The sequence below is a fragment of the Paramisgurnus dabryanus genome, chromosome 2 (assembly GCF_030506205.2).
Source record: "Paramisgurnus dabryanus chromosome 2, PD_genome_1.1, whole genome shotgun sequence".
NCBI classification, from domain to species: Eukaryota; Metazoa; Chordata; class Actinopteri; order Cypriniformes; family Cobitidae; genus Paramisgurnus; species Paramisgurnus dabryanus.
Genome location: NC_133338.1, coordinates 46,977,302 through 47,049,390, shown reverse-complemented (window position 1 = coordinate 47,049,390; position 72,089 = coordinate 46,977,302). Strand labels below are relative to the sequence as shown.

The following is a 72,089-nucleotide window of genomic DNA, read 5'->3' as shown; positions in this document are numbered from 1 at the left end:
TGCCTGCTATTGCTTAAGTGAAAGGGGAGTTTAACCTAAATACACTGAATTGACACTTAATCTTATACTTTTATACTGTTTTTTTATACAAATGTGCTATATTTTCTGGTTGTTTTCTAAATAATTATATATGATCACTATACCATTGCAAAAACAACAAATCTAACAATTGCAATGGTGGTCTAAGACTTTTCCACATATACACTAGAGGTTTTCGACAATATTGCATTGTTTCAAATCAGCTTTGAATCAGAAAATTATTAAATATATTGACTATAGAATAGGATTTATGCTGTTATTGCACATTTTATTGTTCTAATAAATAGTTTTAATCCAATAAAACAAATACAATTTTGGGTGAACTATTCATAATACAAGAAAGCTAAGATCTTGCATGATCCATAAAGATATGCCTCCTCGAAATCATCAACCATCTCATTATTCATGCTAATTTAAAACCCATCTAGAAATAACTCTTAACTGCACCTCAGTCTCTTATTTGAATAATTAATACAGATTATTTATTCCCATTGGTGAATATGTAAACAGGTCTTGACATGAGACACAGAAAGACATGAAGTGCTTGTGGCTGATGTTACTCTGGAAGCCACTAGAGGGTGATTTGGTATAGAACAGATAAGACCGTGGACGTTCTGCTCTCTAATCCTTATCAATACAGCTCAGAGAGATTGCCTGTAAGCCCTCTGGACTGGGTTTAACTTTCTTCTCTTTGATCTTTGTCATAAATAGGATGGCAGTTCAATATGTTCAATATGACAAGAGACGTTTCACGCGGGTCAACAAATGGTAAACACGAGATAAAAAAGTTTTACTACAGATTTTGAATGTTAATCGTAAATGCTTGTGTTCCCATAAGCATAAGATGCATTAATAGGTTCTTTTCAGGAATTTGGATTTTGAGTTTGACTTGTTTAGCAGAAACAAATTTATGCATTTGCCAGACAAAACAATTTATAGTGCAGTGCATTGTGTTTGTGGTCTCTAGGTTAAAACCCAGGACCTTTTGCGCTGCTAATGCAATGCTCTACCACTGAGCTAAAAAGGTTACCAGCATATAATGACAAAATGTGGCCTGTTTTTCACACAAAGCTGTGGTATGGCTTTAAACAATTGGAATATAGTGCAGTAAATGTAAATAATAAGGTAAATAATCATGTAAATAAAGTAAATAATGACTGACTTTTCATTTTAGGATTAACTGTTCTTTTGAAAGCTACTGTAGGTCTTATAACATTGTTCCCAAATGTCTGATAACTGTCATATACTTACAATGTCAAAAAAAGGGTCAGAATATGTTCCCCAGCTGTCACTGGAGTAGTATCTTTTCAAAAACTACAGCTTTGGAAAGAGTTTATATTAGTACCTCAGAGGTACACATTGGTACCTAAAGGATTATTAGGAACACCATACTAATACTTTGTTTGAACCCCTTTTGCCTTTAGAACTGCCTTAATTCTATGTGGCATTGATTCAACAAGGTGCTGAAAGCATTCTTTAGAAATGTTGGCCCATATTGATAGGATAGCATCTTGCTGTTTTGTGGGATGCACATCCAGGGCACGAAGCTCCCATTCCACCACATCCCAAAGATGCTCTATTGGGTTCAGATCTGGTGACTGTGGGGGCCATTTTAGTACAGTGAACTCATTGTGAAGAAACCAATTTGAAATGATTCGAGCTTTGTGACATGGTACATTATTCTGCTGTAAGTAGCCATCAGAGGATGGGTACATGGTGGTCATACAGGGATGGACATGGTCAGAAACAATGCTCAGGTAGGCCGTGGCATTTTAATGATGCCCAATTGGCACTAAGGGACCTAAAGTGTGCCAAGAAAACATCCCCCACACCATTACACCACCACCAGCAGCCTGCACAGTGGTTACAAGGCATGATGGATCCATGTTCTCATTCTGTTTACGCCAAATTCTGACTTTACCATCTAAATGTCTCAACAGAAATCAAGACTCATCAGACCAGGCAACATTTTTCCAGTCTTCAATTATTCAATTTTGGTGAGCTTTTGCAAAGTGTAGCCTCTTTTTCCTATTTGTAGTGGAGATGAGTGGTACCTGGTGGGGTCTTCTGCTGTTGTAGCCCATCCGCCTCAAGATTGTGCGTGTTGTGGCTTCACAAATGCTTTGCTGCATACCTCGGTTGTAACGAGTTGCTCTTCTATCAGCTTGAATCAGTCGGCCCATCCTCCTCTGACCTCTAGCAGCAACAAGGCATTTTCGCCCATTCTTTGTAAACCCTAGAAATGGTTGTGCTTGAAAATCCCAGTAACTGAGCAGATTGTGAAATACTCAGACCGGCCCGTCTGGCACCAACAATCATGCCACGCTCAAAATTGCTTAAATCATCTTTCTTTCCCATTCTGACATTCAGTTTGGAGTTCAGGAGATTGTCTTGACCAGGACCACACCCCTAAATGCATTGATGCAACTGATATGTGATTGCTTGATTAGATAATGGCATTAATGAGGAACTGAACAGGTGTTCCTAATAATCCTTTAGGTGAGTTTATATATACCTCTACCATATGATGACCTTTATAAAGGGTACTCCCCTGTGACAGCTAGGGTACATATTTTGGCAATTTTTCTGACAGTGTATAATAACAACTTTTTTTCTCCCATCATTCCCTCATATATTTTTGGATTGATAGTTAAGCAAAGTGACACAAGCACTACTGTATGACCGTATATCACCAGGGCTCTCATATGGCCCTGTTTTGCTTGCAATCACAGTGTGCTAATATATGGCCGTCACAGCATAATTGCAAATGTGATGATGCCATACAACATTTCAACAGAAGTTGTAAATAAGTAAGGAGAAACCATGCAGCATATACACAAATTCACACAGATATCTGCTTTACAACACAAGGGTTATTCATTGGCACAATCCATTAGTTGCTCTGTGGGTGATGTGGCACCACTGATTCACAAAACTAACAACCCACAGTGACAGACTTGATAGACTTTCTATATTCACATCCTATGCACTCAAAAGCAAACCCAACATCACACACATCTTTCGACACATAGATACAGGTCATTGAAAGTGCTTGAATCTATTTTATGCAAGAAGTTTTCTGAAAAAAAACATATTATTCCCTGTGTAGTGTAGGATAATATCATAAAATTCTAGACTTTTTAAGCACACTTGCTAAACTGTTCGCTTTAACCCGTTTAATCCCAAATTTTTTCTTGGAATTTGAATACATGCAATTTACTCCTTAGACCTCCCTAACACACAAACTTTATGCCTTCTTTGATTTTATGTTGGTTAAGTTAGTGAAATATTAGGTTTTATACCCGGTCACAAAAGTGACCGGTGGGAAACATCATAACCGGACTTCATTAAAATTCAATTAGACATATTTACATTAGAAACAGTGTGTTATACTACCGGTCACAATTGTGACCGTTAAAAAAATTCTCAAAATATATCTGTAAGTGACCCCACCTACAAAATTGATAGTTCTATTTGTTAATTAAGATGTTTAAACTCTTTTTGTAGTAGTCTGAGGTAGACATCTTCTTCTAGATGTGCAAGCAGGAAGTAAACTGATCTGGTCATGTGACCTTTCACCCTAGTCACATGACATTGATACATTTTAATCAAGACAATCTATTTTTTCACTTAAAAGTTTAATTTCTTGCCCAGAGCCAACATCAACACTTTTAGAGCTTTAAGAAAGAAGAAAAAAAACACGGTCACAAATGTGACCGGTGGGATTAAACGGGTTAAATGCTTATATCTTCTGTATGCGAATGTTGATTCATACCAAAATGCTTTTTTGCAAAGTTGTGTTTGACACATGAAAACATCTCGGGTAACGTATGTAACGGTTGTTCCCTGAGAAGGGAACAAGACGCTGCGTCTCCCTTGCAATACTTCCTGCGTCCCTGTAATGCCGTATTGGGCAATATTTAAGATAGCGATATACTTCCTGGCTCCCGCGTCACCCTGTCTTTGTTTTTAAGCCTCACCATTGGTTGAATTTGATATACACATTCAGACACACTTAACCTTGGAGGCGTCCCCAAAGTGTCACCATAGTGACGCAGCGCGAGTTCCTTCTAAAGGGAACTGTAACAGTGTATATTAAAAGGTAACACAATGTAACCTTGCTCTCACTTGAAATGTGTTCCCATATTTAATCCTTAAATTTGAGGGTATTGGACCTGAAAAATCCTTGAATTTGAAGTTAACTAAGGTATGGGAACATATTTGGTATATATTGTATATATTTGGTAACAATATGAAGGTACTAATATGAACTCTTTGTGCAAAGGTGTACTGCCCCATTGTCAGCTAGCGACCATTTTTTGACAATTTTAGATTTGTACACAATTGACAGTATATTTTTTCTATTCCCTGAATGATATGTCCTCTAGTGGTTAAATGCAATGTTTATGTGAGCTTAATAGACTTTTAGTCATATGCTACATTAATGAACTGTATTAATGGCAGAGAACAGTTTGTACTAAAGGGACTAGTATGGCTAGTAACAGCAAGTACTGATAAAAATTGACCTTGAATGCACTGTAAGCTGCTTTGAATAAGAGTATGTGCCAAATGCATTTTGTTAATGTAATGTAGTCCCATTTGATATAAGGTCATAAGCTGCATTGCAAAAGATTCGATGGAGTATAAAATGTCGTTCACGTTTTGGTTTTGTACTGTAATTCTACAAATGTTTACACTGCGAGTGTGTACTGTACGATTGTATGTGTGTGTGTGTGTGTGTTAAGAAGGGAATTCAGTGTCAGAAGAAGACGCAAATGTCCCCTGTGTGTACACACATCACATGCAGTATGAGCATGTGATTGAACAAAGCACTTAAGATATCAAAGGCAGGGGTGTGAGGGGATTCTAACTTTTGAGGACGACCAAGACAGCAACTCCATTGGTGCTGATCTGTCCCCCCCCCCCTCTCTCTCTTTCTCTCTTACTGTATTTATATCTAATGCATGACCTGTGAAGTGCACACATGCCGGAATCCGCTACTTCGATCCATTGTGGATATGGAGCACTTTGTTTAAATGTGGATATGACAGACACGATCAATATAAATAGCCCCTGTTTAATGCACACATACATGCATGCACAAACTCTTTCACTCGCATGCACTATTGAGATTTGACAGCATTGTGCAACTTAAAGCATACCCAAAAGCGTGTGTGCACGAAACCGCCCCCGCAGTGAAAAATGTTTTTCATTTTGCCACCTGCATCAAGGATGAAGTCCCCAAAATACCTCAAATCTGTCCATCTGTCAAAGTGTCACAGCCTATGAATCATCACTTGTCTTGAGAGCAGTGGGGTAAGACACAGCGAAGTTCTCAGTAAGCGCAGACAGCTCCGTCTCAATAGTGTCTAATAGACCTAACCGAGAAAAACACCAAACTGTGAGGGTTTTTGAACCTTATATAGTAGCAAATTTCAGGGATAAAATAGTGTTTATGTATTAATCACAGCTTGCTAAAAGATGCAAAAACTATGCTTTGTCATTTGGATTGATATGTGGTACCCTTTACTCAAATGAGTTCTGTTTCAAAACCGAAAGAGAGTTTGTCATGACAACTTTAAAGGAACAATATGTAAGAAATTTATATCAATTAATCATTAAATAGCCCTGAAATGTCACTAGACATTAAGAAATCATTTTCATTTCAAATACTTATATCACTCACAACAGTGGTCCGGCCAGGATATTGTCATTTAAAAAGTGGAGTTGCAGCCCTCAACTGATGTTTATGTTGTCGTTTGGTATATTGGCCACCAGCTGTGTGATTGCAGTACCAGTTTTAGCCACACGTTTTGTGATTGCAATACCAGTTTTGGCCACAATCCTACATACTGTTCCTTTAAAGTCCCCATGAAATCAAAACTGACCATTCTTATTTTTTAATGAAATATTGCAGTGTTTATTATCAACAATTTATCCATGCAACTCTTTATTTTTGTTTTTAAATTCATGTCCTCTCATAAACTTTAATCAAAATCTTAAAATGTACTTTCACCCTCTTGTGGCGATCCTTCTCTGGTGAGGTCAGCTACACGGCTTTAGAGTAGGTAAAAATTACGTAATTTTTATCGAACCGATAAATAACTGAAATCCGATAACTACATCCGATAAAGTATGTGTACTTAATCAATAAATCAGGCTGTGCAGTTAAATAAAACTATAAAAATCTCAAGTTCACATCACTTTATTCTACATACATTTATGAGCAAAACCTCTTCAAGATGCCTTTTGACGGTCAGTGTAATTTAGATAACTGTGATTTGTTTAATCCACACTGTTTTCGTGCTGTTCTGGTCTGTGTAATGACAGATATAGGGCTCTATTTTAAAGATCTAAGCGCATTGTCTAAAGTGTACGGCACATGGTCTAAATGGGCGTGTCCGATGCCACTTTTGCTAATTTAACGACGGGAAAAATGGTTTGTGCGCAGAGCGCATCGTCGAAAAGGGTTGTTCCTAATCTCCTAATGAGTAATGGGTGCACAGAAAAATCAAAAATCAGTGTAAAATCTACACTGCTGGTGTTTATATGGGTACCACCAGACCTGGTGGTACCCATATATACACCAGGAGTGTACATTTTACACTGGTGAATTTGCTGTGTGTGTTTTGGGCGTAACGTGCAATAAACCAATGAGAGTCTCATCTCTCATCCCCTTTAAAAGCCAGCTGCACTGGCACTATGTCTAATCCCTATTTAGATGTCGGAGCTTGTAAACTGAAAAACTATGCGGAGGAAGAAGACCACCAGTTTAAGAATAATGTTAAAAAAAAATTGTTTTCATTTTTATTTAAAAATATTTTTTTTTTATTAAAACCTTTGAAAGTCGTTTTCTTTCAGTCATAGAAGTACAAATAGCAGGCTTTAAATGGCTTTAAATGTATTGATATCCTACATAATCATTGTAATCTCATAAAATAATTTGCAAATATGCAAGAAAAGGTTTGTATTCTAAAAATACAAACAAGAAATAAAGAATTTACAAACATGCAGAGAGCCGTTTCAGCACTTGGACAGCACCATGTTTTTTTAAAGCATTACTTAAAAACGGTTCTCATCTCACCATACCCATCATATACAATAAATCTGTAAGGTAGCATTTAAATAACATTTAAAAATAGATGCATGTTTAAAGCAAAGCATTTATTTACTTACCAGGCTACAGGTGAAACAGCTCTTTACGCCGTCTAACGTCTCATAATTGGTCCTCATTTATGTCAAAGAGACTCAATAATAATCTTTTACATTTAAATCCTTTAATCTTTCTTATTTAAAAGCATTTTTGTGCTGCTGCGCATTCACGTATGTGATAAGCAAACCCGCATTATTGTCCCTTTTATAGGCGCATATTACTGACGCGCTCTTTAAATAACAAAAAACATATTGTGCCATTGACTTAAGACTTTAGAACAGGTTTTTGTTGGTCAATGGCGTAGTCTATTTTAGTTGCCTCAAAATAGCAACGCGCCAACAATGCGCCTGAATACACCTCGTTTTCAGAGCAGAACGCCCATGGGCGCAAAATTGGGCGCAAATGCATTTGCTATTTAAACAACGTGCTGCTAAACGTGAAAATGATCATTGCGCCAGGTTGAAACTAGCAAAGACACTTGCGACGCGCATTACGGCGGTTGTATGATAGAGCACATAGACACAATATACAATTATAGACATAAAAAGCCCATGGCACATTATTAAATCTGTTTCTCTGAAGTTTTATGATAAAATGCTCTAATTGATTGACAGCATGATGCAGCGATCGTGTTTCCCTTCAACAGTTTAAGCATAAGATTTAGATTTATAGATGTGTCTATTTCTTTGAAGATTATAGTCCTTAAAGACCAACCTTTCTCCATGGTAGATGATCTGGGTTTTCTTCTCTGATGTTTTCCTCCCTGCCTTGTACAATTTGGTTGCCACACACATTCATAATTTTGACAACAATGGACAACATGTATGCTTCACGGACATTTGGACATCTGATGTTAGTCCAGTCAGTATGCTTAGCTTAACGGTGGTTGGATGAAACTTACAGTATTTTCTTTGTGTGACATTCGTTTCACTTGGAAATACATCACAGTCAGCTTCCTGTTCATGGGGACTTGATCCAATGGTTCTTTTCTTCCGTCCCTACATCCCTTCTTCCTTCCTTCTCTCCATGTTTTACTTTTCCTCCCCCTTACACCTTTTTTTCTTTCATATCTTTTTTCTTTCATATCTCCCTGTCTATCTTTTTCTCCTCACTGCTTCTGTCTGAGTCAGTAGATCAGAGCAGTGTGTGATGTGCAGGGGTTTAGTGTCAGACCAGGCTATGATCCGCTCTCCTGTGATGATAGAGATTTCACCTTAAATTTCAGCTCCCCAGCTCTAGCATAACTATCCATCCTATATTTCTCCTCTCCGTATCAAGTTAAGACTGTGTTACCCTCAGTACTGATCTAGGACCAGTTTTATCACTTGGAAAATGCACACAGCAGCCAGACCCAGGAAACTGACTATAGCCCAGTCTTGTAAATGTCAGCTTATACGAAAGTTTTGTAAAAACATCTGTTAGAGCAGGGGTGCCCAGACGCGGTCCTGGAGGGCCGGTGTCCTGCGGAGTTTAGCTCCAATCCTAATCAAACACATCTGAAGCAACTAATTAAGGTCTTACTAAACATATTAGAAACCTTTAGGAAGGTGTGCTGAAGCAAAGATACCCCAAAAATTTGTATAGGAAATTGTACACTTGTGCAATTTCATAAGTATTGTTTACTTGTGTTCCTGAAGCTCAATAGATCAATGTGTTAGCACAGCAATGGTTATGGGTTCGATTCCCAGGGAACAGACTATCTGACCTCATATGCACTGTAACGCTCTTTGGATAAAAGCATTTGCCAAATGCATAAATGTAAATATAAAGCTTCTATTTTATGGTGCCATTGACTGATATATTTGATGTAAATTTGAATCCACCAGCGATTATCAAATGCTATGATGGTTGAAATGAATTCTACATATTTTATACTTTTATGACGGCAGATTGCTTATTACTCACCTACTGCGTTTAACAGTCATAGCTTTGCACAAAACGATTGTTTAATAATTGAGTCTGCATGCAGTTTAATAAGTACAACGTTGAATTAAACATGAAATTGAATTTAAAAGAACATTGTGTGCATTAAAAACAACAAGCAGATTCATAAATATGAAATATTAAGCTAATACACACAGAAGGTGGCAACGTGAATACATGCTGATTTTCCCCATAATGTCTTTTAATTTGATGTAATTAGTTTGTAATTTGTCATTATTAATATGTCAGTGCCTTATGAAGCAGCAATAATTTCTCTGAGAGAAACATTTTTGTCGCTGACCTTGAACCAGAATATTCAGTTTGGTGCACCATTATTCAGTCATATTTCTAAATCACTAAGGCAGCGTTGTTTTATTCTTTCATAGATCAAAATATGAGAGGAGAATGTCTTTTGCCTGTAAGTGTATATTTACAAATGAATAGTTTTAATTTAAACAAATGGCTCAATTCGCTGATGATGTCAGAGGCATGGTGACTAATGCTTTGCCTGGCGTGGCGCCACAAATGATTGGGTTACTATTGCATCAAAATCAAAGTTGCACAGATCATGATAAACCACTGTGGCCTGGACATCTCTTCATTATGAAACCATGAGCTTAGAACTGCAATAATCATAAAACGAGTGATTCTTCACTGTTTTAACACTTTTGGTGGAGTTCAGTGAGTGTGGCTCAGTTATGCTGACAATGCAAAGGTTGTGGGTTCGATTCACAGAGATCACATAGTTGTAAAAATCATATAGCTTGAATGTTCAAAAGTCACTTTGCCTTTTGGTCCTCGCGAGTCTTGTTAATAGTTGTCATATACGTGGTGACGAAACACGAGACGCACGTAAGCAGAGGTGGAAATTAACGAATTACATTTACTCACGTTACTGTAATTGAGTAGTTTTTTGAAGTACTTTTACTTTTTTGAGTAGTTTTTAAAATCTGTACTTTTACTTCTACTTAAGTATGTTTTGTTTAAAGTATTGTACTTCGCTACATTTTAAATCATATCTGTTACTAAGCAAAAAAATATGGTGATTACTTTTTATTGCACTTTCATTGTAAAGATGTTCCTACAATTAAAAACAACTAGTTTGAGATATATATTCCCTTGTCGTTTTTGAACTATACTAGAATCCGCCACCTCTCCCCGCTTTTAAAAAGTAACTTTTACTCTGAGTAAAGTTAAAATGACTTACTTTTTACTTTTACTTGAGTAAAATATTATTAGAGTAACTTTACTTTTACTTGAGTACAATATATTATTACTCTTTCCACCTCTGCACGTAAGAAGTAATGAAACACGCAAAAACCAATAATAGTCACACTGGCATGCCGCCATCTTGGATCTAGACATGTTTGCAATCAAGCACGACATACAGTATCGATCGCTAAATATGCTTAAAGGGATAGTTCGACCAAAAATGATATTAAACCCATGATTAACTCACCCCCAAGCTGTCCGAGTTGCATATGTCCATCGTTTTTCAGACAAACACATTTTCGGATATTTTAGACATTTACATGTTACATTACATTTAATCAACTGAAAGATCTAAAACATTTTCTAAAATATCCGAAAATGTGTTTGTTGTTTTTTCTCACAGAAATGGGCTTTGAAAAAATGGCCAATATTCAGTGCCAAGTTTACAAAGCTAACAAGAGCCAGAATACATTTAACATAACTCCAAATGTGTTAGTCATATAAAGGCTTCATTGGACACATACGCGTTGTCTAGGTTTCGCGCCTGGCTTAAATTTAACTTTCAGTCTGCGTTTGTTCATTGGTCTGGCTAGTAGCTAAATTGACCTTCTGATATTAAATACCTTGTCGAAAATAAAAGTGTTTTATTCTCCGCTGTGCAAAGAGAGATTTGGCAACAAGGAAAGAATTTGAATTCAAGGATGTGTAGCTCACATTGCATACATTAATTTAGCTCAGTAACATTAGCTCAGAGAAGAAGTTGGTTTGCTTTAGCTATGATTATAACTAAGAAAATTAATTTATTTATTTAGCTTGTTGTCAGAAATAATCTACTCTATAGGGAAGTCTTCAAGAAGTTATGTTTGGGACACAAAAGCTGTTGCCACTGAAATCGTCTATACACCTAGGATGGCATTAAAATCCCTGGGAGAAGTGACGAAAGAGGGAGCTTGCACATTAATTAAATATCTTAAAATTAAACAACAAAAAATAAATTCACGTTAACAAAATCGATGCATTTACAGCAATAATCTGACATGAAATCCATTTAAACAGATTAATTATTACTCCACCTCCCACGTGACATCATCAACTATGTTGTTGAACCAACATGGTTCAAACAACGAATGTGCAACGTAGTCACTATGGAAACAGTCTTGACTAGGTAGTTTCTCCAACTATGCATCATGCTATGGTGGTGCATCAGCGAGTTATGTCGTTGTTCGGGAAACGCACCCAATACAATGTGTTTCGCATTTTTCTACATCGTCAGGCCTTCTTGACACAATCAGCATTATGTCCAAGGTTGAACTTTCAGAATTTGGTGGACGTGATTGTCCTTGTTGTCCTGGTGGGCCACCTTCACCTACTGGACTCCCAGCTCTATTAACAGAACCTCTCTGTCTTTGCCAAATAAGAGGGGTTCAGATAGGGCTATCAGAGGCCACCAGAGAGGAACTCATTTTATCGCAATATATGCTGAGAAATCAATGCAGCCTTTGAAATGAGTGTTTTCTTTATAGGCAGGCAGGGGAAATGTGTGACAAGGGTTGAGTGTACGCATGTCCTTTTTGCGGGTTGTTTGTGTGTAAGGGTTTTCAATGCCATGTCCCATCAGCTGAAAATGTATGACTGGGGAAAACTGAACCAGTAGATGTTGGTTTGTTGGCCTGATGGTTTGCTTTTATCAAATAAAATAAACATTGTTTTTAAATGAATCAAGCATGTACCTTATAGGGTTATTCTGTTTCATTAACAAAATGCTAATTGTTATTCATGGTATGAATATGAAATTTTACATGCATATAAGAATAATCACGAATCAGATATTTTTATATGTCAGGTGTTTCTAGGCTTAGGTCTCTTGCTTCTTAGGTTTTTCTCTTTCGAAAATAAGTCTTGCTTGTGTCTCCTTCTGAGTTTCAGAAGATATCTCAGTTCTACTAGATCTTAACTGGATATTGCATTCAAAAACCAGGTATTTCAATATGAACTCCAAAACCCAGTTATCTGGTTAAATTAATTTATAAAAATGTTAGTGCATTTTATTCTTACTGTATTTCAGGAGTTGTTTTATTTTCTATTTGAATTTCTCCTTTTAGGTCTATTTGGAAAAATATCAAAGCCCAGGATGGTATTAATACACCCCTGGGTTGTCAACTCTTTGAGTTAATATTCTTCTACAGACGCCACGGAAAACATAATATACCCAAGGACAAGTTTATTGCTTGAAAGATGTTCTTTCATAGCTCAGGAGATTTTATGGAAATATCGGTTCTTCAATCTTCAATTTTGTCCCAGATGTTCCTTTTCAAATTGCTAAGAAATACAAATAGACACAAATTGTTAAAATATAATAATGGTTCGGAACTATGACAAAAATAAATAAATACTTTTGAGTTTATATTAAAATCTTCAATAATATTGACATTTGATTACAAATTTGGCAGATCTGAGATTATAAGCCCCTTTACATTACTTTTTCTACAGTATGCAGGGTTCCCACGGGTCCTTGAAGTCCTTGAAAGTGTGAATCTGGGGAAAAAAATTCAAAGTCCTGGGAAGTTTTTGAAATACATTCATAGATACAAGTCATTGAAAGTGCTTGAATCTATTTTATGCAAGAAGTTTTCTGGACAAAATCCATATTATTCCCTGTGTGGTGCAGGATAATATCATACAAATTCTAGACTTTTTAAGCACACGTGCAAAACTGTTCGCTTTAAATGCTTACATCTTCTATATGCGAGTGTTGATTCATACCAAAATGCTTTTTTGCATAGTTGTGTTTGACACATGAAAACGTCTCGGGTTACTTATATAACTGTTGTTCCCTGAGACGGGAATGAGACGCTGCTTCTCCCTTGCCATACTTACTGCGTCCCTTTAACGCCGTCTTTGGCAATATTTCAGATAGCGATATACTTCCTGTCTCCCGCATCACCGTCTTTGCCATGAAGCCTCACCATTGGTTGAATTTGACATACACATTCAGATGCACTTACCCCTGAAGGCGTCCCCAAAGTGTCACGGCAGTGATGCACTGTGAGTTTTCTCAAAAGAAAACTGTAACAATATATCTTAAAAGGGTAACACAATGTAACCTTGCTCTCACTTGAAATGTGTCCCCACATTTAGTCCTTGAATTTGAGGGGGTTTTTGCACCTGGAAAGTATATTGAAAAGTCCTTAAATTTGAAGTTACCTAAGGTGTGGGAACCCTAAGTATGTTACACTCGGCATACACCCTACTCCATAGTTTTTTACCCTTGAAAACAGAGACTTCTGTAAATGCTGAAGACCCTATTTTACTTTCGGGTGCAGTGTAAACAGACCTTTCCGGAGACTTATGTAAACGAACGCTTGGGTGCCCATTCGCTCCCTGATTCACTTAAAGCCCTAATTTTGTTTGTACTTAAAAAGTCAAGTAATCATGACTAAACATTACTTAAAGAAACACGTCGACTTTTTGGGACTTTAGCTTCAGCACAGAGATGAAAAAAGTATGTATGGACTTATCTAACTCTGGGGGATACAGTGATCAATAACTTAACAATCTTAGTTCATTTAACTTATTTAATGTACAAAATCCCAAACTAAAATAAAATAAAATGATCAGTTCAGAAGTCACAAGGAATACTCATAAGCCTTTGCGCCTGAAAATGAATACATTTCTTTGTTCTGATGAACACAAAGGAAGATATTTTGAGGAGTGTTTGTAACCAAACCGATCAGAGGCTCCATTGACTTCAATAGTATTCTATTATCCATGTAAGTCAATGGGGCTTCTGATCGGTTTGTTTACAAACCTTTCTCAAAATATCTTCCTTCGTGTTCATCAGAACAAAGAAATGTATAGAGGTTCATAACAACATGAGAACAAGTAAATGATGACATTTTTATTTTTGGGTGCACTATCCCTTTAAGCAAAGGTTTCTCTCTGCTCTCTATTTAATTCCAAGCTCTTTGTGAGAAACAATTAAAGAAAGAAATATGACAAGATTTCATCTGTACTTTTTATAATCAGTAACTACTGTAACGTGAGCCCGGAAATAAGAAAGTCTGTGCCAGACCGTGTCTTTATCACACGACACACATACTGTAGTGGAGCTCCAAGTGGACATGAAGTTTTGACCTTTTGCAGAAATATTTAGTTTGTGATTAATTGTGTGTAAAAGCCCACTTGTCATTTTCTTCTACAAATGATAAACTTGAAACTGCATGAAACCGTGTGCTGTAAAGGGCAAAGTGTTAATGACATTAGTCATGTGATTATGTGAGAGATAAGGACTCTGGAAAGGTGTGACATCATTAGAGAATATAGATTAATATGCCATAGATCACAAAAGCCTTGGCTAGTTTCACAAGTAGTGGACCATTACTTAAATTATAGGTGTGTGCGTTAGTAAATTTAAATATGAAACCATATATATTTCACTTTATTATATTCATACAGTTGATATATTATGATGGTGCAATGTCTTATTAACTCTTATAATACAATCTGAAAATAATATGAAAGATGTTCTGCTTTGATGCTGTGCATGTTCAGCACTGGATCAAATTTTAGATACGAGACCAAAAAATTGTTTCAGTCACACACCACTTCTGTTCTTTGATATTTTATTCGCCTTATTTAATTTTCAACATCTCTGTCATCCCATCATCCACTGCGAAAGAGAGACAGGGGTATTTAAATGGTTCTGGACAAGTATCACAGCTGTCAGTCACCAGTTAAATGGCTACCGTTCCCTAAGACTTGTCAAGCTTGCTTTCAGGGTTAGGCTGGAGTTTATCGTCCTCTTTCATCCAATTAGGATACACGTTTGCTTTAAAAAGTCTACACGACATTGAGCGATACCGGTATACTGGTATCCTCATCACGATCACTGCTACGGACTTCTCATTTAGATTACAGAGGGGATAAACCAGCACGCAAACACCCGAACATACAGTGTGACGCACAAGTGCCTTTTCCAGCGCACATACCTGCTCCATCACTGGCACGCACCACGTGAAGTGTTGTGGCCCTCCGTGTGAGATAACCAGTAAACCCAGGCTGACAGGCTCTGCTGGGCCATTATTGAATTGCAGTGAAGACTATATTACTTTAGAGTGAGATAAAAGACTACATACAAGACAGATGGGAGGGGGACATCAAACAAGACCGTGTCTGTATTGTGCCAGGAGTAATCCTGTTGAAGGCAGCCTTGATTTCCCTTAGGCCAGGTGCCATTTCTCCTTGAATAATTCTGCACTGGGTTTAGCCTTCCTTCATCTTCCTCACTTCTTTTTTCTTCTTTCTGTTTCTTTAGCACACTCCCCTCGTACCCGGCAAACAAACGCCGGGCCCTGATGATGTGAATGCGATTTTTCAAATTTTTTAATTTCACCAGGTGTGCTCGTGCTAGATGCCTGGGCATACAAAGGAGGAAATCCCAAGGGAAATCCGGAGTGTGCACGCAGGAAAGCCTATCGGAGCAACAAGCTCTGCAACAAGCTATTCATTAGCTTAGGTATTTATAGGACTTGTTTCGGTCCAGCGAGCATCATTCACGCTTTCAACGGCAAATTAGTTGCGATGTGCTTGACATGATAAAGAAAACGATTGAGCACTCCATATATATGGATGTTTTCGATTGTACCAACTCATAATAGGTTTAGGATATTTCATATTATTTTGTATTGTTTCTTGTTTTTTTACATTGAAAGTAAATTATAGTTGAAGTATGAGGTTAGTAAAAATTTTTATTTTAATTAGGGCTGTCAAAAGATTAATCGCGATTAATTGTATACAAAATAAAAGTTTGTTTTTGCATTATATATATATATATATATATATATATATAGTGTGTGTATGTATAATATATATTATTATTATTTATTTATTTAGATTTTGATAAATTCAACTTTAAATATAAATATATATATACATCAATAAAAAATTTCTTTAGTTGATACATTTCTTTAATATACCTAATAATTACACCCAATACACTGAAATATATTATGCAAACACAAACTTTTATTTTGTATGCGATTAATTACGATTAATCTTTTGAAAGCTCTAATGTTAATTAAAAACCAAATTAGCATTATGAATAGGATTTCTTAGGTAAAGTCCCACTATTACTTCTAATATTGCTCATACAGGTTTTAGAGGAGTTTTTTGCTTTTCTAAGTAATCCGACTTTTTTGTCTCATAATTTAACACAAAAAAACTGACAAATGGACCTGAGCAATAACTATCAGTTTAAAATATCATACATTTAACCCCTTAGGTGGCGCAAATACCCTTTGATTTGGAGGGTGAAATGTGATATACACCTTCAATTTAATATAACTCTGGCATTTTTTGGTCTAGAAGCCAAATCTTGGTCTTGTTTTAAAGAAGACTGGGAGGGAAAAATTTAAAAATAAATAATTTGTCATAGCAGTTTACATTTATTTAAAAAAATAAAATTAATGCAATAACTTATTCATTTTATAAGTAAAATTATAAAAATTTTAATATTTTACAAAAGTAATAATGCAAACATGAAGCCATTAGTCTCAAGTTTTGATCCAAATTTCAAGTTAAAATCACAAAAAATTAGGTTTGGGTCACACTTTTAGTGGTTTTAACAACAACGGCCACTAGGTGTCAATGGTTTGCTGCATACTCTTGTCACAAATTAATGAATTACGGTCACTGCACTATTATTAATGTGAAAACGTTTTGAAATATGAAACCTACATTCTTAGAGCTTTCCAACAATATATAGTTTAAAGATTTATAATAGCATATAGTTTTATGAATATATAATAATTAATATGCATTCCTATGGGGGGAAATGTATTGCTGAAACATGTTTGAAAGACTGTGAACTATGTAGTACAAAATTTTGTAGTTACACCGTTAAAATGTTTTTGAACCCCTGATTTGCCTGATTTTTTATAACTTAAGATATTAATAACTTATTTTATTTATTTAGCATTTTTTAATTTATTTCTATTTTGTCTGAGTGCATAAAAACACATTTTTCCATGGTGTCACAAACTGATTTTTGCACATTTAATATTGGACTTTACACGGACTAAGCATTAAGCAGATGCTTTTATCCAAAGCAACCTACAAAAATGATTTGTCATAGAAAAGCAATACCATAAGACCATCATAGAGAGCTTAAGGTGAGCTTTTTAACTTAAACCAGTAAGAAACCACCCAGACAATGTAAGACTTTTATGTAGGTGTTCATTCTTTGACATAGTAAACGTTAATTGACTTTTGGTGTTTGTGCTCTCGTATTTAGCTCCCAAAAACCCTGCAGGAAAACTGGAGACAAAGTGAGACAGACATAAATAAAGAAGCCTCAATATTCAGCTACTCTAAACGACGGCATTTTCAGTAAGATAAATGGACTTTCCTCATTTCATCATTGAGTTTGTCTCATTGATCAAGAACGGCATACATTATAACTGCAGCTCGGGATTCATCGTGAAAACAAGCCGTGGTCCCTCTCTAATTAAAATATGACTAAAGCCTTATGAGTTGATAAGCAACATGCAAAACAAGTCACATCCTCTCAGCAAGGTGAGAGCTCACCGCCTTTATCCCGTTACGGTTTGCGTGTGGCGATAATGTTAAGACGAACAATTAAGTAACATTATCAATTTTTAATGAGGCCTAAATAATGTCCCCCTTGGGCCTTTCACCTCATGGTTTTAATTAATAAGCACTTGGGACACATTACAGCTTTCAATTATGAATGGGGGAGGAATGGTCAGGCAGTCAGCGGGCACGTTTAATCCATACGCTCATCGAGGGTCGGAAAGGTGGCCTTTTAATCAAGCTCTTCAGGCCCGAACGCAGAGAATAAAACATGTCCATCTATCATTGCGTGAAGACAGGGAGAAGAGGATTTTTGAACTTCAAGAGAGCTCCTTAATGAGCTGGGATTAAGACCTTAAGACGGTAATGTAGATTGAAAGGAGAGAATTTAAAGGATGGAAAACGAAGTAGAATTCCAGGAGGAGTAATGAGATTAATGAGATGCAAATTAGCCCATGTTTTTAGTTGGTTACTGACAGTTGAAGTGTCTCATCAGCAGTAGTGGGCTGTCAAAACAAGTCCAACAGAATGAATGGAATAAACAGAAGCAGAATTGTACGTATTAAAATTAGATATGATCAAACAGATGTTGGGTGTCTAACAATTAAAGGTGCATGGTAAATATTGGATAGAATGCACCGGTGGGTTAAAAATTACCAAATGCTGGGTTGTTTTAACCCAACTGTTGTGTTATTACAACCCAGGGTTAAGTAACAACAACCCAGCATCTCAATCAATCCCATTTTAGTACAATTTCCTGTCGCCTCAGTGACATAAATGGGTGGAGTTAGGGGTGGGGCTTCATTATAGCTTTTTGCTCATTTCTATACGATTCATGTACAAATTCACACTAACAGCACATCATAAAATAGTTATGTTTTCTTGTAAAATCTGGTTGGTTGCTAAAAGGCAGGGTCCATGATCTCTAAAAGCCAATGTTGACATTTGAAATCACGCCCCTATCCCAATAGAATCTGGACCTTCTTTTGATAGACCCTCCCCACAGATACGCAACCCAGGCAACGATGTCGGTTAGTAGACACGCCTCTTACTGCTGATTGGCCACAAGTGTGTTTTGATACTCGGCCCGACTTTCTTTTCCAAAGTGTTTTTCAAAAATCATGCACTACGCCTTTAAAGGGCAAAGCCAATATATCACTTGTAACCTCTTTCTAGCATTCTGCTAACCTTTTCTTATAAATCACCACAAAAACATTGATATACAGGCATCTTAGGCCCTATGAAAAGCAATCTTGACTTGTCTTCTGTAGGAATGGCATCTTAAGCAACAGCCAGTTGACTGAAAACCATCAGCTTCAACAACAATAGGTTTTATCCCCCGGTGGGAATCCAGAATTCCTGTGGAGAGAAGCGTTTGTTAGGAAGGATACTGGAAATGGGGATGTCTGCCCTTTCTGAAGAAAGCAAATGGTTTCCTCTGATGTTTGAAGAACAAAGGATGTGCTTCTGTTGGAGTGTGTGTGTGGTTTCAGAAGAAAATGAGCTCTCTACTTGAGAGCGGATTGATGAAGTTGTGTGCCGACGGAGGGTTGTGGGCACAAGGATTTGTCTGTGAAATGTTGGCAGCGCAGTTTACCTGGTGTGTTTTGAGAATTTTAAAATGCAAACACACCAATACTTTTGAAGCTTATAGCAAAACTTTACAGACACTTGCTGATATAATAAGATTTAGCAGTAGAACGTGATTTGGGTGCTTTAGGAACTTTGCATAACCAGAATTTTTTTTAACCCTTAGCATTCCTGAAAAAGGCTAAAACGGCCTAAAAGTACACTAGTTGTACCTGCTGTGTTGATTGTATCTGAAAAGGGTTTACATCATTCAAATCACAAGTATCTGGGTGATTCTCACGAAACCATTGAAACTCCACGGCACTAATGATTTTATCTATAAAATGTGTAATATAGTAATATTAAAAAGCATCAGAATTAACACAATACTGTGTTCTACCTTGCACAATGTGTGATTTCAACATAAGAATTTATAATTTGTCAATTTTATCTCATTTTCTGCTGAAATTCTCATTACCGCAATGTGTCCGGCTGTGTTTGAAAATGCGTTATGTCGTAGTTTGATCAAATCAACACAAAAATATTTAGAAAAAAAATAAATGGATGTTTTGCTAGACTACTTTAGATGACAGAAAAAATATTTACTGAATATTCATGTATAATAATAATGAAGAAAAATTAGGAAAATGATGTGTCCATGCCTGATGTTCTCATCCTCCGCAACACTTTTTGAGAACAGTTTAAGCACACATACAGAATTTTAATAAAGTTTAATTTTGAGTGACCAAGCACATGGACCAGTTACTTCAAGATGGCTACCAGGTAAGATCATTTTTTACAGTTAATTTGAAATATTGTCTTGTCAGAATGCTTACACGACATTTTTATTATCATTACCGCAACAGATGCTTATTAAATGTTTATTTAATTAATAGAAGCATAATACTTTGATTTTAAATGCATGTGCAGAATCTCCAAATTATGTTCTTTCAGGTTTGTCATGTCATTTTTAAAATATGTCAGTGTTGATGTTTTCTGACTGTTGCGGTAATGAGATTTTTTAGGACTAATTTTTTTTATTATTTTACAAAAAGTGTTAAATGATAAGTAAAAGTGTTTAAATTAATGTTCCCATTTACTCCAGACTTTGTTTTTCAATGTCTGGTGGGAAAAAAAGTAAATTTAAGCAATTTTTACATTTTCATGCTTGACATTTTTTTTAAACCAAGTTTTCGTGAGAATCACCCATCTCAGCTTTGCAAAGATATGTGACATGTTAAGCTTTTTGTTTTTGAGGTGTTGTATGTCATAAAGTTTCTGTCAAAAAATTCAGTGTTTCTCCCACAACATTGAAACTTTAAAGGTCCTATATTTCAAGGCTTTTTAGGGTTATATTTTAGGTTATGATGTCCTTAAGAATATATATTTGCAGTTTAAGTGCCAAAAACAATCTCTATATATTTTTTACAGCTCCTCTTTCAGCAGCTGTGCTAAAAACAGGTTGTTTTGGCCTGGAATAAGTAATATTCATGAGCCTCTCTTCTGATAGGCCTATTGTTTTATGAGTAAAATGCGCAGTTCAAATGACGTTACCCATGGAAGTACACTAAGTGTTAGTTTCTGTACAATAAATGTTAGGTTAGTAAACCAACAGACCAAGAGATTTTAACCTTACCGTGTTTAACTCAATAAACAAACAAACACCAACATGGCTTGTGTCTGTAACTTAAGAAAACAAACAACACCTGATTTTCAACAGATATTCTATCAAAACCTAGTTAGCAACACGTTAGCATCACGTTAGCATTACATAACCGTTTACAATATGTAATTTCAGTTTTCTCTGGCTCCTAATGTAACTTAAAAGTAAGGACTGCATGTAAAATTGCATGCGATTGTCTCGTGCACCTCTGCAGTAAAGCCGGTTGATTGATTAGTAGTAAATCACCATCAGCTTCTTTCAGAAGCGGCAACCGGCAGCCAGTTCTGAAAGCAGGTGATGCCACTTTACTGCTAATCAAGGCGTTGCAATCGCTTGCAAGTTATTGTGCAGCCCTACTTAAAATGTGTTTACTTACGGGTTGTGGATTTGAGGTCGGATCCAACAAAGTACAAACTGCAACAGCTTTGATGAGTAGATTCCTGGAGAAACCAGCATTAAACTGCCACACTGAAGCAATCACTTGTGAAATGTTTAGAACAGACGGCTAAAGTTGAACTAATTGTTGAGGAATTTCTGAATAAATAAACATTAGCCATTGTTCTAGTATAGAAATGTTTTTCAGAAGCCTGTGCAATGATTTTGTTTCCTGACATCCATCGATTGAACAGCATTTTTTCCACATGGTGTGATATTCCTTATGCAGGGGATTCACACCAGACGCGGTAGAGGCGGCAAGCGCGAGTGATGTACATGTTAAGTCAATGCAAAGACGCGATTAGGCATCCTGCGGTGCTGCATGGTAGGTGCGGCGCGGAACGCGTGTTCCACGCGAATTGAACGGTGCCGCGGGAAACGCACAAGTTGAAAAACCTGAACTTTGGCGGATTTCTGCGCTGCAATAACCAATCGGGACCTTGCTGTATCAGTGACGTGATTACAGAAAGCGAGCGGAGTCTCAGCAGAGTCGCAGAAGCCCCTCCCATGACGCAAATTTCCGCATGAATGTCTCGAATGACTAGAATTTCACGCGTGAATGAAGTGAGTAAACACAACTGTTCAAGTGTCCAACTACGCGCGAATAGCACGTTTTTGCCGCCTCTTAGGCGGCTGGTGTGAATGCACCATTAGTGGTTTGTTTGGCAAAAAAGGGGGTGTGGCGGTGGACAGTGTTTGGGATGGAGACTGAAGGCGGTGACTGTGTTTTGGTGACATAGCAGCTTTACGGAAGTACAAACGAACCGTTTTAACTCACAGTTACTTCAAGCAGGCTGTGTGCATTTGACTTAAAAGACTGTTTTGAAACTTCATAGCTCAGGAGTTTTGCTGGAGTCCTCATTTTTGTATCAAATTATGTTAGATGTTTCTCCTAAAATTCCTTTGGGGAATTAAGAACAGAAACAAATGAGTTGCTAAATTAATGTGTAGACAGTAGCCTATATGTAATAATGTTCATTTTTGTAAATGTAATAATAATTACTTTTGATTGCAGACTTGGCAAATCTCTCAGTTTGTGACATTTTTTTATGATTTTTAAAAAAACTTTTATGACTTTTGTGAGATTTTATGGTCTTTTTCTTAATAGAAATATCTGAGACACATAAGACAAAAGTTTTCATTTGCTCTTTAAACTCATTGATGTCTAGGAATAATAATTAAGATTTTAAAGAGATATCTGTGATTTTACATATAGGCAAAGTGAGGACCACTTTAAATGTCTTGGCAAAGTTCATTATTGACATGCTTTTCTACATGAAAAAACATTTCAAAAGAATTTGGACCTCACAACTATAGTCAAACTTATAAAACAAACATATTGTTAAAAATCTCTGAGATATTCTGGAGTCAGATATTTGTGGATACATGAGCATATATGGAAATAACTTGCACAATTAACTGCTGTATGTAATAAAAAATGTAATACTCCACACCTAAGGCAGGTTCATTAAATATAATCTCAGCATTTTGTTTGCAGTTCTGGATTTTAATTGTCTCTTTGTAAACAAAGACTTGATGTCTAATGATTTTTATGGCTGACAGCGTTCAGTGGCAAACACAACAACACTTACGACCATTCAAACTACACCGTTTAATCATTACTGTATCACATGAGTGCAGCCACATCATAGCAAATATTACACGAGCGCCTCTGAAGAGGATTCATTTAACACCGGGCCAGAGACAACAAACACAAACGCACACCTTCAGTCTATTGACAATATAATCATAGCACAATCAGGTGCTGAATCGCAGGCAATTTGCTAAGTATCATGACATCTTTAAGGGGTCGACTCGATTGACAATCTGTAGACAGCGGACTGAAAAGGGGCCAATTAAGTTAATGAGGGGGAATGCAGGTATGAGAAACTTCAGTTTGATTTCACTGCTCTGGACAAATAAAGCTAACATGATGTTGTGCCATCACTAAAACACATACACTCTAAACAATGCTGGGTTTCTTTTAACCCATGGCTCTGTAAATATTAAATACGAAGTAAAAGCCCATCATATCTATGTAAAAAATTTGCTTTAATTATGCAGCTGGTTGCCAGTAACTTACCGTAGAAGATAAAGACTGAAAATGTTTCATGATCATTTAACTTTGAACAAACTGTTGCCAGTAAATAACATAAATGTAAAATCTACAGTAAGTTACTGGCAACCAGCTGCCAGTATTACTGTAATTTCTACTGTATTATGTAATATCTATATAATATTCATATAATTGAAAGCTGTAGCTCATTTGCATTTAAAGGTACACACATGAAAACAGCACTTTTGCTCCTGCCCAAATAGGGGCATTTTGGACATGCTAAAAATAATGTGTGGGGTATTTTGTGCTGAAACTTCACAGCCACATTCTAGACACACCTGAGACTTGTATTACATCTTGTAAAAATGGGCATACAGTAATATTTGACATTTAAGATGTTAAAGGTGTGCTGTTATGTAAAATACAAAGTGGTTATTTCTTGTTGAGAAATAGAGTTTTAGCTATTTAGACTTTTTGAAATGTGCAATAAAAGCTAATTCATATGCTGACATAAGTTAATACTCTCTACTAAATTCATATTAAATTGGAAATATAATCATATTGGACTAAACATGTAAAGATAAATGCATGCTGGGGTTTCACAATTGTTCAAATATGTGGATGACAACAAAAAATAGTATTTTTCAAATACTAATGCCCAATGCCAATTTATTAAAAGACAACTCAAAAAACCACCTTCAGAAAGTGTCTCTCTGGAATATAAACTAATCTGAACCTTGTAAAATATAAGTACTAATTTATTTTGTGTTGACTTGCAGCCTCAAATGGGGAATTGATATCTGCAAAAGGGTATTAAAATCAACACATTTGGCGTGTTATGCATAAAGTCTGTTCATCTGTAGCAAGTGATACAACATTGATGAATAATTGAATTCTGTGGACCTCAAGAGATGTTACGCAGAATGTTAGTGACTGACTGCGTCAATCCCCATTCACTGTCAGTGTATAAAAAACAATGCGAGGGTGAATAAATTACAGTTTTCATTTAAATTTCACATGCTTTTAGTTTGTTGGTATGCACATTTATACTGTGTTTTCATTAGATGAAAGAAATACAGTCATATAAATTGAGAGCACCACACAGAAAGATCCACAAGAATGCTATAGTACATGGCCTACATTCTTTCAGCGTTGCCCCCTGTGTTCTTCAGAAATCCTTTGTTATGTCAAGTTACTGTTGGACGTCTCCCAAACCCCTCAGGCTTATTGGTACTGCGTGTGTGCAAAACTAATAGAGGACAACCAAAGGTAACAAGCCATTTTGGAACAGTGCTAAATACAGATGTGGTCACAGTGCTTCAGGGGACTTTACTGTATAGGGCTCAAAGTGAACTGCTGTTAAATTTACTACACTCACTAAGGGCTGAGTGATTTCTTTTAGGACTATTTAAGGTGAAAGACACGTGGCGTGTTACAGCAGTCAGGCTGTCAGTCAAAATCGTATTTAAAATCATATAACCTGTATTTAGTATTAGCAAAGGTAAGGCCTTGTGAGCAAATTTTTTTGGCGACTTTATTTACCGTAAGAAATATTGTTGTTTTTTGTGTGAGACCTAATTGACCTAGGTAAATTAAATAAACTTCCAGTAAGTAATTAAAATACTTGAAGAGCACCTATTTTCCAATTCATGATTGTACACATCCTTTGGTGTGTAGGTGTGTATTAGTACATGTTTACGGTATGCAAATTAATAAGGAAGTAAAGTCGATATTTACTCCTGCATTGGAGCTAATCTTTCAAATACGGTAAGGAGCATCACATTTCCGGCTAACGTCACAACGTACTGGTTAGCTGGCTAATCAGAGAAGACTGCGCTTTTCAGAACGATGAGTTTTGTACATGAGCTTTGCGAACGTTTTTTTTAGAAACCTTGTTTTTAATAGGTGCTCTTTAATATTTGTCAGTGTGTGATAGTAGATCAATTAAAGAGCACCAATTCCTGATTTTTCATTTCCTTTGATGTTTGTAAGTGTTTGTTAGTACATGTTAACAATATGCAAAAGGTACAAACCCCAAAGTAAACGATGAGACGGGTTATCGTTTCCAACGTAAATCTCTTTCTTGGACTACAACAAACACACAGATTGTAGCCAACAGTTTACTTCCTGGGCCTGTTTACGTGGACAAGTTTGACATTATGATAAATCCTCCCGCTTGAACTCTCTCGAATCTTTCAAACGTGGTAAGGAGCGTCAAATTTCCAGCAGACATCAGAGGTATTCTGGCCAATCAGGGAAACAGTGCTTTTCATATCGATGAGTTTTGTACAAAATCTGTGCGTTTCAGCAGTGCCGTGCACAAACATTTTGAGGGGCAGTGGCCCAAACCAAAAAGGGGGCACTGGGGGAGGGCACAATTTATATGGTTTTAACAATATGATGTGTTATAGATTAGTATCAGAAAAAGAGAAGTGATTATAATGGAAAATATACTTAATAACAAGAATTAAAGTGTGACAAAACTGCTTAATATTCTATATGATTTACGTGCTGAAGCTTTGAATCCATGTTTACAATTTTGAAGAGCTTTTGCAGCCTTCCTTTGCAGTCTTCTTGTTTTTGTGAAAACATTGTTTTTGTCTACAAAGTGTGCCAACAACATCAAATTTGGTGTTATTTATATTAGACAATCACTGTAATTCTAAGAATGTTTACTTGCTAAGTTGTTAGCACTTTTAGAAGACCAAGAGCAAATCATTACCCACAGAAATACAAAAACATACGAAAGCCAAGAGAGGTCATCCACATTTTTATTTTTTGCCTGCTTGTTTTCTCGTGATCTCGAGAAAACAAAAGTTGTTTTCATGTTATCCTGACATGATAATCCAAATGCCATAATGTAATTTCCTGTCCATAATATTCGTTTATTTTGAAGTGGACTGCTGATGCATATATGAGTTGGGTTACCACGCGTAGCTCATTGTCGATAGACTTAATAAATAAATAAAGTTTTTTTAGTATTTAACAGTTTATTTGAATAAAAATAAAAAATCTAAAAAAAGTGTGCATAGTTGACAACCACATGAACACTTTACAGATGGTTTTGTGACTGTTTGTTGACTTTAAGTAATTCCATTTTAATGCTGTAGAAACGTATATGGAGATACTTTATAGATGGTCCCTAAATTCACCGCGCTATCAAATGGTCAATTATTGGCAAATCTGTTTCATCTTGAGCGAATCCCTGATCCAAGTAAAATCTCATTTGTTCATTCATGCTAATTTAGCTAAATATGCTTTTGCTGTCTAGAAATTATGTTATTTTGTAAGCTTTAGTCACATCACAAGAATACAACTGTTATCTCGAGATAAGGAGAAAATTAAGTCGTGATCACGAGAAAACAACCAAGCAAAAATAAATATAGTACACGAACTCTATCGGCTTCAAACTACCAAATTACTAATTGAGCAGCTTAACAAATGAGTTAATGTAATGAATCTACCTGTTAATACAACAAACTGTCGTCTCCGCCCTTCAAAGAGTGGACACAGAATGTGAGAGATGCTGCGTAGCGGGCGGGAAATCACGAAGTGGATTACCAGAAAAGGTGGATCTTTAGACGAGCGGTAACAGAACACTTTGACCCGGGTTGGCGGTTGGTGAGAGGGGCACCTCAGCTGATTAGGGCAGAGGGGCAGTTGCTCTAGCCACCGGGCCACCCCCCTGTGCACGGCCCTGCGTTTCAGGAAGACAGGGAAATGTGGTAAGTGGAAAATAATGTTTTTCAACCATAAACCACGCGAACACATTGTAGCCTATATGTAATTGTATGTATATTGTATTATAAATATTATATGTATATTGTAAATAACGTTGTTTTTAGCAATGAAATAGGTGCACTTTAATATAATCCATTTTTGTACTTTTTTGTAAGGTTAAATTTGCATTATACCATGGTCTGTTTAAATACTTGATTCTGATTGGCTGGAAGGTGTGCGTTAAAACCGTTTAATGCACAGGTAGTTCCAGTCAGTTTGATTACAGTTAGAAATTATTCTGCTACTATAAACATTGGTAACCATAGTAACACAGTTACACTTGCAGAGAGAGCGAGCGAGACATAAGTGCGTCTCTCTTTAAAGTGCACAGGTTTTATTTCAGCACTACTTTATTTAAAGCGGATGGAGTGCGAGCCTTAACTTAAGAAAAAAAACGTCATTTTTACCCGTCTGTTAAAAAATTACACTGTAAACATTATTTACAGCTACGCGTCGGGTGGTTCTTCGCCTCTACGTCGTGCATTAAAACCCTTTAATGCATGGCTAGCCGTGGATTATCCCTTACGTGTTACACCTGGGCACAGAATTGTCGAAGTTGCCAGCATGCTTTCCCATACAGCAAAAAAAAAAAATTAATTTTTCTTTTTAAATACATTTCAAAATATACCAAAAATGGCTAAAATATATGTACTGAAAAATATTTTGATATATGTTTGCAAAAATGTATATTTCACCAATATATTTTTTGGCCAATTTTGGTATATTTTGAAATATATATTTCAAATAAATATATTTTAAAGCATTTATATTCATGTTGCATTGGAAGGAAAACTTTGTATGTTACAAAGATTACAATTAAATAAATTTTCATATGCAAAAATATACTTTTAAAAATATATTTTAATATAATTTCATATTTTTATACATTTTACACAAACGTTTTTATTTTGGCCAGTAAACATATTTTTTGCTGTATGTGTTGTAAAATTAGAAATGTATTGTTGCAAATATATTTTTTAATATATATTAATAAATGAAGGTTAAAACTAAATACATTTTCAAATTCAAAAATATATACTTTATACAAAATATATTTGGAATATATTTAAACATATTTTTGACCAAAGAAATGTCTTTTTTGCCGTATGGGTTGCATGTGAGTAGCAGGGCTCAACGCTCAGGATTTTTCTACAGTCTAGTGTTCAGCACCACATAATGGAAAGCACAACTGCTTTTATCATAAACCTAGAGCTACAGTATATCCATACATTCATTCAGTCAGTCCCACATAGAGGATATATATATATATATTTATCAGAAAAGCAAGATTGAATCTATTATGGAGTTCATCAGTCTCTGAGGATTCTGCCATATTTTGCTAGCAGCACAAATTGTCGGTTATCAAAACTCAATTTTCAAAATGACATCTCATATCTACAGCTCTTACCAGGCATCTCTCATCTCCTGTGTGGAGGGAGGTGGATCATTCAAGTTCTCAAAAATACAAACTGTTTAGCATGAGAGAGTTGAAAGAGTTAATGCGATAAGAGTCACTGCTGATAAGACAGTGTTTGTGAATTGATCTGTTTAAGCTACATTTAAAGGACAGGGGCTGGCCTTTGTTTTGGAGACACACACTGGAAATACTCTCTTCAGCTCTGATGTGGAAAGTAATGGGTCAGGTTAAAGCCAGAAGTTCAATGACAGCAGAGTTTTTTTCTCTATATAGATTATTACTGGCAATGCGATTTACTCTTATTATTCAAGTTTTAAAGTTACTCTATTATCACAAGTTGACAAGGTAGGCTATAACACTGTGCCATATCTTTAGAAGGATCTCTTGAAAGAAATGCCATATAATAAACATAACTATATTATCAGTGGTGTATAAAGACCTTACATAATAAACTGTATTGTTTTTATTACCTTAGAATGAGACGTTTTTATCTACATACACCGCGGGTCCCCTTACATGGAAGTCGCCTCAATCTCACCACTAAATGCCACTAAAATCTACACACACCACTTTTAATTCGAAAGGTTTAGTTTTCATTTACTGTGTCATCTGCTCATATTGTTACATTTACTTTCTGCATTTGGCAGACAGTTTAATTCAAAGCGACCCAAGGGGGACGAGAAGCGCCACGCCACATCGGAGGTATCGTATACTGGATGTGCATTCCAAAAAATTATTTTCAAGAAAAAAAATTCTTAGTATTTTTGTCTTGTTTTCAGTTAAAATATCTAAAAATTCTTTAATTAAGATGCTTTTTCTTGATGAGCAAAACGACCCAAGAAAATAAGTCTAGTTTTTATTTATATCAAATTTAAGTGATTTTGTGCATAAAACAAGCAAAAAACAATCTTGAACATTTTTATTAAATCCAAAATTCAAGAAAAAAATTGCTTACCCCATTGGCACATTATTTTTTTGCTTGATTTATGGCTTAAGTCTTTTAAACACTTGTTCATTTTTGTTTTCTTGTGTTTGGTTCTAAAACCTATTAAATTTGTGTAATTTTTCTGTTGTGTAATTATCGTTGACTAACTTGTTAATAGGTCTAAAGTCCAAATGGCATTCAGTGGACCATCATGGATTCATAGGCTTTCCTTTATTTCCCCACAAGGTTATGTTGGTCCCTTGAAGGATGTTCCAACAGAGAAATTCAACCTTACAGCTATCAACATTTTTGTTAAGTTGTATTACCAAGACTTAAACACTGCCAAAATTCAGGCATCGACTCCTAATTTGCAAGCATAAACTGTGCTGAACTAAGTCGTGTCCCACTGTGATCGAGTTTCCGTGCCTTTCTGGAATTGCATGCAGGAGGGGTGAACTTTACACTCGGTGGCTTCCAAATGACCATGACGCAAGAACAGTATTGAATTCAATTTACATTGCCGTGTAACCTTGACTGAAGTTTTAAATCATTTCATTAATCTACTTTTAAACCTGCTCTGTCGGTTTGATAGGATTGCATCACATTTGAGAGTTGAGACAAACGCTGCTGAGTCACCAAAACAGCAAGTTATCTACTGTTTGACCTTAAAGAGATGAAAATGAAAATTCTTTTATAATTTACTCAACCTCAAACCTGTAAAAAATAGCTTTATATTTTGAGCAATGTTTGTAGCAGTTTTGGAGCACCATTGTCTTCCATAGTATTTTTTTCTACTGTGGAAATCAATGGTGCTCGTGCTTCCTACTTGAGTAAAAATATCTGCCTTCTGTTAATAAAACACAAAGGAAGATAACAATAAAACAAGTTTAAATAAGCAGAATATGAATCACCTATTTGGACTGATAAATCTGTGCCAAACAACGATATTTATTAGGCTGTTAGAGAGCAAGTTCAAACCGTGACGCCGTGAATACTAACTTGAGATGAGAGCAACTGAGAGATAGCGAAGCCCGTGTAAACCACAGAGCATTGACCAAGCAGAAAGCACAGGCACAATTATCATAAACATCCGGACCAGCACTCGCATCGACAGTAAATCCCTACTGCCGCCTCATCAACATTCCGGGGACCTGCCAGATTACTCGGGGCACTCTGTAATTTGCAGTAAAGAATAAAGATGACGGCAAAACAAAAACAAATCTGAGATGATACAAACTAGGAGTGCGCCCAGTTAGCCTGTCGAGGCTGTAAATTTCCAGCATGTAAAAATCCGGTCATAGGCAAGAGCTTGAGGGAATTAATGAGGTGTCCGTTCATGTTACTTTATTTCCTCGCAACGTTGGCATCTCCGAAATGGCGGTGAATCAATCTGCCTTTATGGTAATGATGCTTCAATGCTTGAAATTATTACATTAAATGGATTGCATTCGTTTGGAGTGTGGGCACGCGGCATGTTTATCCACGCGCTGCGTGCTCCTCACAGAGACAGGTGGGGTCGGGTGCTGAAGGATTATTGTATCTTCACTTTTCTTCACACTATTTGAAGTCTCAAGGATGTGGCCCTGTCTGTGACATTCAGGCTAAAGTCATAATTTAATTTTGAGATTAGGAGCATCAAAGTTTGCTTTTACTTGTTTTACATGAATCAGTCAATATTATATGTGTATAATATAAATGATTCTGAGAGGTTATGACTTTTATGGCCAAGTACAAGTGGATTGAGTTTTCTCCACCTCCAAGACAGGATCTCTTTTTTATAGTCCCTTCAGAAATGTTTCTTGCATGACTCATTTGACACATAGGGGAAATAAGACCAGAAACACTTGCTACTAGTGTGTCAGGACTTTATTGGACCCAGTAGGGCTTCTGGAAGCAACTGCACATCCACTTCCTCGAATCAGCACCTGTGTGGCCAGTGGAGCATCTCTCCAGAGGGAGCAACCGCTTGAGTGTCACGCATGACACTCGGATGCCTGTGTGCCGGCATTTCTTATGGGCTAACAGCAACTGGGTTTTGCTCTGTGGCGCTGTTGTCCAGCTGTCCAAATGCTTGTCTCATTTTGGATACCTTGTTTCACCAATGAATAACAATGTTTAGAGTTCAGGGTTCATTTATTTGCTTTCCTAATTGGTTTTTGAGAATTTGTTCTTACTTTATTAAATAATTTATTACAGACTGATTACAGACTAGCTAATGCAGATGGATTAATATGATCACTGAGTGATTCTGGCATAGGTGATGATAAGCAGTCACATGGCAATCACTATAGGTACACTATAGGGGGGTCTAAAGCTATTTCATGCATTCTGACTTATTAAAAGATTAGTCAATTTTCTTAAAAAAAATCCAGTTCATGTTCTCACCACCATGTCATCCAAAATGTTGATGTCTTTGTTCGGTCAAAGAAATTATGTTTTTTGAGGAAAACATTCCAGGATTTGGACCCCAACACTTAACAGTTTTAATGCAGTTTAAAATTGCAGTTTCAAAGGACTCTAAACGATCCCAAACGAGGCTTATCTAGCGAAATGATTGTCATTTTTGGCAAGAAAAATAAAAAATATGCACTTTTAAACCACAAATTCTCGTCTTCCTCCGGTCCTGTGACGCGTCAGCGCGACCTCACGCAATACGTAAAACGAACGGAGGAAAACGAGAAGTTGTGCTTTAAAAGTGCATTTTTTATTTTTCTTGCCAACAATGAACTTCGTTTCGCTAGATAAGACCCTTATGCCTTGTTTGAGATTGTTACAGTCCTTTGAAACTGCAATTTGAAACTGCTTTAAAACTGGTAAGTGTTGGTGTCCATTAAAGTCCATTAAAGTGAGAAAATCCTGGAATGTTTTCCTCAAAAAACATAATTTCTTCTCCACTGAACAAAGAAAGACATCAACATTTTGGATGACATGCTGGTGAGTAAATTATCTGGATTTTTTTAAAGAAAATTGACTAATCATTTAACACTGTTTAAACGTTAGATTCCTCATGCTAAACATAGGCAAAGTGTCAAAAAAGCGCTTGGACATATGACAGAGTATTTCTGTGCTGAATGCACTTCACCAGGGTTTGTACAAGTTTTAGAAAGTTTTTCTGAACATGAGAGATTCATACATTACAATCTTGCTTTATTTTTTTAAGGGCAATTTCAGTGCAGGAAGTACAGTGGAAGTCCTTATATGGGCACTTCACGCGGAAAAGCACACACACACATACACACACGCACACTCACCAACCAACCAAGAGTTGACACAAAATCAAGGATTGTGTTTATGTTTGTGAGGAAAATGTAAGCGTGTTCAGTTTCCCAAAGAACCCAGCCTTATGGAAACAATGAATATAGTTTGTTTATCTGGGGTTGCAACGGAGTTGTGCATGTGTGTTTGTTTAAAGCTGGATTTTTGTTAAAATGGGGCGGTCACAAGCGGGTCATAAGTCACAGGTGGTAAGTAAAACTTTATTAACTGTCTGTGTTTTGTTGGCAGTCGTCTCATAAGTGCATATACAGTAATGTAAACAACATGAACATGTAGAGAATCGTAAGTTAGTGGGATAATGTTTTGTGTGTGTTGAAAACCACGGTACGCCTCCAGGGGCTCGCATTCTTCGGGGAAATTAGCAGTAGAGCTGATCTTTCTTTTATAAATCTGATAAAACTCTAGACTCTTTAGAGATATTAAGGATTTAATCTTTATAGGTACTCAAGATTAGCATGAGATTAGCAGAAACACTGTGGGGTGGTTTCCCGAACAGGGATATTCTTAAACCAGGACTAGGACTAGTTAAATTAGGATCTTTAATGGGCTGTTTCCCGGACAGGGATTAGCTTAAACCAGGTTTGGGATAAAATCTGTTTGGGAAACCGCCCCTAAATCATTTTGAAAACCATAATTTATAAATAAACATTAGGGGTGTACTTTTTAGACACAAAACTCGCCTTGATATATTTTAAGATATGTCATAGCAAGATGTTTTCCATCAAGGCAACTTAACATTTAAGTTAGTCTGGGACTAGTCTTAAGAACTGTCTGGAAAACCACCCCAGAGTGTTATGTGACCTTTAAGAACTAGTCTGATCTACTAGCAATTAGTTACAAGTCTCACTATTTGGATTTAAATAAGACCTGGCTTTTTATGTAACAGTCTTAAAGAAAAAAATATATGACTAACTTTTAAGACTGTCTTAGAAGTTTATGCAACCAGCCACAGGTTAAGGTAATCAAATAATAACATAAAACAAGTATTTTCTTTATTTTTATCAATTTACAGATACAGGAGTAATATTGCTTAATTAAAACAAATATATGTTTTTAATTTAAAGTATGATTTTGTATGACCATTTTGTATGATTGTACCTTTTTGCAGCATGCATTTCAGACAACTCCGGTTTGTCCAATCTCCTACTTGGAAAAATGTCTTGAATGGTTGTCAAAGTCAGACATCTGACCCGAGAACTGTGATCAGATCGTTCAACCCAGACCTCAGGGAAATGCATCATTTAATGTCATGTCCAAAATGCTACCAGTGACATTCCCGCGGAGCTACCTTACATGAAATGTAGTTATCTTACATTCATTTTTACAGCATGAAATTATATAAAATAAAGCCTTTCAGTAAGTTTTATTATAAAATTTGAAATAAATTTGGTTCTGAGTCCTTTTAATGTGACGTGATGTGACTGACTGGAAAGTGCTCGGAAAGGTCGGAAATAGGATATTTCCAAGTCGGATATTCTTACCTCTGACTTTGTCTCCAACGTTACATACATTTTCCTATATACTTTATTTTTTATTTAATTTCATACAGGTAATTTTATTTTTTTCTGGTTGGCAGCCACCTCATTCCTGATCCCTACAGAGGACGCTGTGTTAGGCAGCTACTGAATGTGATTATTTTACATTAGGTTAGTGTTGTCTAAAATAGTTCTCATATGGTTGTAATATTCGTAGTATTGCACCGGATTCCTATAAATTCATCAAAATCCATATTCTTTTCCTCTGTGAATACGATATATTTCGTTCTGTCCAGCTGCTTATTGAAACATTACTGTAAAACGCTCTGTATAAAATCTTTTGCAAAAGTTCCCATAAAACTTCCAATGTCTAAAACTCCCAATGTATGGGAACAAAGTGAAAGTGCCAAGATAAATAGAGACTGTATCTTATTTTTTTTATACCAGATGCTAAATATAAATATATACATTTTGTGCTTTCCCATGCAGAAGGTGTGAGATGCTTGGCTGAAGGTGCTGGACCAAAATAATCCATCATGTCAGGCAGCCGGGTGAATGGGAGTGGCCCGCTCACCAGACCCGTTGCTCTGATGTCAGGCACGATTCAACTGGCACTTCCTCTTCTCTCAGGGGGCTCGTGGTTGTCGAAACAGAGGCTTACGAGAAGCAAAACACAAAAATACCCCGTCCCTTCAATGCCCGTGGGCTTCAGCTGCCTCCGCGTATCCATTACTGGCGCTTTTTGCAACTCGCACATCGATACAGGCCAGTGCGGACGGGCAGAGAGAGAGAGAGAGAGAGAGAGAGCGGCTGGCAGACCCAGACACTGAAAAAGTATGTCTCCACGGATCAATAGCTTATTAATACAGGACAATGGTGCACAGGGGCTGCTGGGACCCTGGACAGATGGGGCAGGTGCCCCTGTAGAAGGGTACAGAACAGCTCGGAGTGAGTTTGAAAAGAGGCAGATGTGGGGGTAGCTGAGACTGCTCATCTCAAGGGTGAATGGTCACTGAGGTAAAGCCAAAACTTTCGAGTCGAACGCGATAAGACGGCTAGTCAGCTTGTTTTGCCGCCAGCACCCTTATGAAATGATGCGTTATTAATAGATTTAATGATGATTTCCAAAATCGTGTTTTTTTTTGTACACTGTGATATAGATTCTTCATTTTTAAACTGGTGGGTTAGGACCCAAAAATGGATTTTGATGGAGCTAACAGCAATGCTAATTGCAAACAGTAAAATCTGGGCATAGAAGAATAGCTATTCAAAAAGCACCGATGTAGACATTTATGCATTTGGCAGATGATTTTATAGTGTCTGTGGCTCAGTGGTTAAAGCATTGCATTCGGACAGCAAATGTCATATGTTCGATCCAAGGGAACAAATAAAAAATGCATTTTATTTATGCGTGTTCCCTTAGATTCAAACCACATCCATGCTGTGATTTAATGCATCAGTATACTCATTAGGACCTCAATGTTATGTAACAATTCTTGTCTCTTTTCCCTGTAGTACTTTAGCTATCGTATAACAATAACTGGCTGCTTTATAGGAACAGCACTCCAGAAAAGTGCAGTCCCATTGTTATTGCTCTTTATTTTATGCACGTGCGCTGCCATACGGCCACTATTTCAAAGTCTGATGGCATGTCACTGGTGTGCGTGTTCATTTTGTTAAAAGGTGAGATGTAAATCAATCCGTCCTCCAGACTGGCTTGTGTTGGACATGTTCTTCATAAGCATGCAATGGAGAAAGCAGGTCATTGCTCATAGATTGTGCACAAACATACATGCTTTGATAGGTACTCATACAGATTCAAGGCTGCATATGTGCAGAAGTTGTTTTTCATTCAGTCGCCCTGCAGGTAACCTGCTTATGGCTTTCATTGTACCTTGATGGAGGTTTACATCATATGTTCACATACACTTACAACACGCTCGTACATGCAAAGCTTTCCTGTGTAAATAAATGACCATGTGCCTCTCTTTGGTACAGCAACATAATATTGAATAGTGGAAGGCACCAGCTTGTATGAGCCCTGACAACTTTTTAGATGAGAAGAAAAAGCATCTGTAAGGTCTGGTGTGAACTTGTAATGCACCAAAAGCAAATAAATGTTTTTGCATTAGTAGATTACATACTGTACAAAATGAATGCAAAGACACAAATTTAAGCAAATTCAGATGGGTGTGCCTCACTCTCGTCTTCCGAAGACCTTAAAACATTTAAACTCGAGTGGGGAAATTTGCATGAAGCATTGCATTGCAAGCCAATCAGTAAAAAGCTTATTGTTTTAACCTAAAATGCTGGGTTGTTTTAACCCATTGCTTGGTTGAAAAAGTGTATTTTAGTTGTTATTTGCTTTCAGCAAATGTAACATCCATCTCAGATATGTGTATAGTTACGTCACACTGTCTATGAACAGCAGCTGCACTAAGTGATTTGTGGAACTTGGCAAATTGCTTTAGGAGTCTGGGGGCTTGGCTGTCTGTTTGTTATCAAAGTTCATGCATCGTATTTACCCGAGTGCGATTAACTTAACAAGGGACATATATCACATAATTAATCCAACTGATTACCATCAAAAATCTATAAAACTGCAGCATGTTTCTCTGCCTCACTTCCATTAATTCCGTTTGCCTGATAAAGAGCGAGAAAGGAGAGAGAGGGCGACTTATACACTCAATGATGTCAGCAGTTACCTTGACTGAATGAAATTTTAATTGATTTTGTGTGTATGGCTGCTGGTTTACGCACTGTGGGCAGCATGAGGGCTGATGTTACTGAAGAGAGTGATGGATCATAACGCTTAGGTTACTCACGTAACCCCGGTTCCCTGAAATAACGGGAACGAAGCATTGCGTCAGTTAGCTGACGCTATGGGGGGGAAACTCCTGTTTACTCCGTGACTGAAGCCTATTGGTTAACGTCTGTACAAAGTACAGACCAATGACGTTTGAACCCGCACGCGGGAGGAACGCGTCCCTATATAAGCGCGGTTCAATCGTCAGGAGCTCATTATTATTCGACTGAAGCGCGCAGCCGAATAACACTCGCTGCGTAGACGTTTGTAGCACGGCAAGAGACGCAATGCTTCGTTCCCGTTATTTCAGGGAACCGGGGTTACGTGAGTAACCTAAGCGTTCCCTTTCAATACGGTTCACTTCGCATTGCGTCAGTTAGCTGACGCTATGGGGGAACGTAATCCCATCACGCCGTGCATACACAACCAGGGCATGAAATTAACACCCGACCCCCCGCCAAATGCGGGTGAATTTTGCAATTGGCGGGTAAAACCGTCAATCTACCGGCCACATTGGCGGGTAGCCAATGCGAATTGAGTAATTCAGTTGTTTGGGTTTTTTTTACATTTCAACGAAGTCCGCCATTTCGCTGGATTATAGTTTAAAATGTGGCGGCACATTACTGGGGTAAAGAGACCAGCGGAAACCAATAACCAACAAAATGACGAGGAATTGTCAAGGAAAAGTAAAAAAAGACGTTTTAATACAAAGTGGACAATTGGCGACAACGGCAAGGTTCGTGAGTGGCTGATTTATGACAGCAGTACAGAACAAATGTACTGCAGTGACTGTCGTGTGTATGGCTCAGAGAAAGCGAAGTCAAATCCTTTTGTAATCGGGACTAAAAACTTAAAATTAGAAGCAATTAAGGACCACGAGTCATCAAAAAGCCACCTACACACGATAAGTTGTAAACTTTCAAAAAACGCGCTTCCGGAGGAGACCGCTGCGGTTAAGGCACTGACGTCCATGAAAGCAGCGCAGTTTGAGAGGATGCGACTGCTGTTTCGCAACGTCCATGCGATTGGAAAGAAGATGAGGCCATTCTCTGACTACGTTTGGATGTGCGAGTAAGTATTAAACTGTTGTTGAGATGGGATGAGTATGCAATAATGACATATGCTACAGTATAATCGCAGTTGCACAGATGTGTAGTGCTGCTGTGACGGATCAGAACTCTTGATGTGTAAACTTTAGAGAGAGTTGCGCTACTGTGTCTCATACTGTAGTATATTAACATACATTTTGTGAATCGAGTAATGAAAAACAACGTATGTGGGGCAACTGTTTATGTGCGCAGTTTGTGCCCCCTCCGTCTCTGTGTGCGCGCGGGTTTAAGGGTCCTTAATAGGGCACATCGGAGATGCGCGTTCCCAAAAGCAAGCGTACATAAATTCTTTCTGTTCTTGACAGGCCACAGGCACGTATAAACAAAATGATCTTCACAGTATTCTTTTTCTAATAAAACATTATTTTTATGTCTTAAGTGTATGTATAGAGTCAAAAACATTCTGTGCTTATTTGGTCTTAAAGTTATTTGGTCTTAAAGAGACAGTAACCTCTATCAACATACTTAAGTCTGTGTCATTAATGTTAATCAACCAACCCAAGACAAAGAGAAAATCACTTCTGTAGCTCTCAAAAATAATAATTATATTTAATTCATACAATAAAGACAGCGTTATTATTCATTTGATTCGATTTCCATACCTAATGCTAATTTCAGACCTTACTTAATGTGCAACTTTGTTCTTTTTTATAAATGTTTGTAACTTCTTTATTTGTTATTAGATTTTTCCTTTTTTTGCTGTTATCATCATGCTAACTGTGAAATGTCATTGTGTCTGTAGGGTGGATGAAAAGAAAGGGTTAGCTGTAGGAAAGACATACAGAAATGCAAACCAGGCCCAAGTCTTCATGCACTATATAGCAGAGATTGAAAGGAGGAAGGTAAAGGAGGAGATATCTGCTACCAAGTTCATCTCTATAATGGTAGATGGATCAACAGACAGCAGTGTAATGGAAGAAGAGTTGGTCTACACTAGAATGAGCAGAGCAGGAAAAGTCAAGGTGCAGTTTGTGGGCATCCAGGCATTGAAAAAGGCAGATGCAGCACATATTACAGATGCAATATGCTCCCAGATGTCTGCAATCAGTGGCGGTGAGGATTGGAAGGGAAAGCTAGTTGCTTGTGGGACGGATGGAGCGGCCGTTATGACAGGATCCAAGACAGGAGTTGTCAGCAGGCTTCGTGGGGAAAGGACGTACATTTTAGGAGTCCACTGTATGGCACATCGCCTTGAGTTGGCTTTTAAAGATGTAATGAAGACCAACAATCTGTGTAGGAAAGTTGAGGACCTCTTAACTGGCCTGTTCACCTTCTATCACAGGAGCCCACTGAACAGAGCCAAATTAAAAGACAGTTTCTCCGTGCTAGGTATAAAACCCCTGATGCCCACCAGAATAGGAGGTACAAGGTGGGTCTGTCACCTATTGAGGGCCTTGGACCATTTCCTTAGGGGGTTTAAGGGGATTGTACAGCACCTTGAGCAGGTAAGTAGCTGATATAAGTATTGTTGTTATATTTATCTTTGTCAACATTTTAATTTAACATGTTAAATGCAGTTCTTTTATTTTCAGTCTAATTAATTTTGTTCTTGTGTTCTAAAGATGCAATCACCAGACGATGAAGGGGTAAATGCTGCTCAACAGAGCAAGGCACGAGGGTTCTACAAGTTGATGACTGATGGAGATGTACTTAAGTTCAGCAGCTTCCTGCATGATACGTTGACTCATCTCAGCAACCTGTCCTTGAAATTGCAGCAGTCATGTTTAACAGTAGCTGATGTCCACAGTTGCCTGACCTCCACCCAGGCTGTGATCCTCAAATATAAATACAGGTACATACATAGATTAATTACCGTTTATAGTTTTAAAAGTGTTATTAATCTTTGCTTCAGCTTAAAAAGTGTTTTTCCCTTTCCTAAGACCTAGTTCAATTTTACCTCTACATGTGACCTCTTGTATGACTCTGTCTTGACGCATAGCCTATGTATTAAATGCTTTGATTCTGATGAAAAAGGCAAAATGCTCTTTACCCACAGCATGTATCCACTAAACCACATATTGTGAATGTATTGTAATGATTATGACTGTAAAGTCTTGATGTGCAAATCCTTTGTGAAACGTAAACTAAAACTTAATTTTTGACAACAGACCTGGACCAATGCTGAGGAAGGTGTTGGATTCCAACACCTACCAGGGTGTTAACCTGAGACCTAGTGACACCAGCCACATGATGGCTAACAAAGACAAGCTTCTGGACAAGCTGTCCGACAGCATGGACAACAGATTTGGGGATGTGGGGTCTGGAATCCTGAACGATTCAAAGATAGTGAGCTTTCAACAATGGCCTGATCCAGAAAACAGTGCAGGTTAGCATCTTGCAATAACTTAAATGTAAAAAAAATCTAATGCCAGAGAGCAGTTTGATTTTGTATTATTAAAGAACACAACTTTAAAATGTATAAAATATTAAACTTAAAACAACATACACTTCTACTACAAACTTTAAAAATAATCTTTTTATATCATTTCAGACTTTGGTGATTTAGAAGTGGACAGGCTCACAAGTCACTTCAAGCCAATATTGATCTCTTCTGGAGTTGATGTCGATCTGATTGCAGACCAGTGGACCATCATCAAGTCCTGCCTCTACAAGGAGCCACAGGCACTGGAGAAGATCACCTGGACTGAAGTTAACAGGATGCTGAGGGAGACATGCCCTGACTTCCTGGACCTTGTGGATCTGGTGTTATGCATGCCAGCATCAACAGCAGACTGTGAGCGTGGTTTTAATGTAATGAAGATGGTAAAGTCTGATTGGCGGTCCAGTCTCAAGTGTGAGACACTGTCTGACCTGCTCTTTGTCCATCTGTCCTCCCCCTCAATCAAAGACTTTGACCCTAGCCCAGCAGTTGAGATGTGGCATGCAAGCAGCATACGGTCAAGGAGACCAGATCTCATGGAAGATGCAGCAGAGGAGGAGGAAGAGGATTGCATGTGTTCTTTATTTGTGGACTCTGATTAGGAGCAGTTAGTATACTGTCTGTGACACTGGAAATCAATTAATAAATATATGTATATATTTTTTAGTTATAACTTGTATTAATTTAGTTAATAACTTGACAGCACTTAAATATTCTTACAAAATAAAGAACAATGTTTGTGCAATTCATATTTTTCATCTTTACAAGGCAAAAAAAAAACTGGCTGGTAAAAAGTCACTGTGGCAGGTGGATTTCTAAATCCACCTGCCACAGTGGCTGGTGGCCAAAAAAGTTAACTTCAGGCCCTGTACACAACGTACTGAAGTGCCTTACCGGAGAGACACTGCGTGTGGCCCTATACCCGGCATATTCACAGCTTTAAAAGCAAATGTGTAAGCACCATATAAATTGTTGACGCGCACACGGTGGGGTTTTAAACGCACCGGGGGCACATAACATAGCACAAGACGGCGAGGTACGCGCCGCGGCTGTGCGAGATAAGTAAATTCAGAGTCACGTTGGTGAGCTCGCTGAGCGCACCGTGGTGTACACATAAAACGCATGAGCGTGCATGATTGAGCCGAGAGAACCTGCGCTCGTAGGGCAGGGACGTCTAAGCTGTACAATCTGACAACGTAGACGGCGAAGACCAGCCGGCCGCGTAGCAGATATTAAATATAGATACCCCTGTAGACCAAGTTCATGAAGAAGCCAAACTCGCACAGAGTGGGCTCTATATAGGACATAGCTCATAGAGGGGCGTGAGCCAGTGCGATGGTTTCAACGATCCATCTAAATAACCACTGTTAGCAACAGACATACGTAGTGAGTGATCTGCGAAGCTCACGAACGGCCGATCTGACTATAATATGCGGCAGAACGGTTCGTAGCGTGGGATTATACAGATACCACAATAGTGTGAACCCCGGTGCACCCTCGAGCGCATCGGGATGCATATAGGTAGTATTATAGTGCACAGATTGGTGAGCTTTCCAATTTTTTTTTGACTATAAATTGCACGGGCACAGGTGAACACTTGAATACATCCTGAATGCATATAGATGAATCAGAGTGTTATAATGCACAGGCCGGCAAGATTCTCGAGCGCGCCGTCATGTGTTCTGATAATAAATTGTGCGCACACGGGTGAACTATTCAGTGCACCGTGAATGCGTATACTGTAGATAAATCAGTGCACAGAACGCGCCGTGAATGTGTACAGATATGATTGATGAACGTAACGGTGGGCACCCAACGCACCGTGAACGTACACAGATGAACAACAATGTATGTGTCACAAAGCATAACACAGCTGTGTATACAGGTGAGCTTTCCCAAGCGCATCTTATTGTATACCAAAATGTTATAGCGTGTACATGTGAGCTTCTCTAAGCGCACGGTGGACGCATATAATTAAAAACCATATCATGCATACAGGTGAGCTAATGGGCGCACCTTTAATGCAACAAACCTCAGTAGTGCGCGAAGCAGGGATGTCGAAGCTGTAAACTGACAACGTGGACGGCGGGGACCAGCCGGCCGTGTCACAATTGTCAAATGAGAAACCTCTAAGACCATGCCCATGCTCTAAGACAAGTGAGCATAATTGTCACGGGAGGTGATAACGTCAACGATCCATAAATAGCCTGTATTGACAGGTGCTCTAGTGAGTGATCTGTGACGCAGATAAACAGCTGATCGTCTGATGTACGTCAGACGTATGTGTCATACAGGACCTTGGACAGTTCCAGAGCGCTGTGCCTCGGGCACCGTCCGCATCTGAGAAATGACAGGCTTATGAATAAAGTGAATGGCCAGCCGTAAAAGCATGGTTCGCTGTTACCGCCGCCGTCCGCATCTGAGAGATGACAGGCTTGTGAATTAAATGAATGGTCGGTCGTAAAAGCGTGGTTCGCTGTTATCACGGCCACATAGATATAGGTAGGGGAGAGAGCCGCCGTGCCTCTGTAGTGAGGAGAAAAGTGTTCCACCGGCGATTCGCGGGGGGTTTTGACTTTCAAATGTCACTAGACAGAATGGATCAGACTTTGCATAAGGACGCCTCGTGAAAGGGGTCCTAGCAGCTTGTGTCAATGTGTCATAAGGCACGTAATGTAGGTCGTGTCCCACGGATGCCATCTCCGCACGCCCATCGTAATGGGTTAATATTGGTAGTTTAAGCATGAGATGCGTATCACTCTGATTGAACATAGCTTATAAAGCGATGCAATGAGTTTATAAAGGAGATGACTCGTCAGCTTGTTCAGGGGGCGAGATCTCAGTCTGGTTCGGTAAATAATGAAACCACCGTAGATTGCCCGACCGCATTATCACAATAACACGGTCGAGAGTGCTGCAGTGCTAAATCATCCTCTTAATGTACCGTATTCACAGTACAAGGTGATTTATATGAGACAAACGGCGTTCCACGCGCCGAAGGCTGATTGCCGTCGTAAAGCGTGTTCAACCCACAGCAAATGCTGGGCTAGCTCGTAATGACAGCACTTCATGCAGCCGTGTGTAACTTAAGCAAGCTTCCCGGCCGTCAGCTCGGGGCGGGACCTTTGCTTAGTCAAACTGAAGTGGACTTATGAACAGAATGCCACGATATTCAGCTTTCTGAGGCTCGTTAGAGGGGTACGTGTGCCCGTCTTAAACGAGATGCCGCGCGCGTCTGACTGTGCGCGCGCTTTAAGCTTTGAAACTTATTGTGGCGGGTAGCAAGCTCACTTGAGGTTGATATTACCCTTAATATCTCCGAGTATTGGAGCGGAGGTGTGAGCGTCTTCGGATCCGCTAATATAAATCAGCTATATGGCCGAAAAACGTCATAAACCGCTTGGCTGTAAGCCTTTGAGTGGCCGTCCGGAGAGGGCGCAATTCAAACGCTTGGAGCCATGCAAAAGTCTGAGGCTGTCCTTCCTCTAGGAAGAGAGAATAACAGCCGTAAGACCGTGCTCGTTTGCGCCATCAGCATCGTAGCGGAGAAACTGAGGTGGGCTGCGAGCGAATTTGGCAGAAAGGTGTTAGAGACACCGTACAGTCGTGGGGTGTCAATACACAGTATATGGCCAAACAGGGGTCTTTTCGGCTAGCGTCGATAGAATTATGGACAGCGGGCCGTGTGTGCGTATTACTGATTGCTTGTCAGTAAGGCGATAAAGTGTTTAGAGACACCGTACAACCGTGGGTGTCAATACACAGTATAGTAAGCACGGAAATTACTCTTTTTAGAGGAATTAAATACCGTTCGCCACTATAGTGAGGTCGCATAGCCGACAGTATTACACAGTATGTTTGGATAAACAGCACACAGAAAACATTACAGGGCAGTCCAGCCGAGGCGCGACATAACCCCTTTTCTCCCAGACAGTTTCGTTCTCTGTTGATGCAGCTGTGCTGCGGAGACCAGAGCTCAGCCGTTCAGGTGCACAAGCCTCAGTAGTGACGGTGACCGAACGGCTCACGGAGCAGAGCAGTATGTCTAGGTGGTTTAATGTCAGACTGAACCCATCGCAGAGAGGAAGTCTGCCGTGAGGCCCGCGGTTTTGCCGTTTATTAAAAGGGCAGAAAAACCGGGTATATATATTTAAGAATGTACCAATATTCAGCGCACTGATATAGGACGGGACTGAATAAAGGGAGGTATTCGGGCCTCAGTATATTATAAACAAATTCGTTCTGCCTCTGATTCCGTCTAAACCAGAGAGAAATTACCAGGCAGACGAAGAATGAGCTATCTGAAGTGAGATCGGCTCAGGCCAGTAAAGCTCTATAATAAGTGTTTTAGCGCTCCAATAGAGGCGTGTCCGCCTTATCGAGCAGACGAATGAGATCGTGCCGCTCCAGGAGGGGAGGGGCATGAAGCTCTCTTATAATGAGTGTTCTTGGTGCTCCAATAGCGGCGAATCGGCCCTATCGAGCAGACGAATGAGATTGCGCCGCTCCAGAGGGGAGGGGCATGAAGCTCTGTAATCGTTGAACACTGGACAGCTGCATTTAGAGGCAGCGAGCCGTAATACCGCGTGCTAGCTAAGCCGTTAAGAGACCTCACCACTGTGGGGAAAGGAGCGAGGGACTCCGGGAGCGTGGAGCACGAGTGGCTGTGCTATGACAGAGACAGGGGCAGACCGCCCGTGTTTGCTTGTCGTATGCATCTATCCAGGTCTACGGTTCCCCGCTTGTTCATCTCAACAAGAGAGGAATGGCAGAGGGGAGCAGCAATACAGACAGAACAGCCATGCGTCGTGACGGTATCACCCGATGCACTCGGGGGATTAATATATGTGCCAGAGATCTCGCCACTGAATTTGAGAGGAGCGAAGGGACTCTGTAAGCATGAACGGTTGCGGTGTGACTGAACACAGGGGGGGTTAGTCCGTGTGTGCTTGTCTATGCATCCATCTAGTCTCATGGCTCGCCGTGTGTTCATCCCGGCGAGAGAGGAACAGCAGGGGGAGCACGAAACATGGATAAGACAACCAAAGCATTAGCGCGGTCCCGGCGTGGGAGGTGCCAGACCGGTAACGCGCTCGGAGGAAATTCATAGCAGAGAGGCTCACCGAGCCGCTGTGCTGGACGCTATTACAACAGCGCCTGCTCTTTTAGCTTATAGCTTTATATTAAAAATATTGATCTTACCGGGCGGCCGCAGGGGAGACCTCGTCAGGCGTGTCCGCTGCACAGGGCTCGTACCACGGCAAGCGAAGGCTATCTTCGGTTCTCGGCCGGAAAGCGGCAGGGGAAGACGCTAGACCTGGACTCTGCTATCTTCGGTTCTCAGCCGGAAAACGGCAGGGGAAGACGCTAGGCCTGGACTCCGCTGCAGGGCTTTTGTCAACGGCGAGGTAAGGCTTCTTCTTTTCTTCGGAGCAGCGAGAGGTTCGCGCTGAAGGAGAAAATAATGAGCTCCTGACGATTGAACCGCGCTTATATAGGGACGCGTTCCTCCCGCGCGCGGGTTCAAACGTCATTGGTCTGTACTTTGTACAGACGTTAACCAATAGGCTTCAGTCACGGAGTAAACAGGAGTTTCCCCCCCATAGCGTCAGCTAACTGACGCAATGCGAAGTGAACCGTATTGAAAGGGAACTACAGTTTAGTTTTGTACAGTACTTATTTCACTTAATGAATAGTTGGTGAGGTTTATTCCACTGTACTCTTATCTGTGATTTTTCTTTTTATTTCTCATTATAGCTGTAGATGAGTTCATTATTTCTGCTTTCTTAGCCTATTAATGTATAAAAGGCAGGGGTGGTAAAAGTACTCAAAAGTTATACTCGAGTAAAAGTATTAATACCCAAATAAAAATGACTCCAGTAAAAGTAGAAAGTCCTCCAATCAAACATCACTTGAGTAAAAGCAGAAAAGTATCCAATTTAAAACGTACTTAAGTACCAAAGTAAAAAGTAAATATTATAAATAACTGTATAGCAATAATTAGGCAGATCAATTGTTTTGTCAGCATGCAAGGAGAACCAGTTGTGCTTACTTGCTTCCAAGCAAACACATAACGTTCCCCTTATGTTCAAATATGGTTCCCATTTGGTTATTTTTGGGAACCAAATTAAGAACCCTGCAGGTTATTTTTAGGTTTAATTTTATAACCTAGAGAGAACGCTCCCAGAACGTTCCCTGCAGGTTATTTTTAGGTTTAATTTTATAACCTAGAGAGAACCTTCCCAGAACATTTCCTGTAGGTTATTTTTATTTTTTATAACCTAGAGAGAAAGTTCCCTGTATGCTATTTTTATTTTTTATTTTTATAACCTAGATAGAAGTCCCACTGCTCCGTATGTATTCACTACTGCTGCTATCCATCCCTTTTTTTTGGAAATTAAGTGAAAACATCATTAAATCTATTGTATTCTTTATTAGTGCGTAAGTCGTGCGCGTTCCACTACTCCAGCACGCGCTTCTCTACTCTGCTCCTCCAGCATGCGCTTGCGAACTTAGTTTACTTTTACCTCAGACACAAACATTATTTTACTGATTACTTTTCTTTCTTTCGTCATTTAGTAACTTAAATAAGAGAGAACAAGTATATATTTTAGTGGTTTTCGATCGTTTTTATATGAGGAGAATATGAGGTTAAAAGAAGCTTTTGATTGATGTGAAACGGAGATAGCTAACGTTAGGCGGATAAACTGTGGTAAGATTTGTTAAAGTTAATGAAATCTTTTTATCTCAGAGACTACATTATTTTAGAAAATTATTTGATATTTTTCTTCATTTAGTAATGTTAACTTAAATATGTGTGGACAAAAAAATATATTTTAATGATTTCCAATTGATTTGACACGTCTTATGAAGATAATATGATGTAAAGAAGAAGCTTTGAATATTTTATCTAAAAACGGATTGGCGACTAGCTGCAGTGGTAAGATTTATAAGTGTTTATTTATCTGTCAATAAATATCCGTTTAAGTCCTCTTTATCGTGATGAACTCATTATTTATATATTTTATAAAATACAATGTAATCTAAAAACAATATGTGATGCTGAGGTTTTTTATTATTAAAAATTAAGCTCCAGTTCATGTTCTCTGAACAATAAACACTGTTTAACACATGATTTTTAGTCTGATTATTTGCATTGAGACATATCACAATATAAAGGTTAGGGGAACGGCAGCGAGAGCTGAACCTTCACCTGTTTTTGCGGTCATCTTCCACTTCGCAATGCGCGCCGAACTGACTGCTGAGCATATGCTTTTTTTCAAAAGAAAACCCAGTTTTTCATTGGTTTGGAAAGCCAGTGTAATAAATACTTGGGGCAGGCATGGAGAAATGTATCGGAGTAAAAAGTAAACTTTTCCTTTAATATTGTAGTGGAGTAAGAGTAAAAGTAGATGCAAATAAAACATACTCAAGTAAAGTACAGATCCCCGAAAATAGTAAAATACTTAAGTAAACTGCTGAATATAGCCTCTACAATAATTCACCAATCATATTCAAATGTAGAAATGTTCTCAACCAATGGAGAAAGCCAAAGAATGCCAGGAAGATTATAGCCTGGTAGAACCATCCTCTGCTATTTTGCTTCGCTTCATAGACAGAGTCTGGCTGGGCATAATTGACAATCGTTTTCCTTCTCATGGGAGGGGCTTGTCTGAAGTTTAAAATCATTGGTCTAAACGTAAGCCAATCACATAACGTTTGGATATGATGTGCGTTATGCGCCAGCTCAGCCGCATCAAATTTCTGCTGTAAAACACACTCATGATGTGAAAACAAACCCATCGAGCGAAATACCGAAGTTAACATGGCTATGAACGACTTCTGCAGATTATGTAAAGTAAATCGGGCCAGAGCTAGTTGAACACTATCCTTTCGGTGTCTTTCCACTCACGTCTAAGTGGAGGAACGCCCCTCTCTCCTCTCAAACTCTTCCACCAGACGGCCATAACCATATGTAAATTAAATCTTTCTACCTTTTTTTCTGGTTAATCAGGAACGTCACCAAAGAATGTTTGCCCACGCGTCCTCCACCATTAACTGTGAACAATGAAATTTCCTTCCATGATATCTCGATTGTTGTGCACGTCAAGCTGTGCTGCACACAGTTTCTCGCTGACGATCGATAATAGTTGATAAATTAAACTTTTCCCAAAACCTGTCGGGAGTAGGGCAACAACATAATCTCCATTCAAAATGTTTAACAAACACTTTTCTTGTTCGGGATTAAGTTGGCAATGCCGGTTCTCCACAACAGAGCAAATAGCTTTCTGTGCCTCCATGTCCACTACAAACTACAACCGTACATTCGGCGCTTAGCGTCTACGTCACGGCTCTCAGCCCGCCCTCTGTTCATTGATTCGCCGGTTGTTTTGAGACCTGAGGAAAACGGTTTGAATGGGAGGTATCTCAGACTGAGTACAGAAGCGTAATGAAATTTAGCGGAAGTACAAAGTCTGACGTAGTCAGGCTAGGAAGATTATAGAGGATTTATCTAACCCTTTGAACTGCCGGTTGTTTTAATCTTTTTGCGAATGCTTGTGTGCCCCTAGGTGAAGAAACACCAATGAAATTTTATCCTCATTCCGCGATCTCTCTTTAAATAACGGCTAACAGCACCTCTGCAAAATGCCCATACAGTGGATATATTTGCAGACTTAATATTCAAACACTTCTGTTTGTTCCAGATTCTTTGACACTGAAGTCTTTGAAATGCCATTTTCTGAGTTGCTTCAATGCAAATCTACATATTTGGAGATAATGAAGTTTTATAAAGGGTCTGACATGAACTCTGCAAGACAGTAGATCTACAGGAGCAGGATTGGCCACCCCTGGTCTATTTGGTCTTCTTGCCTAATTAAGCTGGTCTTTTGCTGGTCTCTTATCTTGGTCAAGCTGGTCTCTTATCCTGACAAGCTGGTCTCCCAACCTGCCCAAACTGGTCTTCTGCTGGTTAAGCTGGTCTGCCATCGTGTCTAAGCTAGTGTTCTGCTGGTCTTCCCACCTGGTTAAGCTGGTCTCCCATCCTGTCCATGCTGGTCTTTTGCTGGTCTCCACTCCTCGTCAAGCTGGTCTTTTGCTGGTCTCTTATCCTGGTCAATTTGGCCTTTTATCCTGGTTAAGCTGGTCTCCCATCCTGTTCTAGCTGGTCTTTTCATCCTGTTCATGCTGGTCTTCTGCTTGTCTAGCTGGTCTCTCATCATGTCCAAGCTGGTCTTTTGCTGGTCTCCCCACCTGGTCATCTAGTCTTTTGATGATCTCTTATTGTGGTCAAGCTGATTTCCCATCCTGTCCAAGCTTGTCTTTTGCTGGTCTAGCTGGTCTCCCCGCCTGGTCAAGCTGGTATACCATCCTGTCCAAGCTGGTCTTTTGCTGGTCTCTTATCCTGGTCAAGCTTGTCTTCCATCTTGTTCAAGCTGGTCTTCTGCTGCTCTAGCTGGTCTGCCACCTTGTCAAAACTGGTCTTCTGCTGGTCTTCTCACCTGGTCAAGCTGGTATCCCATCCTGTCCAAGCTTGTCTTTTACTGATCTAGCTGTTCTCACCGCCTGGTCAAGCTAGTGTTTTGCCAGTCTTTTCACCTGGTCAAGCTGGTATACCATCCTGTCAAGCTGTTCTTTAGCTGGTCTCTTATCCTGGTCAAGCTGGTCTCCCATCCGGTTCAAGCTGGTCTCCCGCTTGTCTAGCTGGTCTCCCATCATGTCCAGGCTGGTCTTTAGCTGCTAGTCTTTTGCCGGTCTTCTCACCTGCTCAAGCTGGAAACCCATCCTGTCCAAGCTGGTCTTTAGCTGGTCTCCCATCCTGTTCAAGCTGGTCTCCCATCCTGTTCAAGCTGGTCTTCCGCTTGTCTAGCTAGTCTCCCATCATGTCCAGGCTGGTCTTTAGCTGGTCTCCCATCCTGTTCAAGCTGTTCCCCCATCCTGTTCAAGCTGGTCTTCTGCTTGTCTAGCTAGTCAACCATCATGTCCAGGCTGGTCTTTAGCTGGTCTCCCAGCCTGGTCAATGTAGTCTTTGGCTGATCGTTTATTGTGGTTAAGCTGGTCTGCCACCTTTTTCAAACTGGTGTCAAGCTGGTATACCCGTCTGGTCAAGCTAGTCTTCTGCTGGTCTTCTCACCTGGTCAAGCTGGTATCCCATCCTGTCCAAGCTTGTCTTTTACTGATCTAGCTGTTCTCACCGCCTGGTCAAGCTAGTGTTTTGCCAGTCTTTTCACCTGATCAAGCTGGTATACCATCCTGTCAAGCTGTTCTTTAGCTGGTCTCTTATCCTGGTCAAGCTGGTCTCCCATCCTGTTCAAGGTGGTCTTCCGCTTGTCTAGCTAGTCTCCCATCATATCCAGGCTGGTCTTCAGCTGGTCTCCCTGCCTGGTCAAGCTAGTCTTTGGCCGATTGTTTATTGTGGTTAAGCTGGTCTGCCACCTTTTTCAAACTTGTGTTCTGCTGCTATTCTTATCTAGTCAAGCTGGTCTCCCTGCCTGGTCAAGCTAGTCTTTGGCCGATTGTTTATTGTGGTTAAGCTGGTCTGCCACCTTTTTCAAACTGGTGTTCTGCTGCTACTCTTATCTGGTCAAGCTGGTCTCCCCGCCTGGTCAAGCTAGTCTTTTGCCGGTCTTCTCACCTGCACAAGCTGGAAACCCATCCTGTCCAAGCTGGTCTTTAGCTGGTCTCCCATCCTGTTCAAGCTGGTCTTCCGCTTGTCTAGCTAGTCTCCCATCATGTCCAGGCTGGTCTTTAGCTGGTCTCCCCGCCTGGTCAATGTAGTCTTTGGCAGATCATTTATTGTGGTTAAGCTGGTCTGCCACCTTTTTCAAACTGGTGTCAAGCTGGTATACCCGTCTGGTCAAGCTAGTCTTTTGCTGGTCTTCTCAACTGGTCAAGCTAGACCAATAGAAGACCATCCTAATCTTTTGCTGGTCTCCCATCCTGGTCGAGCTGGTCTTCTATTGGTCTAGCTGGTCTCCTATGTGGATAAAGCTGGACTTTTGCTTATCTTCCTGCCTGGTCAAGCTGGTCTTCTATTGGTCTATCTGGTATTTCATACTGGTCAACCTGGTCTTTTGCTGGTATGCCTGTCTAATCACCCTGTTTTCAACTGGTCTAGCTGGTCTCCCTACCTGGTCAATCTGGTCTACTCACCTGGTCAAGCTAGTCTTTTTCTGGTCTTACTGGTCTCTTCACCAGTCTTACCAGTTAGAAAGTGCCCAAACCAGCACACCAGCTCATTTTGACCAGGGTGAGAGAAAAACTAAGACCAGATACCAGCTTAGTCTGTTTTTAATTCAGCAGAGTGTTCAACTGAGAAAAAAGTGAAGAGAAAGAGAAGGGGGGTTAATTGATTGCCAAACTCTATACACTTTTCTCTGACCAGGGGCTTCTGACAAACATCTATCAGCAGAGACGGCTATTTGTGCCGGGGCTTCACCTCTCAGCGGTGAGGGGTGACCTGGCCATCTTATCGTCCTATCTGACTCCTTGTCCTCCATCTCAAGCTGCTGTCTGTCCAATGAGAAGCTAGATCCTGTCTTCCCACATTCCCATCTCAGGATCTCATCTCTTCAAATCAATCAAAAGCATCTTCTTCAAAGGGTGTTTGTCTTTCCCTGAGCATAGACACACAGTCACTTCCCCTTTGCTCTAGCTAAGACATTTCACTTGTCATTTCCTTGCGTCATGCCTCCCTATTGCTCCGAAATTCTTTGTGCACCTTATTATAAATTATTTACAGAATATTGCACAGTTTAACTTATACTGTAACAAGTGGCATAAATGGTGATGAAATTATGAATGCAACATGAAGTCATGTGAACATTTGAAACATCAAATAGCTTAGAGAGATAGAGTCATGGCTGGAGCTGCATCGCTATTCAACATATTCAATATAGTCACAATTAATCCTTTAATGCTTTTGTAAAACGCATAGCACACATATTAGGGCACACATGTTTAATAAAAATGTATTGTTTATGTAAAACCAATAAATGATATCATTTTGGTAGAAGATTTAGATTAAATATATGCTACTCTGTAACAAAAATGATGATCGGATATTGGTGCCATGCAGTTATACAAATCTCAGCTCAGTGTTGTGCACGAATTACCAAAACTATCAATTTTATAAGTGTAGACATTAAATGGATATGATGATATTAAAACTGAGCACTTTGTACAGAGCCACTGTAATATAATAAGATGTCTGCCGAGCTTAGGTTAGAGTTCATGTCCATAGAGAAAAATAAGTCTGGCTACACCAAAGGAAGAAGAGGAGTCGATTAGTATTGGCAAGATGAACTGGAGTCTGTTTGCTCAGCGCGCTCCTCCACATTTAATGATTATTTACATGTTACACAAATAAATAAACTGGCCTTGTTGAATATTCAAAAGAACAACGGTAGGTCATGGCAGCGTAAACAGAAAAGTCAGAGATTCAGATACCGCTCCTGTCATTCAGAAAGGAAAAGATGAGCCAACCAGCGCAGCATGAAGCTCTTATTTTATGCGTCACGTTTCTAACAGTAGTATGAAATAGATGTAATGACACTTTATGACAAACATTTGACAATCATGCTTTGACAGGAAAGTCATTTTTTTTTTTGTGTTGCATTGTAAAAGCATGCTGAATAATTGCTGATATTTATATAAATATTAATTTTCGCTGACAATAAAAGCATGTCTAGGGTAATTTAATCATCATAGAGAAGTCAATTTCACATGCCACAGAAAGGAGAAACATTTTTGGTTCCTCAAAGAACAATTCAGTCAAAGGTTCTTTAAAGAATCATTTTGTGAAACAGATGTTAAAGGTGATGAATGATTCTTCTATGGCATCGTGAAGCACCATCATTTTTAAGAGTGATTTAGAAATCTAGATTGAATAAAATGTGTGAAGTTTTTATAAAAATAGAATGAGCTTTTATAGTTTTTCATTTGTAAAATAAAAATAATATTATTTTTAATAAACAACATTTTTGTACATCTTGCATACACAAGTTTGTTAATTAAGATTTTCATGATATTGTTGTATACTCATAAATCATTCAATTTATTTTTTATTTTTTTGCTTTTCACAAGTTGCAGTGTTGCAAGTAGCTTTACAGATAACACATATAAGAGCAAACATAGAGGGATTAAAAGCTGTATAGAAATGAAAAGAAAAAAAATCATAGCAAACAGGAAATGAATAATATAGATGGTTTCATCGGACACATGCTCATTGTCACGGTTTCACGTCTGGGCTGAACTTAACTTTCGGTCTCTGTTTGATAAATGGTCTTGCTAGTGGCTAAACTGAACTTGAACAAATACTGTACCTCATCGAAAAATAACAAATGTTTTGGTCTCCTAAAGATGAGGGAAGACAGCGATCATTATCACTATGTGAAGAGAAGTTTGGTAGCTGTAGTGTACACATTTTAATGTGTAGTATTTATATGTAGTAGAGCCCGACCGATAAAGGATTTTGAAGGCCGATACAGATACAAATGTTTGTTGGTTTAAAAATATTATATATATATTGGCCGATATTTTTATTTTTATTATTTCAGAAACGCGCAACAAAACATTAAAAGAAACACTAGTTACTTGTAGTTATTTATGAGTTTTAACTAAAATAATATGATAATGCATTTTAAAAAGAAACTTGTTTCTTTTATTGTCACAACAGAATGGAGGAACATCAAAATATATTAAAGTTCTGATAAATAAAATGTATAAAAATACAAACTTCAGATATGAAACGTAAAAGCCTTTGCACAAAAACACAACAACAACCAAATCAAAGTTACCAATTTTAAAAGACTTCATAAATATAACTTTGAATAGGATTATAGACAAATTCTGTTAAGTTCTGATAAATAACAACAACAGCAAAATATAAGTTCAGATTAGATCACTTGACTCAGGCAGTGGCTAGACGCCTAAATCTGGACCCCACCAGCAGCTACTGGTTCAGAGCGCTTTGTCAAAAACACCAACAGTGAAGAAATCTAATTTTTTTAATATTCATTTATCGGGCATTATGAATGCCGATACCGATAGTTTGGAAAATGCCTAATATCGGCTGATAATATCGGCCTGTCGATATATAGGTCGGGCTCTAATATGTAGCGGTAATTTTATTTTGCTTGTTATCAGAAATAAACAGAGGTGGACACTACTTGAGTATTTTATGTAAATTTTCCAAGCATCTGTGCTTTATCAGAGTGTTTGTCTTGGGAAAAAAAACTTACTTTACTAAAAAATGTTCACTACATTCTAAAGCATAGAATCATACTGTGTATTTCTTTAATATTCCTTTTAAAAGAGTAGTCCACTTTAATGATGGGGTCCATTGACTTTTTATAGTAGGAAAAAAATACTATGGTAAGTCAAGGGGCCCCATCTATAAAGTGGACTACTCCTTTAAGTAAAAGTAAAAAAAACTAGATGTTTAATGTACTTAAATATTAAATATAAACCAAAAACCTAAAGTAAAAATTATGGTAATATGCTTTGGAATTTATGTCTTCTAAAGAAAAACACTGATAAAATACGAATCCTTAGTGTCCCCCTCTGGAAATACACTACTCTGAAAGGAGTTTGTTGTTATTGATGCAGAGTTTACCAGAAGTTACGTTTATTCCTCGAAAGCTGTTTGTTTATGTTGTTACTGCTAAAAACGTATATAGATGGTATTGGAATACATTGCATTTTTACAGATTTTTCATAAGATGTACATTAGCGTTACCAAGTGCAAAATATTTGTCTGTAGGTATGTCAGTGGACTACCCAAATTTCAGGTGACTGCTGGCTTAGGAATTTCTGAATGTAAAAATGACTGATTCACTTTTTTTCTAAAAGATTTGAGATTTTATGCTTCACAAAAATAAAAGTAAAACAAATTAGAATTCGATAAAAGTAATCAGATGAAAGGATGTTTATAATAAAATTATAGATCCATATACAACAAATGAGCCTTTTACTAAAAAGCTACGGGAGCTGTTTGTTTTCACTATAACATTTAGTACACTGAAAAAATTATTCATTGAATTTAATCATTTTTTTAAGGTAAGTAGTTGCAATCAATTTATTTAAGCTAAATTTAAACAAAAAAGATTAGTAAAGTAAAATAAAATATAAAACTTATATTTAAATGTAGCTTAAATAAATTGATTGCAACCACTTACTTTAAAAAAATGATTAAATTCAATGGTTCATTTTTTAGTGACTACATAAGTGTGTTATATAAGAGACAGCAGTAATGTGCTTGTTGTTAACAGAACTGCTCATTTCCATCAGCATTAACAACTAATTAATCTAACTCTGCTTCAAAAGTAAATGATAAATCTTGCTTCAGAAGGGCCAATTGGAGCTCTCCATTCATAGTTAGAAGTGCAGTGCATGTTGGCATTTGTTTGGAATGCGACTCTGTTTGCTAACCAAGATTGAAAATATCTCCCGCGGGGTCACAATTCATTGTGTCAAAATGTAAATGTGAGCAGTTTGTGAAGGGGGACGCCATCCTGCACAGATCTCATCCTATTAAGATAAAACTGTTACCATGCAATGTTGCGCAGGTGATGCTATCAGCATGGAAAGGTCACTTTGAAAAGTGGAAATCTAATATATTGTTTTGGAAGCCATTAAGTCCATTGGGCGATTAGTATTCATGTGGTAGGAATTAATAGAAAACAGATTAAACTCAATGAGTGCAGCATTTTCCAGCCTTAGGATGCAGTATCTCCACTTCACTGTTCTGGCCTGCAATTAATATTAATGGGCCTTAGACTGTTTATAAAAAGCCGCTGTCTAGAAAACTGTTTAACACAACTGTTGTGCTTGGAGTAATGAGCTAAAATGTGCCTACGTTTGTTAAGCACTGCACACTTAAAATATAAGGTACCAAAAATGGTCTTTGTCAGGCTGTATGATTCCATAAGTAAGCAGGGGCGGATCTAGAAAATTATTTATGGGGTGGCAATGAAGTAAGCATCCTTGCATGGTTGTCGTGGATACAAAAAATATACATTATATACTATATTCGGTGTATACACTGGACCTTACATTTTTATAACATAAAAAAACGCAACAACAAATTTCCTAAAAGTACCTTTAGCATCTCTACTGTAGCACCCTTTGTCTTAATACTAAGTTAAAACATACATCTTACCAATACCTAAAAACACTGACTGTAACCATGAGGAGCAAGGTTGAACATAATGGTATAAAGACTGTTATATAAATAAAATAGGTTTGCCTAGTTTATATTAATGTAAAACATATTTGAAAAGCACACATCTCTTTCTCTCATAAGCCTCTTCTTTAATCCTTTCACTCACTTTATGATGGATTTCTGTCTTTTCACTTCTTTTTAGCTCTTTGCCATCCATATGTTTCTTTCTTTCATGACTTCATCTATTCCTTTCCCTACCACAACATATTTTTGTGTTTTATTTGTACCTTCCACTCCCATAGTATTTGATTTTTCTGTTCTTTTTGATTAAAAAAATGGATATCAGCCTTTCTTTTCATAGTATCATGGAAAATGCAGAATTAAGTTGTCTTTCAAGCTTTCTAAACATACACAACACTGAATAGTTTTGTCTCCTTAATGAAGACAAATAAAAACATTAGACTATATCATAACGAGTGATTTCATATGCACGTATGGAATATTTTTATTGCTGCAGTAGCTAACAAAACATGACGGGCGGCTAACTCAAGAAAGAACTGCTTAAAAGATATTTACTGCTTACACAAACCTGCAGTTCAGTTGTTTTAACTACCAAGCAACTACCTCAGGCAATATTAAACAATCAACAGTTTATATTTTGTATTTTTATCCTGATGCAACATTTATCTGTAAAATATGACCGTATTCAGTACTCTGATTTGCTGATGTGATGCTCAACTTAATCACTTTAAGACACTAAAGAGAATTTGTTTTGGCAGCATGTGATGATGTGAGGCGCTTTATTAGATCAGAATTACTTGCTACAGACGTGAAGAGACTCTTTCTTCATGGGCATAATTTGCACGTTCATAAACATTCTTGCCTTTCACCTCAACGATGGAAAAGTAACGTTTGTGCTTTTTATACTTTGTGTTTGCGTCCACTACCTTTGTTTTGAGATCGTTGTACTTGCCATCGCTTTGTTGTTGCGGATTTGTGCGACTCGGAAAGGATGGACTGCAGTGCGAGAACAGGGCTGCTTGTGAGTACTTTGTAATGCGTTTCTCCCATCACTGTTTTTAACACAACTTGTGTTGTCCCTTTCATTTATTTTAACATGAAATAACGCGTTAAATGGCATGACACACACAATGTGTAAAAATTAACACATCATTTTTTACAGTGTATATGTTATTAAAAGATATATTTATATTTTATTTTGTGTAATATTAGACTAAAATGATTTGCAGCATTCGGCTTACAGTGTAATGCACTCTGGTACAGTACGGAGCAATCAAACGTTTAAATGCTTTTGGTGTACACGGGTCCTAACTCACTATTATTATGACATTTCTTTGCCAATCCTGTCTTGTTAAATCAACAGTGATGTTTGCAGAACTTGTTGAATTTTTCGCTCTCACTTTCTGTTCCTGCTTAAAGAACAAAATAGCTGGTCACCATCATATGTTTGATTTGGATGCAACCCAAAGCATTACTGTAAATGCTGGTGTCCCTGCCAGGCAGCTTAACTAACCTTACCAACATAACCTCCTTCCTGTTCTGACTAGAACCATGCCAGCATAAACCAGCCTGGACCAGCATGGAAATTTGTCTAAACTGGTCTTTTCAGCTGGGGGGGTCCTGGTTCATGAGGATAATCTTACAGTTGCTTGGACTAGCAGTTTGCACCGGCATTCAGCAAAAGGAAAAGCGCCGGCTTTCCAGGAATTAAACCACACTGATCCGTGCAACAGCAGCTGAGCTAAAGCACTTCTCTGTGGCTGGCACTCCCCCACTAACTCGTACAACAGCTCCATCCCACCTCACCACCTCCCGGGCCATCTGTCTGCCTATAACCTGCTGGAGCACCTCACATAGCCACATACACCTGTGCCTGCCACCTCCGATAGAGCCAACGTGTCCAACGTGCGTGCCTGATCCAATTACATTTTGGGATAGAAAGTAATTTCTTTGAAGGTAACACACTGGCTGTTTTTGCATCAAACAATACGCAGTCTGAAGATGATGGTTTTAGACAGGTCGGTGTTGGCAAACCCAGAGATCCCCTACCATACGTTCTGTTAACAGTTTGTAGCAGTTGGCATTTAGTGAAGTGGGCACGGGGCCACAATTTGCCTTTCATGTGCACACGCATTTCCGTTCTTTTAAAGGGGCGATGACGTAAAGAGGACAAGAGAAAAGGCCTTCGGGCACCATCTTGCCGTCATACTTCTTCCAGCAGAGAAGTGGCAGGATGAGTTTTAGTCCGGAGAGAGAAGCGAGCAATTAAGGGAGCGGGCAGGGGAGCGCGCTGTCCATACGACTCGTTTTTTTAAAGCCCCTGTTGTACATAGTTCATCTCGTTTTGTTCTTTTTTCTCTTACAGATGGAGTTAGACTCTAGGGCCGTGATCGTTTGACAGCAGTACGTCATTACTGATAACTCCGAGCCATCTGCCTACCTGACTGTTTTATCACACAGAGTTCCAAGTGCATAAAGTACATCCTTAGATCCTATTATAAGAAGTATTAGAAAAGACATAACCCATGCCAATTCACAAAGTTTGATCTGTGCAAGCATCAGCCTTGATCTACATCATTATAAAACACAATACATTGACTTGGCAGGTGAGTGAGAAGACATACTGCAAAAAAAAAAACCATTTGAGAGGTTTGGAGGATCAATATCAAAAAGTTGTACTAATCTTGGTTTTTTATAATTTATCTTATAAAAAAAATGCACCCTGAACTCTTTTAGTTTAACCTGTTATTATTTTATGAGTTGGCTTATTAGTAGCGAATGAATTCATACAAAGTGAAGCATACAATAATTACAAATATTAAAAAACAATCGTGAAACCCCATCCTTAACCCCAACGTCCCAGGGCTGAAAGCAAATCGTACAAAAACATACAAATGTGGTCGCCCAAATTAATACTAAGTCAGTGGTGGCCGGTGCCTCCTTGGGAAAAAAAAGCAAAATATGTGTGCAGGGATTAATGTGTGTGGCTCGTCATGTTAAAATATGTGTTTGGTGCGTCATGTGAACCTATGTGCATCGCATGTCATGTCAAAATACGTTCTTGCTGCATACGCGTCAAAAGGGTTCATGATAAAAGAGACACTCACATCTCGCCAGACACTCATTTAACACTAAACCCTGATTAGACATGAGATTAAAGGGGACATATCATGAAAATCTGACTTTTTCTATGTTTTAGTGCTATAATTGGGTCCCCAGTGCTTTTATCAACCTAGAAAATGTGAAAAATAACAACTCAGTAACTCAGTTTTGGTAAACCATTATCTGCAAACATGTGAAAAAATAGGTGATTGAAATTTGGCTCCCCTTGTGATGTCAGAAGGGGATAATACCGCCCCTCAGTCATTTAGTGCAAAGATCAACTCATTTGAATTTAAAAGGACACCCAAAACAGCACATTTCTGCTCACACCTACAAAGTGGCAATTCTAACATGCTATAATAAATTATATATATATGGTATTTTGAGCTAAACCGTCACATACGTACACTGGGGACACCAAAGATTTATTAAATATTCTAAAAAAAGTCTTGTGAAATGTCCCCTTTAAGTGAGTATCTAGCAAACGAGAGTGTCTCTTTTATTATAAACCCTTATGAAGCATCTATAAAAGTCGTGTTTTGACATGACATAAGATGCACATAGGTTCACATGACACATGGAACACATATTCTGACATGATGGTCCATGCACATGACGATGTTTTGACAGGTTTCGCATTCGTGCCTCCTTGGAAAAGAAGTCATGAGCCACCACTGTACGAAGTGTTTCATCGTTATATCATTGAAATTTCTACGAATTTTACGAGTTGGCTAATTTGTATTAGTTTGTACCAAGCAGTGCCGGTCCTAGATGCTGGGGGGCCCTAAGCAAAGCTTTGTGAGGGGCCCTCTGTCAGTGCATTCAGACCCTTATAGCATAGCACACATACATCTCGGAGACGTCTATTTGATGTCTGCGTTTACATCTGCAAGATGTCTTATTTAAATTGTTTTCTCATCTGCAATACGTCTGTGAGACGTCTCCTAAAAGATGTCATATAGACATATTGAAGATGTCTGCAAGACGTTTTTGATTTAGAATGTATGTAAAGCAGCTCTTTTCCTTTATAAGATGTTTTTACACACCAGATGTATTCCAGATCTCCAGATCTTTACCAGACATCTCACAGACGTACCTGTGCTATCTGGGTAAAACCCAGTCAATGTTGCTGTTAGTTAGTTGTTAACTAACCACATAGTGTATTATCTTATAGCTGTATAATATTCCCATATGCACATTACTTTGAAACCCTGACTGATAAACTTGCTGATTATAACATGAAACATGTATTTGCTGATAAGTTGTTTTGATTTAAAATGTGTTGTGAGAAGCACTACAAAATTTACCTGATCTTAATGAATGTAATGAATCAAATTAAATTACATATAAATACATAATGTTAATACACAGGGGTTAAATTGGGATTTGTTATGTGGGGGGGGGGGGCTCTGTGGGGAGGGGTACTTCGAGGGGTAACATGTTTAATACTGATGACAGCAAAGCCACTGGTGTGTTTCAATGACATTCTGGACCTCTGATACTGTAGGATTTGATAAGTTTCAGCATTAAAAGAGCATTTCACCCGTAGAAACATTAATCTTTATTGAAAGTGTTATATTTGTAGTCGAAATGTAACATACATTTAGAATTTGGTGCCTATTTGACAGAGAAAAGGGGTGTTTGTAGTCTCATTCCCTCAACAAAGACATTGCACTTCCTTCTTTCAATGATGCAAAATGATGATTTTTACATCATTGAAAGAAGGATGTGCAACACTGAAATCTGTATTTCTCCAGTCTCAGCGGCAACTGAGAAAATGATGCATGACCATTCAAAAACATGACTGGAGTTCTAACTATACAAAGCTTAATGCAAATGGGTGAAGTGTCCCTTTAAAGCTGTCACAGAGGTTGACCCCAAATATTTTAAAAATAGTGTCTGATTTTAAATATTGCAAATCTATGAGTTTGACACCCTATATCCATTTGTTGCACATGTCATTATGCACAACTGATCAAACTTTAAAGGAAGTTAAAAGAATCAATCTCCTTGAATAATTCTAGGCATAAGATGCCCAAAAAGACTCAATTAACAAGATAAGGTACAACACACAGTACTGTATCAGCAACATGTCTTAGAAATTAGCCATAGAGATTCCCTATGCTGGTCAGCAGCTACAATCATATAGTTAGGTTTGATTTGTGTAATCAAAATACATTATTTTATTATCTATACAATGAGTTATATCCAGTGTTATCCAGTTAACATACTGTAATTAAACGAGTGACATATACTTTAATCCTTTACAAATTTCAAGTCTTCTATTTAGTTTTCTCGACGTGGGCACCATTCTTACCTCTCTCTCTCTCTCTCTCTCTCTCTCTCTCTCTCTCTCTCTCTCTCTCTCTCTCTCTCTCTCTCTCTCTCTCTCTCTCTCTCTCTCGTCAAATTATCCTGCACGAGAGCGCGTTCTTGAAGTTCAAAGGAAAAAGCGCGTGTTTTCGCGGCAATTGTGTCACCCAATTCGCGTCATTTGAATCGCCCCATGCAATGTCTTTACATTGACTTAATCTGCTCGCGCAAATCCTTTATCTTGTTCCCTTGCTTCACGTTTTTTTCCCTTTATTCTGCTCCAGACGGATAGCTTTGTCTTTGTTTTAAATCAATGGTGGGCATATAATATGCGCATCGTTACCAAATCACTCTTCTGCGTCATGCACGCGGCCGTTTCTAAATTTGAAGGCTGCAACCTCCGGATCATGTCGCATATGCGCGCTGCATACGTCATCAAGCCTGATTTATTTAAGTTAAATAAGCATTTCATTTGCAAGTCATAAGCATAATATAACAATTAACCATTAACTAAGAATAATAGTCAACATTATAATTGTTAATATTCTAAAATACGTTTTTATGACGCATATGCAGCCTACAAATGTGACCTCTGAAGGCTGCAGCCTTCGGATTGAGAAACTGCCTGCATGTTGTCCGAGTACATATCAGTGATTTAAGAAATCATTAAGTATTTTTAAAAACCCGCACAAATTCGGAAGTTTGCAAATTATTTAAATTATAGCGTCTTGTTTTCATTAAACATAATAATAATTTTTCTTTGATATAATGGTTTTAAATAATTCTGAGATCAAGGGGGCCCTCTAGTGGTGCGGGGCCCTATGCAAATTGCGTACTTTGCGTATAGGAAAGACCGGCACTGGTACCAAGTGAATCATACAAAAATGTATGATAATTAGAATAAAACGTAATTAAACCCCACCCCTAACCCCAGCTTCACAGGGCCGAAAGCAAATTATAGAAAAACGTACAAATGTGGTCCTACGAATTAATACTAATTAGCTACTGTATTTTCTGAATGATAAGTCGCTCCGGAGTATAAGTTGCATCGGTCAAAAATGCGCCATGAAGACGAACAAACATATATAAGTTGCACTGAACTATAAGTCGCATATATTTAGAAAATTACTTTTCAAAATCCAAGAACAGACATTTAATCTGTAAAGGCAAGTTATGCAAGTTATGCAACTAATAGCACGCCGAACAGCAGGCTGAATACAGTAGGTATCCATATATGTTAAAGTAGCATAAACCGTTATCTACACGATAGCATACAGAACATACCTGAGAGGCTCAATAGGCTAAATTAACATAACAAGCGAAATCAAGTTCACCAATCTCCCGAAGTCATTCTGCGTCACTGAATCCATTGAATTACATAAATACAGGTGCAGCATAGAGCGGACTCTCGCGGCTGTATACAGTAATGGTTTCTCTTGGTTCATATAAATTAATTTTGACATATAAGTCGCACATGACTATAAGTTGCAGAACCAGCCAAACTATAAAAAAAGTGCCACTTATAGACGGTTTCACCAGTAACAACATAAACAAGCGGCTATCGTGGTCAACACATACCAAAGTCAAAGTCTTTTTAGAGTAGTTTATTTATATAACAAGCAAAATAAACCACACATAGATTACCCAGGAAACCAAAACATTTGTTATTTTCAACAAGGTATTTGTTTAGTACAGTTTAGCAATAGTCATTAAAGTCGCCATGAAACGAAAGTATCAATTGCCTAATTTTCCCCATGGTGACGTGTATCCGAGTAAAACCGGTCTCTGAAATGAAATAAGGCAGTGCTGGATTTGAATTTGGCCATCGAGATCTGATTGGATCATTTGAAGTTGGGTGGTGTTGCTAATTGCTAATCGCAGCGATATTCTCCCGGACCCCGCCCACCTGTCATACATTATGACCGGAAGTAAAGAGAGATCGTTTTTAGGAGGGGAGGAGATTTGCATTTTTGATTAAAGATTATGAGGGCACATGAATTTAAAAAAATTAATGAAGCTCATAAATCATTTGTAAAAAATACCACAATATTACAAAACAAATGAATATTTACAGAACCCGTAAGTAAAGTTCCGACCATATGCATAATCGTGTCACCGCACGTGTGTCCAATGAAACTCTATACGTCAGATGTCTATAGTCCAGAAAATAAGGTACCTCGTAAAATAATGAATTGCATGAGATTGCGTTGATTGTTCAGATATGTTTTCCTTGAGCTCAACTGGTAGAGCACTATATTAGCAATGCAAAAGTCACACATACTGGTAAAATGCAAAGCTTAAATGCGCACCACACTGTAGGTCGCTTTTGATCAATCATCTCCTAAATGCAAATGTAAATGTAGATTTTCATAGTGCACAAAAAAACCATTGGTTGTGACAGCTGAAACTGATTTAAGACATAAAGATAGAACAGACTGTATGGTATGTATACAATATCCCTGACAACCTCTATTTCTAAATATGACATTTCCTTTGATTTGTGTAAACACAGTGTTTGAGATCAGAGTGCAAAGTTGCTTTTTTCCACACTTAAGATTCCACAGCGATATTTTTGCATTTTTTCAGACCTTGGCAAGAAAAAAGGCCATAATTAGTCAGCATTAGTCATAAATGAATAATTGATCCCCATTTGAAATTTAGATGAGGTTGCATTCGGTTCTCACACTGTGCCGCACGAGTCTCCGAGCAACAAAAAGCCTGTCGCGAGAAAATAAATGTTTTAGTGCTGCCTGCAGACGCCCCCTGCCATTGTGGTGAGCAAAATTCTGCTTTGTGTGGCCCGTCACGGCAGTCATTTTTATTTCAAACCAAACAAAGATGTCTATTTGGGGCAGTAGAAAGATTTTTGCTGCTTTTAATATCATCTAACAGCAAGTGTATAACTGTGGTCTGCTCTTATTTACTAACTACGAGAGAGAGAAAAAGCTCACAGCGCTGTATTGATCTTTCAACAACTCTCTGAACTTTTGAACCGTTGAAAGGAGGACAACCATGACAGCTCAAAGGCAGAGAGTTCCCAGCTTCTCAGGAAGGAAAAGTAAATGCGAGAGGCTATTAGACTCTTCAAGACATGGCGAAGATAAGACTGTTACCCAAATATGCTAGCTAAAGAAACTCTCTCAGAGGGGCTAAACAATTATGGCAGCTGTCACTTGTCAGCGTTGCTGGTGAAACTGTGTACCAGACGTATTTCAGAAGTTTAAGAATAAGCGTGGCGGTAACCTTTCGGGGTTGTGTTCATGAACTGTTCTGATATTTTTCCAACACTCAAGATGAAGTGAAAATACGAGGAGGGAGAAAGAAGCAGACAGGGCCTAGCGTCTGTGTCCTTTTAGCTGCTCGGTGCCTGCATGTGATATATTTCCAGACTACAGCTTTTCACAATTTGATAAGAGCTCCCATTTTGAATCCAAAAGGGATTTTTGGGGCGCTTGTCAGATAAAGGGCGCAGTTGTCAACCAACTTTGCGCCCTGATGCCAACGACGTCTCTTTCCCCTCCCTCTCAGATTCAGTCGCTGCTTTCCTCAATCTGTCAGTGGGCTGCTAAAAATGTCGTACCTTACAATGTTAACCATTTATATGATGGCTGAATGTAAGCGGTCGTTTTACAATACGGGTAGCATGTGCTCGTTCCCAGAAAAGCAAGCTGAATAGAAATCTAGGGCCTTATTTATACAAATTAGGGCCTAATTTCCCAAAAGCCTGTACGTGTGATTCATAGAATGAACGTAAGCACAGAAAACGCACGTACGTCTCTCTTTCAGATGTGAACTGTATGAATCGTAAATGATCTTGAAATTGTGCACAGCTGAATAGTGTCAGACCTCTGGCTTTGAATGATGCCTTATAAATGTAATTGACATATAAAAGTGCACCTGTCAATGTTCAAATCCATTTTGAGCAGCAATAATGGCTTTTATTTTCAAAATTTGCAGCACTCGGACAAGCAAAAGTGCCTAGATCTCCTCAGACTCTGATGTGGAAAAGTGCTTAGCGCACTTCAAAGATCGATTTCATAAGTGTGAATGTTGCCGTGGATTTTTGCGTACCCAAACTCTACGATCAAATCTGTGCGTTCGCAAGCTTTATAAATACACAAAATAACATTGTTTTTAGCAACGAAATAAGTGCCCTTTAAATACTTTTTGCTCATACAAAATTTAATTTACCCTTTTTTATATTTGTGCAAAAACTGGCATGGTTTTGTGTCATAGTCCCTTTGGTATATTTTAGGGATTTACTCTTAGAAACACAACAAAGTTAAGGGAGAGTCAGCATTTAGGAATTTTAGGTATACTGCAGTGGAATACACTATTTTTTTTTTTTTTTGACTGAACAGATAATTTAGAAAATTAAGTAAATAAATATTATGTCAATGTTATTCAGTATACTGTAAAAAAAGTTAAAAAAAAGTTGTTTTTCACACGTGTAGTAGACCATTTTTTGACGGTGGGGAATGATCACATTTTTTAATCGACTATCACCATAAGTATATTTCAGATCTGTCTAAAACACTGAATATATTTTTAAGTTTTAGCAAATTGACAGTGCAAGTTAAGTTGAGATCGTATCAGATTGAAGTAGAAATTGCTTAAATTGATAAGTTTAAAGGAACAGTATGTGGGATTGTGGCCAAAACTGGTATTGCAATCACAAAACTTGTGGCTAAAACTGGTACTGCAATCAACCAGCTGATGGCAAATACACAAAATGACAACATAAACATAAGTTGAGGGCTGCAACTTCACTTTTTATATGACAATATCCTGGCCAGACCACTGTTGTCAGTGATATAAGTATTTGAAATGAAAATGATTTCTTGACATATATATATATTTTATGATTAATTGATATAAATTTCTTACATACTGGTTCTTTAACTTTAGTTACAGTAGTCCAGTGTATATATGTTCATTCTTAAAGGTTCACATTTTAACTATATGGAAACTAATGAAAGGTTTGCCATTGTTTTTGACTGTAAGCTAAGGCGAAATGATCAAGGAACTGGGCCTATCCACAGGTACCAGTTTCTAACACCAATCAATAGTCTCATTCACTCCAAAGGTTGATATCATTAATAACCTATGACACCTATTCATTGATGATAGACCTGTAAATGTAGGCTGTTATTGTTCAATAATGAAACCTAGACTTCATTCACAGTACAGCAGTTTATCAATAAGCTCAGCTAAACAGAATAAAACTTACCCTGAACAATGAACCTACTGGATGTTGCTAAACAAATGTCTATGCAGCAAATTTACACAATTTTATATTACAATAAAATCTCATGTTGACATTATAGACTTAAGTTATATGTTTTGTATGTAATCTAATGATAGCATGCCTGGAAATCAAGACTACCTACAGTAAAAGGTAAAATGACACTGTAGTAACCAGTATTTTGGATACTTTTTTTGGATGTATTAATGAATACTTTTTTGATATTCACTTTGTAGAATTAGTGCCAAAAAATAGTTAAAAAAAATGGTCTGAAGCTGGGATGTACCCTTCTAAAAGGTTGTAATATATACAGTTAAGGTACAGATTAGTGATGAGCTGGTCGTCTCATAACCCGCAGGGTGGCGCGGGTCATTAAAAACAAAATAAAAACGTATGTATGTTGCGTGCAATTCCATATAGCCTATATTACATATTTGGTAATATATATATTTTCATATTTTATTAGTTTTTTCGATAAAGTTAAAATATGTATGCTAACTTGCGTAAGGTCCCCAAACCTTTGGTCTGTTGCCAGCCACAACAACAAAACAAACAAAGAAATTAAAGTGAAGATGAAAGACGAGGTTCGGGAGAAATTAAGGTCAAAAATTTATGAATAGATAATACAAACACTGCTTTGTAAATGTTGAAAATGTTTATCATTATCCTATCTTGTTATTAATATGACCATGCATGTTTTATGGTTCATAAGCATATTTTCCAGTTTACAGGGAGATCTAATCTAATGGCTGTTTCCAAACACTTTTAGGCTGAAAATAAGCCTGTTTTCATATACAATGCCTAGTTTGTCTATTTAATGGTCGTGGGTACAAGACGGAACGGGATAGGTTGTAAAAATAGATACAGTGGTGCCAAGCAAGCTGGGGCGAGCCAAACAATTTCATAAAAGCAGGACCCACGGGTTGGAAAAAAACATGAGCTGGGCATCACTAGTACAGATATGTACACATTTGGCACCAGTATGTACCTCTGAGGTACTATTATGAACTCTTTAAGATACAAAAGTGTACTTTTTGAAGGGGAACCACCCCAGTCACAGCACAGTAAATCTATTTCAGGGATGAGAATGTGTATAATATAAAGGTCTGAATGTAAAGTTACCATGATAGTGGGGCGTCTGTAAAAACAATGGCCGCTTTCCTGGTCTAAGAGTTGAATTTATATGATTGATTTGGGAAAATGATGAGTTTCATTCCAAAGGGGAAAAAGCCCAGGGTTGGGATGAGAGATTTCTTTTCTAGCCCCTCTGACAAGACTGAAATATGGTTTGTACTGGTTAACCAAAAGGAACACATACATTTTCTACATTAGAAGAATTCCCATTATTTCTCCTTCAGCCATGAAAATCAATTCTGAAATGATTGCGTTCAGGGGAGATGGGAAAAATAGTTGTGTGCCTTTGGCTGGTCAATGGAAAGAGAGAGCTATAGTTTTTTTCCCGTGCTCCATTTTTTACAACACCATGGAGAGCATTCAGGGAGAAAAGAACTTGTGATTGTCCATTTCTTTCCATTTTCCTTCAAACTCGAACTCTGAGTCTTTCGCGAGTTCCCCAGATGATCTTTACGCTTCTAGATGAAACTGGTTGCATTGGAGGAGTGTGATGTGCCTGTCTATTATATTTGCATTTTTAGTGCTCTGATAATTACGCAGGTGTGTGGAATATTAATTGCATTTCCAGGATTAAGTTAAGCTCTCCGTCGTCTCTCCTGAGTGACCCAGGCCATTAAGATGCGTCATAGAACACATAGTCCTATACTCTCAAGTGCTGAATAGAGACTTTTGCCTTAATTTCAGAAATATTCACCATGGAGATGGTGTCTCTATTACACACAAGTCCCTCTTGAACTAATCTGGTATTACATCCCAGTTTGCATACTACTATGCAATAAAAAATGCACTCTAAAAATGCTGGCGTTATGGTATGTGGGTGGAAACGATGACGAATGACAATATAAACTTTAATAAACATCTACTCGAAAAAACACACATCAAAATAACGCTACTTAAAGGGGACATATCATGAAAATCTGACTTTTTTCATGTTTAAGTGCTATAATTGGGTCCCCATTGCTTCTATCAACCTAGAAAATGTAAAAAAGATCAACCCAGTAACTTAGTTTTGGTAAACCATTCTCTGCAAGCATGTGAAAAAATAAGTCATTGAAACTTGGCTCCCCCTGTGATGTCAGAAGGGGATAATACCGCCCCTTAATCTGCACTATCCAACCACAGCACTGCCATTTAGTGCAGAGATCAGCTCATTTGCATTTAAAAAGACACACCCAAAAACCGCACATTTTTGCTCACACCTAGAAAGTGGCAATTTTAACATGCTATAATAAATTATTTATATGGTATTTTTGAGCTAGAACTTCACATACGTACTCTGGGGACAACAAAGTTTTATTTCACATTTTGGAAAATGTCCCCTTTAAACAAGAACGGACCATGACTAATAAAAACAACAGGGTATAAATATACGATGAGGTGATGACTGTCAGGTGAAAAGGATTGAAGACGTGATCAGGTGAGGGAGAGTGGAGCATGATGGGAAATTGAGTTCCTAGGGAAATGACAGGAAAAACAGGCAGGCAGACAGAATGGGACTGTAAAAGCTGGGTCATTTCAACCTATGGTTGGGTAAAATATGGACAAACCGAACTGCTGATTTAAATTAACCCAGAAAATGCCCATATTTCACCCAGCAATAGGAGATACACCCTGGTGTTTTAGGGTTGAAACAAATCAGCATAGGTTAATTTAAACCTAACCAATGTTTGAAACAACACAGTATTTTACACTTTACTGCTGAAAGAAAAGTCCGTACTTTTAAGTACAATAGGCCATGCATCAACCCAACAAGTTAGCATTCGGAAACTTATTAGGACTCGTAAAAGGAATATACAAACTTGGGAACTTGGTGTTTTGGGGGCAATATGAACTAGACTTGAATTCCTACTGTCGTCAATAATTGTTTTAGTTAAAACTCATCTTTGATCATCAAATTGACATTATTTAAACCTTTTCTGTGAAAAAAAATTCTTCATATACTTTCAGAGAAAGGGTCAAAAAATGGTCGCATGCTGTCACTGCGGCAGTAGCTTTTAAAAAGGTCCTAATATGTACCCGTTAGATACATACTTTTGGTACTAATATGTACCTTTGAGGTAATAATATATAACTCTAAGTTACTAAATATGAATTTAAAGGGGCCATGGCACAATACTTTTTTTAAAGATTTCAAATAAATATTTGGTGTCCCCAGAGCACATATGTGAAGTTTTAGCTCAAAATACCATATAAATAATTTTTATAGCATGTTAAAATTGCCACTTTGTAGGTGTGTGCAAAAATGTGCCGTTTTGGGTGTGTTCTTTAAAATGCAAATGAGCTGATGAAATTCAAACACAGATCACAATGATGGTGGTTTGTTGCAATTAAAACTCATTTGTGCTTTTCTCTGCACTAAATGCCAGTGCTGTGATTGGATAGTGCAGATTAAGGGGATGTATTATTATAATAAGAGCTTCTTATGACATCATAAGGAGAGCCAAATTTCAGCAACCTATTTTTTTATGTGCTTGTAGAGAATGGTTTACCAAAACTAAGTAACTGGGTTAATCTTTTTCACATTTTCTAGGTTGACTGGGGACCCAATTATAGCACTTAAACATGGAAAAAGTCAGATTTTCATGCCATGGCCCCTTTAAGGGTACCACCACAGAGATAGCTAGGGACTATGACTATTTTTTCTGGCAGTGTAGCTTGAATGTAACTAAACCAGGGGTGCACCAAAATTTCGGCCGAAAATGGCATTATCGGTTTCGGGCCGAAATAAAAAATCCAGCAGAAAATGTCAACCGAAAATGAATGTCAACCGCGCCCCTTCCCATCCATGCGCTAGCGCTTGGGTTTCACTCATGGTGATCAGTCGTCACCCACCCCTCCCCTTTGTGCTCAAGCAGGTTTCACTCACTGTCGAGCTGTTTGCACGCGTCTGGAAAGATTAAGCATGTCTTGATGTGTAAACTGTAGAGAGAGTCGCGCTAATATGTCTCATACTGTAATTCATTAACATACATTTGGCGGATAAAGCAATGAAAAACAACGTAACGTTTTTATGTGGAGCGACTATTGCGCCGTTTGGGATTCACCCTCCGTCTCTGTGTGTGCGCGCGCGTTAGTGCACATACGAGAGAGACGCGTTTAAAAAAAAAACAAGCGAACATAAAATCTCTCTGTTATTGATAGGTATTCTTTTTCTAATAAAAACATTTGTTTATGTCTTAATTGTATGTATAGATTATAGTCAGAAACCAATTTCTGTACCTAATGCTAATTTCAGACCTTATTAATGTACATCTTTGTTCTTTTTTATAAATGTTTGCAATTTCTTTATTGTTTATTAGATTTT

At 38.2% G+C, this 72,089-nt stretch overlaps 1 protein-coding gene across 1 annotated transcript; it reads left to right on the top strand.

The window, feature by feature from the left end:
• The first annotated feature begins 37,745 nt into the window (after window positions 1–37,745).
• On the top strand, window positions 37,746–41,617 carry LOC135778542 (zinc finger protein 862-like). Its single transcript, XM_065288922.2, has 4 exons — window positions 37,746–39,873; window positions 39,991–40,220; window positions 40,537–40,754; window positions 40,920–41,617. Exons 1-4 carry the CDS (start codon window positions 39,139–39,141, stop codon window positions 41,408–41,410), a joined length of 1,674 nt encoding a protein of 557 aa, XP_065144994.1. The 5' UTR covers window positions 37,746–39,138; the 3' UTR covers window positions 41,411–41,617.
• Window positions 41,618–72,089: the final 30,472 nt, after the last annotated feature.

Excerpts from the sequence above, each read along its gene's own strand:
- LOC135778542 (XM_065288922.2), top strand. The coding sequence starts at position 39,139 with ATGCTAACTGTGAAATGTCATTGTGTCTGTAGGGTGGATGAAAAGAAA. Across the intron at positions 40,221-40,536 it reads ATCCTCAAATATAAATACAG|ACCTGGACCAATGCTGAGGA; the intron begins GTACATACATAG and ends TTTTGACAACAG. Across the intron at positions 40,755-40,919 it reads TGATCCAGAAAACAGTGCAG|ACTTTGGTGATTTAGAAGTG; the intron begins GTTAGCATCTTG and ends ATATCATTTCAG.